The following is a 64,538-nucleotide window of genomic DNA, read 5'->3' on the forward strand; positions in this document are numbered from 1 at the left end:
CGTGCAAGGCCCGCGACCGCCTCACCGCGTGACATTACGGCGCTTCTGAGTGACGTATGCGAGCCTTTGCCCAGGCGCGGGAGAACGTGAGAAGGCGGTTCCTGACTTTTACCGGTTGTGCGCGAAAGTGCCAGTTGAGCGGCCCAATGAGAAGCCCAGCTGTTGCTCCGCCCCTTAAGCCCTGGGTAGCGGAACAGCCTATGAGAGCGCGTCCTTAGCCTTACCTGCACGTGCTATGATTGCCATCGCTGTTCCTCTCCTCACCGCCCCCAAGTCCGGACTGACGCTCGCGGCCCGCCTCCACCACAGGCTTGGACGGGCCGCCGCGAGGGACAAGCCTTTGACTCGCGCGCCCAGCGCTGCAACGATCCACTGGGCAGCGGCACGCGGGGGAGAGATCCCGTGACTCACCCCCACGCCTGCCCTGCGGGGAGGCCTCCATCCCTGGCTACAGCTCTGCGCCCCTCCCCCAGGCGTGACCCCCGCTGACACCCTCTCCCTGCTGGAGCGACCCCCTAGTAATGGTGAAACAGCGGCTGGTCTCTTCTCAGCGGGGACACGTCACCAGTTACCTGTAGACTATAAAGCCCCTGGTCTGGGACCTGCTCATCCCCCTCTCCCCTGGAAGCTTCAGGTGGTAGCTGAGTTAGTCTGTACAGGAGAAACAAAAACTGGTCTGGTAGCACTTTATAGACTAAGGAGACATGTAGATGGTATCATGAGCTTTCACTGCCCAGGAAAGCTCATAATACCATCTCCCCTGGAAAACAGATCGTTACCCTCTCCCTATGCAAAAGAGAAAGTGAATGCACACTGCCAACACAAGAGGGAGATAGGGATCCACCTTGACCCTCTTCCCATAGGTGTAAGGGAAAACAGGCTCCTACTGTGCCAAACATTGCACCTTCATATTATGCATTTTTATATATAATGCATATTGGGAAAAGTATAGCAGATAAAATGTGATAGTTAAGGATCAAAATACAGGACTATGTAGCACTTTAAAGACTAACAAGATGGTTTATTAGATGATGAGCTTTCGTGGGCCAGACCCACTTCCTCAGATCAAATAGTGGAAGAAAATAGTCACAACCATATATACCAAAGGATACAATTAAAAAAAATGAACACATATGAAAAGGACAAATCACATTTCAGAACAGAAGGAGGATGGGGGGGGGGGAAGAGAAGGAAGGTAAATGTCTGTGAGTTAATGATATTAGAGGTGGGGAAAGGTAGATGTCTATGAGCTAATGGTATTAGAGGTGATAATTGGGGAAGCTATCTTTGTAATGGGTAAGGTAGTTGGTGTCTTTGTTCAACCCCCCACGGAGAGTGTCGAATTTTAGCATGAATGACAGTTCAGAGGATTCCCTTTCAAGTGCAGATTTGAAAGTCTTCTGGAGTAGGATGCATGTAATTAGGTCCTTTGGTATATATGGTTGTGACTATTTTCTTCCACTATTTGATCTGAGGAAGTGGGTCTGGCCCACGAAAGCTCATCATCTAATAAACCATCTTGTTAGTCTTTAAAGTGCTACATAGTCCTGTATTTTGTTTCAGCTACAGCAGACTAACACAGCTACATTTCTATCACTATAGTTAAGGATAGCATTCACATAGGGAACACTATCTAGCTGATAGGCCAGCTCTATTTTAAACATTTTAAAAATCCTACAAATTACATAAAATACCAGAATTATTTCAATTGCCAGATAAACTATCAAATTGTCTTGATTTTAGGATGATGCCAGCTTCACAGCTGTATCATGAAGTAGGGCATAGGGATTTGTCACTAAACTGTTTGTCACAAACAGTTGTGTTTTTTAAAGTTTGTGTGGTGAGATAAGACTGAAGAAAACATATTTACTGAACATCATTTACTGACCCACAAGCTTCACTGAGGTATTTGTTTCATTTCCATCAGAAAGTTCCAAAGGATGCTTCTGATACCAAACACAGAAGCCTTTTAAGTTTTATCAATACACATGCTTGATACACAGAATTATCTAAGAAAAGTTTTGTTGCACTCTTCATAATCTAATACTTGCTACCACTAATTCAATGAACCAAGTTCAGCATGCTCTAGCCTGCAAGCTAGAATATATAGCATGAGAAATCCCAAATAATCATAAGCTTGAACAGATGTACATAAGCAAGATCTTCTTTACTTACAGCAGTTTCAACAAAATGTTCCACTGAAGTTGCTTTTTAACTGTGCTATGACAATTTTTTTTCAAATCCCTTCTTTGTATTTATAAATTTATCTGTAGTTTAAGAAAATTATTAACTCAATGGAAAATAAATGTGCTTCAGAATCTTAAAAACATGCTAGCAGCTATAATAATCAGCCTGTTCAACCCAGAAAGTAGAATTTAATCCAGTCCATGAGATCTGAGAAAGATAGTGAGATCTGGAAGCTGGAAATTTACCAAATTTACCAAGAACTTGGAGCAGAGCATCTTAAACATCCATTCTCCTTTTGGAAGGGTATCCGTTAAAAAATATGTACCAATGTAATTATTTTTTTAAGATGTCAATGCTGTCTTGGTAGTCTAGAAGGGAATGGTCTGAAAAAGGATAGCAGGTTATTGGACAGATAGAATTACAGGAAACCCCCAACATGAGACCACCCGAGTTCTGACCCCCTGCACTTACAGCCATTTTTGTAAGTGCGGAAGGGGCCGAAACCCCCCCAACTTAAGTCTTCGGCCCACATTTACGACGACGCACATGGTAAATGAGGGGTCGAGTTACAACACCCGCAACTTGCGACGCTTCCCCAGGAACCAATCACATCACAAGTCGGGGGCCGCCTGTAGAGTGAAAATTTTCATGAACTAACTGGTAAGTGTACAAGAGGTTAGTTGACAAGCCTGGTTTATCTATACTGTGAACTGGAGCACCATGGAACTTGGAAGATTATATTGTATCCATGTCTACAGTGAAGTTTTTGATGATTCAGGTACATTTTTAGCACTGCACACTTAATTGCCCACAGATTTTTCAAATTATTTTCCAAATGTATAAGTCTCTTTAAAATTGAAAGGAATTTATGTTTGCATGGTTATAACTAACTTATTACTTCTCCCCACCCTCCACATCTTCACAAATGGATTGGCTTCCATATTTTTAGCACATTGGTCTAGGAAAACAAATTGTGACTTGATCCCAAGTGCCCAACCTGATAGTACAGAGCACTTTTGTGTTGAATAAAATATGCAATCAAACCTCAAGATTCTGAGTTTTGTGATAATTTAGAGGTCTTTTTGTGTAAGTTCCTCAAAGTGCCAAATCAAATAAGGAACAAAGTTTCTGTAATATACATGTGGCCTGTTTAATTTTTAAAATGAGTATGCACTGAAATAGTTATCAAAATGATGTATGAACAACAGTGGTATAAAACTGCCATACTACAGGCAGGAGCTGTGCAAGTTATGAGTTCACATATCATTCCTAATCCAGTATACCCCTTGTGTTGCAAGGTTGGTACTAAATGGCTATATAAACAAGAATGGTGGTTGTGCAATGTGCATAAAAGAGAAAGAACAGTATGAGGAAATTCATTTTCGCCTATGACAACTTGTATTAATTCACCGTGGGTATCTAGAGAATTTCTACGTCTGAGCTGTAGAATGTATATTAAGAACAGCCACACTAGGTCAGACCGAAGGTCTGTCTAGCTCAGTATACTGTCTTCTGACAGTGGCCAACATCAGGTGCTGTTCATTCCCTCTGAAGAACAGATAATCAGAGTGATACATCCCCTACTGCCCATTCACAGCTTGTGGGACACCATTCCTGCCCGTCTCAGCTAATAGCCATTGATGGACCTCTCCTCCATGAATTTTTCTAGTTCTTTTTTTAACCCTGTTATAGTCTTGGCCTTCACAACAATCTCTGACAAACAGTTCCACAAGTTGACTGCAGTGTATGAAGAAATTGGGGATGTAAGCAACTAGTAGACTACCCAATAAACATATGCTTATCAGGTAGTCAAGTAGTGACTTAACTAGTCGCGTTTCCCCTCCCCGTGCCTCTATAAGAGAGAGGCAGTAAAGGAGTTAGGGGGGAGCGGGAGCCAGTGCTGTGAAGAGTGGGCTTAAAAGCCAGTTCTCCTGCCCCGCCCCCGGTCTTGGGGGGGGGGGGGAGGGGGCAAGAGAGGAAAAGGCATGGGGCCGGGGGGATGGACGACCAGGCATTAACTGGGAATCAGCTGTCCCAACTCACGCTCAACCCCAGATGCTGTGGCTCTGCCTTTTAAATGTATTAAGACCTGGCAGCTCTTAATACATTTAAAAGGCAGAGCCACAGCAGGGTTAGCTCCTGGGGCCCAGAGTTATCCCTGCTGAGACTCCGCAGTTTCCCCTCTTATAAACTAATCAGGTAGTAAATGCAATTTAACATCCCTAGAAGAAATACTTCATTTTGTTTGTTTTAAACCCCTGCCCCTAAATTTCATTTGATGATCCCTAGTTCTTGTGTAATGACAAACAGTAAATGACACTTCTATGTTTTCTTCACACCAGACATGATTTTACAACTCTCTATTATAATCCCCTTAAGTCATCTCTTTTCCAAGATGAAAAGTCCCAGCCTTATTAACTTTTCTCCTACAGCAACTGTTTTATACTTCTAATCATTTTTGTTGCCCTTTTCTGAAACTTTTCCAATGCCAACATATCTTTTTGAGATGGGGCAACTTCATGCCAAGATACGGGCATGCCATGGATTGATATAGAGACAATGTGATATTTTCTGTTTTATTATCTATTCCTTTCTTAGCGATTCCTGCACATTAAGCAAATGTTTTCAGGGACTTAACCATAATGATTTCAAACTGTCTCACTTGAGTGGTTAACAGCAAATTTAGACCCCATCATTTGTATGTATGTATAATTAGGATATTTTTCTAATATGCCTTACTTAGCATTTATCAATATTGAATGTTATCTGCCATGATGTTATCCAGTTACCCTGTTTTATAAGATCCCTTTGTAATTCTTTGTAGTCTGGTTTGCACTTCAGTATCTTGAATAAAGTAATGGCTTGCACGGTACCTTCCACAGCCTAATGACTTAACCAATCAACCAATGGAGGTGCTAATTGTTCTTATCAGCCTCTTGTAACTATTTGAACTATCTACTCACTGTCTTTTTTTCCCTCCCCCTTTGTGCTATTTTTTTCCTCCTCGCTCCTCCCCTTATTTATTCTTGGATCTGGACTTCTAATACTCCTGTCATCTAAGACATGGGTTGTGCCCATGAAAGCTCATGATATCATCTACTTGTTTTGTTAGTCTTTAAGGTGCTTACTAGACTATTTGTTGTTTTTAAGTTTTTTCTGAGATTTAGGCTAAACTATATCAAATGCACTAACATTTTCCAGATAACTAAGCTGAAGGGTGAGGAGAGAGGCTGGTTAGTTTTTGGCAAAGCCACACAAAAAATTTGTTCAAGAAAACATGTCGTGTTCTGAGCTAGGATACTGGAATCTTGAAATACATCCCATCTTTTAGAACAAAGGGTAAAAATTAAATGGGCACATACTGTATATACAAATGTGAGGGCTACATCTCAGTTTTTCAAGATTATTCAGTTTAACAAGAATCAATAAAATCCAAAAGCAAAGCACCGATGGCCATCTTTTCCAAGTCTCTGAAGAATGTCCTGACTTCTCCTTGAGGCCTTCATGTCTCTAGCGTTTCTTCATTTGCTCCACAAGTATCAACAACACAGATTAAACAACTCGTCACTGGGAAAGCACGGACTTTGGAGTTTGCTATCCACTTGTCTGTTTCAGTATTATACTCAAGGATGTGCCCTAATCGGCCCACACCCTGAAAGCCAGCCAGGACATAGACTATAGAGCCCACAGCAGCACACTTCACTGTCACACCCTTCCATGGCATTGGTGATACCATCTTCCATTCATTCATCTTAATATCATAATATTCCACGTTGTCTAGGCCACCTTGAAATAAATCAAACAATTATTAGCAATATGAACACTGCTACTGCTTACCAAAAAAATCTCACCGAAAAGGCCTTTGACTCACAGTAGTAGAGGATATTTTAATCCATCATATATCTTTTCACAATGTGAATATTTATAGAACATGTATTTGTGTAGAGAATGCATAACCATACAGGCGGTAATATTTGTATTGCTGGAGTTCCAGCTGTGTGTTATTTCCAATTACAAGTTCCTGTTTAATAATTCTTCATTAAGCTTTCACTCCGGGCTGAAACTGGACATCCCAACTGTGTTTTTTTATTAAAAATCAATCCCTCCTCCCTTCTTAAGAAGGCAACATGGTCTGTAATTGGGATTAGCTGCTTTTTCCCCCCTCAAAAGAGAGGCGGCAGCAAGGAAAGTGCTGAAAAACAATTACAAGACCACAAACAATTTTAATGTACCATCCAATCCAAAAGCACTTTTATAATCAGTGCCTCACAACACTATCACACCTAGGGCAGAGAGGAGTAGTAATTCCCAGTCTTAAATTCTGACTGCTCAGACACACGCGATTTTGAGAACTGTTACCCTGAAAAGATGCGTAATCTATGATGATGGCTGTTATTTATAAATTTATTTCAGTGCCGTCACTGTGGTGAAAGTATTTAGTTAATCACGCCAATTTTCACTAACAAAAAGTTAATTTCAAAATACTATTTTGCCCCACTTGGAAGTCATAGATATTTTCCAATTCAGTGTTCAACTAGCAGGCTCAAAGGGTGGAGTTTCTGAGTGTCTCATTACGTGCATGTGAGATGCATCTACATATCATTCTTTGCACTGAAAACTACCATTATGTTAGAATACCGTTAGTTTATAATTTGCCATTTAATTAGCATTAATGTGAAACAAAATATTCCCATTGTTAGCATGAATAAGTAATACAGTTAGCATCTCAGTAATTCTCATCTTCAAAGCACTTTAGAAACATTACCTAATTAACTTTCAACACTTCTGTGAGGAAGGTATTATTATTTCTGGTTTACAGGAAGGGAGAGAGAGGATAAGACTTGCACGAGAGGATAAGACTTGCACAAGACTACCCAACAAATCCTATGTTAAGTATCTAGGGCAGTCAAAACAGGTAGTTTCACCCTTTTTAATTGTAGATTTGTGATAATTCTTTAAATTGTAAATTCCTCAGGGCAGCAACTGTACCATGTTACCCTCTTGTCAGATGACAAGTTAATCAAGTTAACCCTGTTTTACAAGAAGTTTCATTTAATAGTGGGAACAAGTTCCCCCAGCTTCCTACTGGCAGTTCCACCAAATCCAATTTCAAGTAGGATAGACTGGGAAGTATCTAGGATACAGAGAGGTAGGAAGAAAGGAGGCAACTGTGGAGGGCATGTGTTTTCTGTCACCCCAAAAATCAAAGAAATGGAGATAAAGATCATAAAATGAAGTTTTTGAGAGTGGCAATGTTCAAGAAGTTAAGCTTAGTAATTCTCCCAACCAAGCTGAAAGAGAAACCTCTCTCACCTGTGATCCTGTCTCAGATTGTGTGTCAAAACTTTTTTGCAGGCCATCAACCTAAGTTACATAACTTCATTTATGCAAATAACGTAGATGAAATAGATGTACTTAGGTCTGCTTACTGCAATGTCTTCAGTGCAGTAAATCAAAAGCTGAAGCCCTCCCATCAACTCTAGTTACTTTTCTCCTTTGGGTGGAGTTGATGGGAGAGCGCTCAGCAGTTGATTTATTGCATCTCTGCTAGACATGATAAATCAACTCCTGCTGGATCGATTGCTGCCTGTAGATCCAGGCTGTAGTGATGGCATGTCCTTAAACTGAGCAAGATTATGTATTTTAAATCCAGAGATACTGTATTTAGAGCAATTCCAAAGGACAGTAAGGGATGAAAAATGAATGCTGCAAAAAACCAAATAGGTAGGTTAATTATTTTTAATGATCAGTAATTACAAGAGGGCTGTGCCCAGTGCTCGCTACACTCGCCAAACCCCTCTGTCCACTGTGGCTGGATTGTGGCCTCTCCTCCTACCCATGGAGCAGCAGGAGGGGGAGCCGCCACCAGCCTTTTCTGTAGCCAGATGGGGGCTGGACCACGGGACCTGGACCCCAGGATTGGGGCCAGAGATAGGATGCTGAGGCCAGATGAGGGCTGGGCCCCAAATGGGGCCTTGTTGGCCAGGCTTCATTTTAATAAAGTAAAATATTATGTCCAACACAAAAAGGTTTCAACATTTTATTTATTTATGGCAGGAGTGGGGGACCTTTTTTGGGTCGGGGCCACTGACCAACAGAAAAATCAGTTGGGGACCATACATGTGAGAAGGAAAAAAAGCCTCCCCCCTCAAAATCCCCAACCATCAGTGATGTGGCCCTCCACTGAAACACCTCACTCCGTGGTGCCCCAACCTCATGGGAGTGAGCAGGACTGAGGCTCAAGGCCTCAGGACAGATTAACTCTTCTGGGATTCCAGGGTAGTGGATTTTGTGGAAACCCCGCCCCCTCCCCCAGACTCTGGGGTGGGGCCAAATATGAGTGGCTCAGTGTGTGGGACAGAGCTGCCATCAAGTGGGATAGGGATGCAGGAAGGGCAGAGGGTGTGAGGTCTGGCCAGGAGGGAGGGTGCAGGAACAAGCTGGGAGTAGGATGTCTGGCCGGGACAGGAGGGGGGGACTGGAGCAGGCTTGGGGACAGGAGGCAGGAGTGGGCTTGGGGGAAGGATGTCTGGGCAGGAGAGGTAGTAATGGGGGAGGGAACAGAAGCAGGCTGGGGTGCAGGGTCTCAGCACAGGGGTAAGTGATGGTGAGAGGGTAAGGGTCTGGGCATGAAAGGATGGGGGACACTTACTGGTCTTTGAGCCCTGCATCAGTCCGAGGGTTGGACTCCAGCTGCTCCCATTAGCTGGATTCTGACCAACAGGAGCGCAACAAAAGCCTCCAGACAGCACACTCAAGCACTGCTGTTTCCCCAGCCCAGGAGGGGGAGTGCTGCTTCTCCGTGCAGTGAGGCTTGAGGATTTCTCTCCTTCCCCTCTCCCCTACTGCAGCAGGAAGCCAGTGCTGGTGCTCCAACTGCGCAGGGGAGGAGGGAGGGTGAGGCTGCATGGCCAAACAAAGGGGGCCTGGGCTGGTCAGGTCAGTGCTGCCGGTTGCCTCCTTGCCCACGTTGCAGAAGTGCCACTCACTGCTGCAGCCCCACGCGTGGCTGGGGAGACAGTCTGTGCTTGGGTCTCACTGTGGTGGCTTGGAGCTGGGCTCAGAACATAGCCACTCAGCATGCGGCAGAGGATGGGGTGGCAGGCAGCCAAGGATGTGGAGCGCCTCGCCCTGCACCTGGTGCTTCTCCTGAGCCTGCTGGTTCAGCAGCCCGTGAGCACCAAGAACGACAGCAGCATTGCCCTGGAGTAAGTCATGGTGCCCGGAGGGCATGGGAGCCTGCCTCCATTCCCAGCACGAGTGGGCCTTGCACCAGCCGAAGCAGCCCCTGGGCCGGGGAACAGGCTGTCCAAAAGGCCATGGCCAGAGCTGAGTGGGCAGGACCATTGGGAGGCAGAATCTGCTCAGGTTGGGCTGTTAGTGTTTGGTGATGGCAAATCTGCCTGTCTGGGCAGGGAGCCCATGCGAGGGCAGAGCCTGTGGACACAGAGTGACAAGATGATGTCAATGTGCCATCTCACAGGAAATTTTTATATATGATATGATACGATCAGATATTATATGATATGACATATATGATGAAGAAAATACTGCTAGGAAGGGAGTTGAAAACAAGGGAAAAGCGTTTGTTGAAGAAGCTGCCATCTTCTGCATACGAGGGATGTAACAGTGTAGTGGATTAACTGATAAGCAAAAGCTACACGCATTTCCCCCCTGCCCGGACAGTAAATTTTTTTACCAGGCTAGCCTGTAGCCCAGCTCAGTCCTGGCTTGTGCAGGGTCTGGTACCTGCCCCCGTTGCAGCTCTGCATTTAAAGTGTATTAGGAGTCAGGCGGGTAGGCAGCCTGGCTCAGTTCCGGCTTGCGCCAGGTCTGGGAGCTGAGCCCCCACTCCCGGACAGGGACTGCTGTCACCCTATGCTGCTGCCTCTGTATCTGGTTTTTAAACTGGCTCCCCTCTCTGGACCAGCTCCCTCCTGGTACCCTGCGCTGCTGCCTCTGATACCAAGGCAGCAGCATGGAGTGGCAGGGGGCTCCTCAGGAGTGGGGTTGGAGCGCACTGGCTGCTGACTCCACCCCTAAGGACTATGAAATAGTCAAGTAACCAATAAGAATTCATGAGGTTAATTGACTATTCAATTAACTGATATTTAACATCACTACTGCAGATGATGCAATATTGAGGGCCTTTAATAAACTGAGACTTGCAGATCCTAGAGCTCTTTTCTTATAAAGGAATGCTTATCTTTGTTTACTGAGTAAATTTCAATTTTAGCCTTTGATTAATACCTTTATGTGACTGTGGTACCAGATTTTTACCAAGCATAAGGCAAAGCACTAAACAATAGGTTGACTGTATCATAATTTCTGACCTAAACCATAGTTTACAGTGCAAGTATACAAAATCATGAGTATGATATAGCTTCTATTTTTATTTTGCATGATTGCAGTTGCTGCCAAGCAATACATTCAAAAAATAATATAAGTAGATTTGTTGTTAATTGTAGTATTTAATGTATTTAAAAAACCCAAACCAACAAGTGGTCATACAAGTTACAAAGCTGCATAATTCAATTTTTTTTAAATGTTCATGTGATCCTAATAACTGATCAATTGGAAGACTGTAAGTCAGTCTTTTACTCATTTGCTCATAAAAATCTGTCACTTGTGTGAACTAGGGATGTTAAATATCGGTTAATTGAATAGCCAATTAACCTCATGAATTCTTATTGGTTACTTGATTATTCTATGATCCGCGAGGGTGAGGCCGGCAGCCAGTGCTCTCCAGCCCCACTCCTGAGGAGCCCCTTGCCACTCTGCACTGTTGCCTCTGTATCGGAGGCAGCTGCATGGAGTGCCAGGCAGGTGTTTATAAACTAGCTCCCCTCACGGACTGGCTGCCTGTCACCCCATGCTGCTGCCTTTGATAAAGAGGCAGCAGCGCAGGGGGGAAGCAGCCCGTCGGGGGAGGTGTTGAGTTCTCAGACCCAGTGCGAGCCGGAACTGAGTCGGGCTGCCTGCCCACCTGGCTCCTAATACACTTTAAATGCAGAGTTGCAGTGGGGGTAGGCCCCGGTCCTGGCATGAGCCAGGACAGAGCTTGGCTGCTGGCCAGCCTGCTAAAAAGTTTACTGGAAGAGGAGGGGGAGAAATGTTCATAGTCTATAGCATTAACCTATACGCTTTTGCTTATCGGTTCACTGGTTAATCAACTTCACTATTACATCCCTAGTGTGAACATGACTGCAATGGACTTTCTCTGTTCTGATTAGCGGCTTGCTTCAATCCTCCTTCTTTTCATTCCATATCTGATCCGGTTATCCTCTTCTCCCTCACCCAGATCCCTCCGTTGAGCCACTCTTAAGCAAATCTACTCTGCCCCCTTCAAACAAGTGTGGAACTAATATGCTGTTTGCCACTATGTTATTCGCTCTATTGTATATTTTCTCCCATCCCTGTGTCTATCTTATTTATGTAGTTTTAACAATCTTCAGGACAAGGAGTCTCTGTCATTCTGTTTGCTCGCTCAGTGTCAAGCACATTGGGGCCCTATTCCTGGTTGGTCATTAGGTACTACTGTAATAAAACATGATTATTAATAATTTATAACTTGTACGTGTAAAAGCCTGGTCAGAAACAATATTTTGTGGATAAACTGAATATAGTTAAACACTGAATACCTAAGCCATTTTGTCCACCCACAGCAAATATTTTGTCGTTTACGAACACCAGCCCATGATTCTTCCTGGCTTCTATCATTGGACACAGCTCAGTCCACCTGAAAAAAAAATGAAGAGTTACTCACCCAGTTCTTGATAATGTATTTATATTATTTCTCAACTTCTGACATTGGGAAAGGCAAGATATAGAAGAGGAAAGGTTCCTAAAGCACAGGCCTGCACTTTGCATCCAGCCAGCCAAATATCCTGCGTTCCTATTCACTATTCCTCTTTCCTTCTTCAGTAACTGCACAGTTCTTCTCAGTTGTCTCTCTGCTGGCTATCTGAAATGCAAGCAAATCCACAATAGCTACTAATGACAAAGGTAGTTAGAATCAGTACATACGTTTCTGTTGCCGGATCATAAACTTCACAGGAATTCAGGACTCTTCCAGAAACATTGTTTCCCAAGCTTCCTCCACATACATAAATCAGGCCATTTGCCTCCACCATCCCATGACTGCACCGCTGAGTCAGCATGCTAGGCTTGGTGTGCCAGCTTTCTGTTCGTGTATCATAGCATTCAAACAAATACAGAGCAGAGTTTCCTTCAAGAAAGCAAAGTAATGTTTACTTTAAAGGTTGCATTTGAAAAGAAAAACCTAACAATACTGTGTCAATACTTTAATCATTAGTTACAGGGGAAAGCTGCTTTCTATCCCACTCCTCTCTACCCCATCCCAGACTAGTTGGCCTAAACCTAGGATAAGTGTTGACATATGTACTTTAATGAAACTCATTTGGATGCCCGAGGGAGGTCGATTAAAAGAAGAAATGAACAGGGACATGAGAGAATGTATTTACAATTAGTTAACAGGATAGTTTATCTGATGTCAGCTTCCTTATTGGAAATGTGCTGAACTCTTAGATGGTGTCGTTAAAACAGATGAAGACTTGTAAATTGCACAGATTCATACAAATCAACAGGATTCAAATTGCAATACACAATATGATTAATTCACTTTGTAATGTTTCTTGCAATGTATTCTTTTTGGAATATAGTGGCAATATTAAGTTATACTGTAGTTTACTTCCATGGGATTAGTGATCACTTCACTACAAAACTGCCATTTGAAGTTGTACTTCTTTCCAGGGGATGGCAAGATGGCGTGCCTTCTCACTTTCTAAAGGTCCCGTATCAGTGCTCTTCCCTTGAAAACCCCAATCCAGGTCCTGCTGATGTCAACTGAAAAAGTCCTATTGATTGCAGTGGGAATTCAATGATACTTTAGCATTTAAGCTGGTGCTGGTCTGAATCATGGCACAAGTGAAAAATGTTGGGAGATAGATTCCACTAGCTAATCTGTGATTTTAACTCTTTATTCCATCTGATACCACCTGAATAAGGGCAAGATATTTCCCACTTTTCTCCACCTCTAGAAGTGAACAAACTCCCAACCCTTGCCTGTCTTGGGAGGTAGGGATTCAGACTCTTGGAACCCATGTGGCAGGGCATCAGGCCTGCAGAAACTTCTATGAAATGTACATATTTTTGTTGGACTAACCAAGATGCACATTTACTAATTATGAAACAGGCTGTGTCGCACCTTACTTCTGCTTAGCAGGGGCAACACAAAATTATAAAGCCAAGCTACACACAGAATGGAGCATATTTTTCCTTTATACAAAAACACACACTCATTAACACTAATGGAAGCATTAACAGGAATGGCCATCAAACTATATTTTTTAAAAAATCTGAAATTAAAATCAGTTCTGAATACATCATCACTGTAAATTAATCTTTACCTTATTTAAACAATGAGAGAGAGAGTTCCATCACTTGTACCAGCTAACAAAAATTTTCAAGATAAAACTAAGCAGCACACGCATAAAGGTCATAAGGGATTCAGAGGGTATATTAATCATGCTGATTAAGTGGAAAACAATCAGTGAAATCCTGACATGTTTTTCAGACTTTTATAGCCAATCCAACACCAAACAATAAGTTACTGACTTGTCAAGGAGTTTAATTGAAGAAGGGAAAAAAAAAAAAAAAAAAAGCAGCCCTGTAATTTACTATCAACTGTTACAGAAAGATTAGTGGGGAGGGAGGTTGGGGAAGAATAAAAAAATAAAAACACTTTAGACATACGTCAGGTGAAAATGTTACTTATTCTCTCTGATCTTAATCAGGAAGGTAAAAGTTTGACACAGTGTAAATGAAAATTTTTGGACAATTGGTCATTATTTGTCAAAGATTCCAAAATCTGTACATTATCAAAATTAATTTTAATAAAATAGTAACAGGAGAACTAAATTATCTTAAACACTGATAGCAAGAAAAGAAGAACTATATATTTTACTGAAAACACAAATCCTATAACAGTTTCCTATTACAAGTGTATTAACTTCTTGTGATATGCTGGGGAAGAGAGCCTGTGCAGTCCAAGTTTAGTCACACTGCCTTAACGGACTGTCATTTTGGACAGAGAAGAATAGGCCTTACCTCAGGTCTGAATTTCACAGCATGAGAGGAGTAAATGATTTGCAAGAGGGAAAACAGTTATTTCATATGTACAACACTAGATGGCAGATATGAACTGCTGCCTTACCAATTGCAAAGTCAAATCTGATGAAGTATTTTAAAATCAAATACTATCTAAAAATCACAACTTATCAAGGGAATAATACTTCATGTTAGCTACTGACAATGATTGGTTGTTTATTTTCTGCTTGCTTTACTCTGTAGGAAGGCAGAACTCAAAATGACTAACTATGGATTATACTGTCACGGTATTTATTTTTGTGAATCTCCATGCATTATACCGCAGAAGTTGGTTTGATGCAGACTTTCCTTACATCAGTATAAATGAGGCATAAGCCAAATGAAATAAATCGAGTTAATACAGAAGTAGGAAATTGGAACTAGGGCACTTGTTTTGCAATAGATTTATCTTCCTCTGTGGCATACAGGATCTTTTTCACTCTAGTCAAAAATCTGTTTCTGAAGGAGAAAGTTCACTTCAGTTAAGGAGGCAGATGCTAATTGAGGAAAAAAAAAAAAGGTCACACCAGCAAGAAGCAACTTTTTTCAACAAACCATCACCTAAAATTGGGGGTAGGAAATCCTTCTGTACATGACCAGTTAAGTAGGGGTTTCCCTTCAATTAAAATGGATAGCTTTTGGAAATATTATATTGTTACATTAAAATCTCGGGTTACATTCTGTTGTTACTGAATACAAAAAAAAGTGAAATTCTCTGCAAGTTACACCAGTAAGCAAAGACCCTCCCCCCGAAATGTATTTACTTGCAGCTAATTTACTTCAGACAGCTGCAGCTATTTCTTTATGATACAAACAAAAGACAGACTGTTCATTTTTACTTAGTAAAATGGAGTCTTAATATGCACTACAAATTGATAAAACCTCTTAGCATTTAGATAGAAACCTATTGTTAGACAGGAGAACTTTATAGTCTAGTATTACAGCAACATGCACAGATTCTATTCAAACAAGGAAGTAATGCAACTAAAAAGTATTTTATATATATAATTTTTTAAAGATTGTGTCTTACCCACTTCTGAACCACCAGATGTATAAATTTTGCCCTCCGCAGCACAAGCTGCAAGGCTATCTCGAGGCGTTGGAGGTCCCAGTTTGGAATACCAGCTATCCTTCACCACATTGTAGCAGTCCATTCGCTTTATGGGGAAAAGTTGGGAGCCTCCCAAAATATAAACTACATTGTCCCAGAAGACACAAGCTGCATCTCTGCGCTTTTCAAAGGGACAGCGGATGTCTGTCCAGCTGTAATCCTGCAATATAAAGAATAGGTAATGTCTATCTGCAGGGAGAGTTTTTGAAGAAATATTTTCACAGAGATTTAAGGCAGCCAGTTTTAACTTTCCTTTTCAAAACAGTACTGCAAATTGAAGAGCACTCCTAGGGCACATATATTTTGAAAAAGTCTCTTAGACTTCCATAAAATGATTAAAGCTTTTTGTTTACAGGAGTGGAAGAACAGACGTCTGATACAGAGAAAGAACACATTGCTACAGAATAAAAATACACCAAATTTTACAAAAGAGGGAGTTTCTCTCTCACATAGAGCTAATTACTATGACAGATATGAACTTGTTTACAGTATTTACCAACACGTTATACATAGTGCTACCCACAGTGGATAGCACCAACAACAACGAATAATACTGCTGGCAGAAATGTTAGCGGTCACATTGTCAGGGATCTGGTCTCTAATGGACTGCAAGAAGATATAGACTCTAAACATAGATGGTAAAGAGCGGGGGACTTCTGCTGGGAAAGTCCTAGAAACATCCAACCAAAGAGCTGACTGCACACTGTGATGGCAAATAGCAGAAGAGGCAGCTTTTGAACAGCTACATCTCAGATCATTCATTGTTTTAAAAGATTTTCACTAACAGCTTCGAAAGGAGCCAATGGAGATTAAATGTGCACCACACTACTTCTTTCAGGTGATGGGTGGCAATGTTCTATTCTAGTTAAAGTTGCTGAATGGTCTTCCACATACCCATAAGTATCTATTACAAGAAGCTAGCAAGAATAAGCTTGATCAGACACAGTGAACGGTTACCGATACCTGGATTCAATGGAAAGACAACAGGGCTAAGCATTCAATATACTGAAGACATTGCAGCCCAAAACATCTTGCAGTCTGCCTTAGAAGCTTCACATGTATCAAGAAGGGCTGACAAGATGCATGCAGATCTTGGTGATCATGACCAATGGCTTAGCACTATTCTCTTGGACCTGTCTGACCAGCTGGCTAGCTTCTTATGCTGAGTCAGGCCCAGCGTTGCCTTATCAACTCTCCCCCAAGTGGATTAGGTGTCTGACTTCAGTTTCAGATCCACTGGGAAGGCATCAGATGAATTCCAGAAGCGCTGGGTGCTCTCTGTGATGGTCACAGAAGACCCCTTGGGGGTGCTTCCTACAGTCACAAAGCCACCGACACTCGCCTTCTTGCACTCTGGGGCTTCTCACTACCCTCTCCTGCTGTGCCAGCTCTGCTCGTTTCCCCCAGCCAAGGCACAGATTTGAGATCACTGCCCTTCCCTGAGGAACAATACAGACATTGAAACACTTGAGGTACATGGTAAATGCAGTTTTGGGCCCAGCATCCTGGAATACCATTCCCCAGAGGGGATCAGAACCCCAAATGAATTATTTAGGTAAGCCCCCTTTAACAATAAAAGGAGGATGTACACACTGATTGCTCCCTATGTAACAATTATTTACACTGGGCTTGATAGTAAATAAAAGTGATTTTATTAAGTATAAACAATAGGATTTAGGAGGTGGTAAATGAAAAAAGGCAGAGCAAAGTAGATTACAAATCTAAAACAACAGAAAATGCTTAGGTAATTCTAACACCTCAGTACAAACTTATAATAAACTCACCCTAAAATTGTTCTTATTCCAGCTAAGCCTCCAAACCAGGGAAGTTCCTCTCCCAGGGGTCTCTGGTTCACTTTCTTGGGAGTGTAATGCCAACCAAAGACAAAGAAATTGCTAGCTTCCCATTGTTTTATAGATTCCACCTTTAGGCAGGAATTCTACATTCCACCCTTACCTGGAAAAGTCTTAACTGGTCAGACCCTACCAGTTGGGGTGTGTATGTCACATGACTTTTTAATACTAACCACTGCTAAGACTTAAAGGACAAAAGGGTTTGTTTACATATGACCAGACATTGAGGGAAACACCCTTGATGGCTTTCCTTTGCACTTTTAAAACCATCACAAACCATTCCATATGCCATATCTCTGACTCAACACACAAGAATGATACATACACCAAAATAAAAGATACAAATCCAGCATATCATGACATTAAGACTGACAGATTACATGATGTAATTTGTCCCAAACATCTTCAAATTATGCATATCTATGTCCATAAGTCTATTTCATAAAGCATGGAGGGAAGGAGGGTTCCGTCACACTCAAAGAGAAGAACTGCAAGAGGAAAGTTCTTTCCTGTGAGTGACCCTGACGGGAGGTGGCGGCAGAAAAGAAGGCTCCGCTGGAAGGCCCTCAAAAGGGCCAAAACCCAGGCAGATGGCTAGGAGGGAGATTAGGAATCAGAATCCAGCCTATTAGGAAAAGCTCCAGGGAAAAGCACTGATGTCAGAAGCTTGGATCAATGCAAGGCCTCTGGGGAGAAAATCTGTCAGTGCTATACAAGAAAGTGAAAGGCCCTTCTGTTTTATGTCACCTTTGGGACTACTATTGATGTTATCAGTATTGTCACACAAGGATGCTGTTTAGGCTGACCCTCCCAACATCCTCCCAGAAAAGATATGCTATGGCACTGGAAGAAAACTAGTCTTATCAAGGAATAAACTTCAAGTTCTCTTGCTGCTTTGTGTAAGACCATCCTGTTTTCTACCTGATTTCATTGCTAAAGCTTCTCCCTTGCAACAGTGGAGGGATTACTAATGGGTCTGACTCCTAGAGCAGCCTCAATCCACAGCTTCTATTTCCTCCATAATCACACTTCATGTCTTGTAGGGTGGTCTATGGTTTTTCCTCGCACTCCTCTGACCTATTCAACAGATTCATCACCCTCTAATGAGACATTCTAGTGATGCTGCTCCCCATTATTAGTCTACATCATTCTAGCCTGGTTGGTTTTGGGGTAAAAGAAAGTAAAAAAGGGAAGCCAGAAACTTTGAACTCAATTGTTCAGGTTGTCAGAGGGAAAAAAAAGCTGACTCAGGGTAATACATACAAGATTTGCAATGACAACTTACCAAGAAGCCAAGCTTGTTACCCACGTCTTACTAATCAGAGCAGATTGGGAAATGGTGCTTTTTTCACCCTCCTGCATGTGTTTCAACAAAACATTGAAAACTGAAATATTTAATTAAAATGGTGCCATAGTGCCTCGTGGAAGCTGTAGTTCAGACACCTTATGCACTCATTCTCTATGAGCTGAATTACAACTTCCATGATGCATCACTCTCCTCTCCCCCTTTTAGTGATAGAAATGTAGTCGTGTTAGTCTGGGGTAGTTGAAGCAAAATGCAGGACAATGTAGCACTTTAAAGACTAACAAGATGGTTTATTAGATGATGAGCTTTCGTGGGCCAGACCCACTTCCTCAGATCAAATAGTGGAAGAAAGTAGTCACAACCATATATACCAAAGGATACAATTTAAAAAAATGAACAAATATGAAAAGGACAAATCACATGGCAGAACAGAAGGGGGATGCGGGGGGGTGGGAAGGGGGAGGAAGGAAGGTAAGTGTCTGTGAATTGCGGATATTAAAGGTAGGGAGAGTGGGATGTTTGTGAGTTAATGGTATTACAGGTGATAATTGGGGAGACTGTCTTGGTAATGGGTGAGAAAGTTCAAAGACTTGTTAAGTCCTTGTTGGTAAGTGTCGAATTTTAACATGAATGACAGTTCAGAGGATTCCCTTTCAAGTGCAGATGTAAAAGGTCTTTGTAGCAGAATGCAGGTGGCTAAGTCATTTAGAGAGTGTCCTTTCTGGTTAAAGTGGCAAGAAACTGTTTTCTCTTTGTGATCTTGTCTGATATCTGTTTTGTGGGCATTAATCCTTTGGCGAAGTGTCTGAGATGTTTGTCCAATGTACATAGCAGACGGACACTTTCGGCACATGATAGCGTAGATTATATTTCTGGATGCGCAGGAATATGTGTTCTTGATCTTATAACTCACTTGGTTAGGTCCAATAATGGTATCAGCAGAATGAATATGTGGACAAAGCTGGCAACGGGGTTTGTTGCAAGGGAAGGTACCAGGGTTGGTATTAGTGTGGTATGTCCTGTGGTGGTTGGTAAGAATCATCTTGAGGTTAGGTGGTTGTCTATAGGAGACTATGGGTCTGTCTCCCAGAGCCTCTTTGAGTATGGTATCCTGTTCCAATATAGGCTGTAGTTTATTGATAATGTGTTGGACAGGTTTAAGTTGGGGGTTGTAGGTGATGACAAGTGGTGTTCTATTGTTGGTTTTCTTGGGTCTGTCTTGAAGTAGATGGTTTCTAGGTATTCGTCTGGCTCTTTCAATTTGCTTTTTTGTTTCTCTGGGTGGGTAGTTGAGATTTATAAATGCTTGGTAGAGATCCTGAAGCTTCTGGTCTCTGTCAGTGGGGTTAGAGCAGATGCGGTTGTATCGAAGGGCTTGGCTATAGACGATGGATCGTGTGGTGTGTTCTGGATGGGAGCTGGATGCATGTAGGTAACTGTATGAGTCGGTGGGTTTTCTGTAGAGAGTGGTGTCTAATTTTCCATTGTTATTTGTACGGTGGTGTCCAGGAAGTGGATCTCTCGTGTAGAATGGTCCAGGCTGAGGTTGATGGTGGGGTGTAGGTTGTTGAAATCTCTGTGGAATATCTCCAGTGTTTCTTGGCCATGTGTCCAGATCATAAAGATGTCATCGATGTACCGTAGGTAGAGGAGGGGTGAAAGGGGACGGGAGTTGAGGAAACGTTGTTCTAGGTCAGCCATAAAGATGTTAGCATACTGTGGGGCCATGCGTGTACCCATGGCTGTGCCGCTGATCTGGAGGTATAAGTTGTTCTCAAACCGGAAATAATTGTGGGTGAGAACAAAGTTACATAGGTCTGCTATCAGGTTGGCAGTAGTGTCCTCTGGGATAGTGTTTCTAATTGCTTGTAATCCGTCTTCATGTGGGATGTTGGTATATAGAGCTTCTACATCCATGGTGGCAAGGATGGTATTATTGGGGAGGTTATCGATGTTTTGTAGTTTCCTTAGGAAGTCAGTAGTGTCTCGGAGATAGCTGGGGGTATTGGTTACGAAGGGTTTGAGAAGAGTGTCTACATAGCTGGATTCCCCCTTTTAGTGAGGAAACAACAAGCATCATAGGAGCCCTTAGCCAGGGTGAATCTAGAAAAGCTGAACTTAACTTTAAAAAGGACATTTTTAGTTGACTAGATAGCAATATGACAAAAAGCCAGCTAATTTCTCTGCCCCTGTTGTGCAATCACATTTTTCTGTTTTTAAATAATTTTCCTCTTCTCCGTTTTATGACAAAGGAAATAAGAAACAGGAAAACTGACCAGCAGTCTGTACAGGAGAAACTCTGCATTTGGCAGCACTTGGTGTACAAAATAAACAAGCTGAAAGAAATGCTTTGCATCCTGTTACTTAAAATTGTTAATGTTAACACCGTTAGAGAAAACATTTTAGGGAGATGTGTCATATTTTGAAATTGCTTGTGTCCCTTTAGCCCTAACTTTCTTCACTTTTGTGAGATTTAAATTCTATTTTATCTCCTAGAATAGCAGTTGTCACGCAACTACCATGCTGTTACTCTATTACATTGTTTAGTATTATTCCAAGGAGACTACTCAACAATCTAGTTTGGAGAAGGGATGAATCAGAAACACAAGATTTCCAGGGTTAAACAGCAGCTAAATCCCAAAATAAGAAAATAGCAATATGGGACTCAATGATCCAGTTATTACCTGTAGAAGACACTAATTGGGATTTTTATGGGTTTATTTAATGGTAATGCTTTAAGAGCTCAATGCAGGAAAGTACTTAAGCACCTACTTTGCTGAATGAGGGCATTCCCAATAGTGCTGGTAACACAGAACTTAATTCTTTTGTAATTTGCCCTCTGAAATTCCTTCCTTAGGGATGGTGGATTTTAATATTGAAAAACAAAGAATTACAGGTTGAGAAAGATACTCACTCACTCTCTTTGAAGGCAATGCTACTTCTCACCAAATAGCCTCCCCTTCCAAATTACTGGATCGGAAATAATGTAGGAGTCAAGATATGTCTCTGCAGTAAAGTTAAATATGAAGGACTACTCTCTATCAAGCCTGAGTACATCAAGCATCATATCATTGTTTTCTTTACTAAGATCCTGTACAGATTTACATACATGCCTAACCATTTCACCATGAGCAGTCCTACTGATTTCAGTGAGATTACTGGCAAAGTATAAAGCACATGTGCCAATCTTTGCAGGATCAGAGCCTTAGATTGAAAACACTGTGTCCGTGTGCATGTCCCACACCAAGCACACTGGTGTCTTCATCTTTGCTTGGTGATGTCTAGGTGATACCACAATGCTAACGTAATGAACGAGAAATTACGTGTGGTTTGGCTTTATCAGTAACTGACATAAAAATGTCATTATACCAATATATATATATATATATATATATGAAAATAAAAAGCACATATTAAACAGATTAAGAACTGGCTAACTGGTTGTTCTAAAAAAGCAATCAAGGGAGAATCATCCCTGAATAGGGATGTTTCTATGGGATTCCATAAAGGAATTGGGTATTAGGCAAATATTAAATCACTGCTGATAACATTTTCTAATGATTCTCAGATTGGTGGAATGGTAAATTACGAGCACCAGGCAGTCATACAGGGCAACCTGGATTACTTGGGTGGCTGGGCCCAGTCAAACAAAATACATTTTAATGCAGCCAAATGCAAAGTGATCAATGTAGAAACAAGGAAAGCAGGCCATATTTAGAGTATTGGGGACTACATCCTGAAAGTCAGAAACTCTTAAGTGGACAACTTAAAAGGAGCTGCCAGAGTGCTGCTGTTGCAAACATGGCTAATGTCATCCTCGGAGATGCATGCTAGGGAGTAGAAAGGCAATTTTGATTTTGTACACCGCATCGATGAGACCAATACTTTGTACTGGTCTGATGTCCACATTTTAAAAAGGACGCTGAAAGACTGGAGAAGGCGCAGAAGAGGGCCACAATAATTATTTAAGGAGAAAATGTATTACAGTGACAGACCTGAAGAGCTCAGTCTATCTAGCTTATCACAAAGACAGAGGCATCTTGATTAAAGTGTATTTATCCTTGACAGGGAGAAAATACTGGGTATTAAAATGTTCTTTAATTAGGAAGAAAGGCATAACAAGAACCAGAACCTAGGCAAGTTCAGGTCCGAAATAAGACACACATTTTAACAGTGAGGGTGATGAATCCTGGCATCAAGTACATCATCAGTGCTCAGTTAATGACTCTACCACCACTACAACAAATGCAAATTACAACAAAGATGTTGAATGTTTTCTGACATAATGATTTACCTTTGGATTAAAGTATCTGCAAGACTGTGGCTGTGATCCCCCAAACAAGGCAATGCGGTAATCATGTTTTTTCCTTCTCGGCCGCGTGCCCTCTACTAGCTCTTCTCTGTCCTCTGGAGACAGCAAATGATACCGCATTCCACCTACAAGGAAATCCATGCAATTTGTATAGCGACAGATAGGTATGCATATGGTAGTTACAGAGCAACAAATTTCAAGCTATGTTTTCCAAATATCCAGCTTTTTTCTTGAATATTTTTCTGAGTCAAAAGTAGATTTATCATTTTTTCCATTTAGGAGAGAATATATAGAACACAGGGATAGGAAAAATACCCTGTTTAGGGATCCATGCCAGACAAGTCCTGCAATGTCAAAATAGAACAAAGATAAAAAAGTACCTGCATGCTCCAATCCAGTCAAAAAAAATCTATCCATTTAAAGGCATAACCAAAATCTGACTCATGGAAACTGGCAGAAAGGAACATGCACAGAAAGGCAGAACTGGGAATAGAAATGTAAGAAAAGAGACACCCAACAAGCAACATCGTAGGGGGATACAAATATACTGGGAGGAATTGACTTATTTTTAGTTTCCAGCTAATAACACTAAGGAGAGGCAGCGGTCTGTGTTCCCCTCCTCTTTAACAACCTAAAACCTCAGTTTACTTGTAACAACACTGTAAGACCTTTCAAAGATAATTCAACCACTTACTTTACTATCTGTTTAGGAAATATTCTGGTATAACCTGTCTTCTCAACTCTACCCCTGCTTTATACTAAGAGCTCTAATCTCCATTTGGCTTCACTGAGAGTAAAGGTCATTCAGCACTCTGCAAGATTCAGTTTGTGAAAGTTTTGTTAGCAGGAAAAGAATGGCTGTATGTGGTTATAAAGCAATGCCATGTAATCTATTCCAGCAGTAATTGAAGGCTAATAGTTAAACTTGGATTTTCTTTCCAAAAACCTGGATGTTTATGAATGTCTGCATTCATCACTGGCATTTGATGAAGTTTTAGGGACCGCATTAGAAATCCAGGTCAGGAAGGAGGGGTAGATGGATTTGTCCCCTTCCCATTTTCTCTTTTTAATGTATTCATTTAAATAAACTCAAACCACTCAAGCTTATCTGAAGTAGTGGGTTTTGACCATTAAATCTCATACCAACAAAAATATACACAGTCTCTAAGGTGCCACAGAACTACTCGTTACTTTTAAAGTTACAGACTAACATGGCTACCCCTCTGAGATTGTCAGAGATATTGCATTTAGCACTTTAGAATAGGGATGTGATAGTTTAAATCAGTTTTTCCTCCATGGAACCCGGGGGTTCCTAAGTGAAGTAAGGGTTCTGGGAGAACTCGATCACTCCCCCAGCCCCCTGTCTTAGGGGCAGGCAAGCTGGATGGTTGCCTAGAGCTGCCATTTCAAGGAGTCTTAGGGCTGGCTTTTTTTTTTTTTTGCTTGACAGTTTTTCTACTTTTTTTTCCCCATTGTCGATCAATTTCCCCTGGCATTTATTTTTTTTAAGGGGTTCCATGGCCAAATAAAATTGGGAAACCCTGGTTTAAATACTCAGTTAACATTCATGGTTACGCACAACCCCCACACCCCACCACTGCTGCCTCTGTATGAGAGGCAGCAGAGTGAGGGGGGCAGGTTGGAGGAGACGGTGCTTGCAGGAAGCTATCAAATGCCTTACTATAGTCTAGGCATACTACGTCCACCGCTTCTCCCTTTTATCCACAAGGTTTGATATCCTATCAAAGAAAGCTATCAAACTGGTTTGATGCCCCACTCCCACCCTCCCCACGCTGCTGCCACTGGTATCAGAGGCAGTAGCACAGGAAGGGAGAGGGGGTCCATTAGCTCCTGCCCAGCTGCCTCCCCCATGCATAACCACTGACAATTTCAGCAGTTATACATTTACAAATAAAACTGCTTTTTAACACCCCTACTTTAGAGTGCTGTATCTTTAGTTCCAATTGTCAGTCTGCATTACTGCCAGAGATGGTGGAGCATAGGTCTAATTTTTTTAAGTTACCTAGGGAAGGATCATAGAGTCAGTTATTTTGACAAACATTTCTTATTAATTCCAATGTAAACTTGAGAAAAATTAAAGCTATTAGCTAGTCTCAAAGGTGCACTAACCCTCCCAATTATCTTTAATAATCTTGAAAAGAAGCCACATTTCATTACTTATTACATTGAGATCATTTACCAACAACTTTCATTTCTTTTCTCGTTATATCTGTTGCACACTAATTGGTGCTACTGATATTTGACAAGCAGCTAATCAACTTCAGCTAAACGAGACAGCCTAGAAGGAATACAGTTATTGTTATAGTTAAACTAAACTAAAATACAGTGGAAAACAATTCCATATTAAAGTAAGCAATTGTCAAAGCAAAAAAATTACATCTCTAAACTTATTATACAAAATATTAAAATGTACAATTGGGAGGCAACTTACTGATCACCATTTTAAGGCATTCAGGGTTATCCTGAATAAGTGGCTCAGCTTGTACTGTTTTACTTAAGAAGTTCTTCGATATAAGAGGAAACCTGACTTTAGCAAGGATATCAACCATGTACGGCTGGCGGTTAGGCTCATCATACTTCAGCCACCTGACTGCTGCATCATAAACCTAAAGAACAAACACAAGTAATTAAAGCTGCAAACCAGTTTTTCTTGTGTAGCTGAATTAGGAGTTGACAACTTGGTAATATATAAAGACCAGATACTCCAGAAGAAGTACTGGAACTTCCTCTGTACCACCTCTCCCTCCAAGACCTCACCTTTGTCTGCTGACTGCTTTTCCACTCCCAGGTCAGGAGGGACTAGCCTGCGGAGCTGATGTTGGGAGCTGCAGCAGCCTGATGCAGGGAGGAAGGGGCATTGGCTGAGCAGGGGCTGGCATGGATGATGACAATGCCTCCCCACCTCCTCCTCTAGACAGTTTGGTAGTAAGTTTCCTTTGATAACACAGATCAATTTATGCAACTTAAATCTTCATATACCCATTTTCTTAGAGGTTTTTTGTCCATCCTACACAACATTTTTTACAGCCTGAGCTGAACTGTAGCTCACCCTTCAGCTCAGGACATAAGAATGGCCATATTGGGTCAGAGCAAAGGTCCATCTAGCCTAGTATCCAGTCTTCCAACAGTGGCCAATACCGGATGTTCCAGAAGGAGTGAACAGAACAGGGAATTGTCAAGTGATCCCTCTCCTATCACCATTCCCAGCCTCTGACACACAGAACCTAGGGACATCATACTTATCCTGGCTAATAGCCATTGATGGACCTATTCTCCATGAATTTATCTAGCTCTTTTTTGAGCTCTGTTAAAGTCCTGGTCTTCACAACATCCGCTGGGAAGGCGTTCCATAGGTGGACTGTGTGCTGCATGAAGAAAAACTTCCTTTTGATTGTTTAAACCTGCTACCTATTAATTCATCTGGTGACCCCTAGTTCTTATGTGAACAAGTAAATAACTTTTCCTTATTCACTTTCTCCATACCAGTCATGATTTTATAGACTTTTATCATATCACCCTCTAATCTCCTCTTCTCTAAGCTGAGAAGTCCCAGTCTTTTTAATCTCTTGTCAGATGGGAACCATTCCAAACCCCCTAATTTTTGTGGCCCTTTTCTGATTCTTTTCCAATGCCAATATATCTTTTTTGAGATGAGGCAACCACATTTGTACCCAGTATTCAAGATGTGGGTGTACCAGGGATTTATACAGAAGCAATAAGATATTCTTCTTATTCTCTATCCCTTTTTAAATGATTCTTAGCATTGTTTGCTTTTTTGACTGCTGCTGCACATTAAGACTATGTCTACACTACAGGGTTTTTCCGGGATACCTCTAAACTTAGCCGCATCCAAAGAACGCATCTGCTCTTCTACTTTTTTTTTTTTTGAGGAAGAGCAGACTCACTCTTTCGGAAGTCCTGTCTTCCTCCTTCCACGTGGAAGAAAGGCTCTTCCGAAAGAGGAGGCTTTTCTGAAATTTGGCCCAGTGTAGACGGAATGCAGTTTGCCTTTTTCTGATAGATCAGTGTAGTCTAGACATAGCCTCTGTGGATGTTTTCAGATATCTTGGAGTCACTGTGGATAGTTCTCTCTTGAGTGGTTATAGCTAAACTAGTCCCCATCATATTGTATGCATAGTTGAGATTATTATTTCCAATGTGCATTAGTCTGCATTTATCAACATTAAAATTCATTTGACATTTTGTTGCCCAATCACTTAGTTTTGTGAGATCTTTTGGAAGCTCTTCACAGTCTGCTTTGTTCTTAACTATACTGAGTTGAGTATTATCTGCAAATTTTTCTACCCTCATTGATTCTCCAGATCATTTATAAATATGTTGAACGGGGATCCCAGTAAGGATCCTTGGGGGACACCACCAGTCACCTGTCTCTATTCCTGAAAATTGACTATTTCTTCCATTTTAGCTAGACCGACTCCTCTTCAAATTCAGCTCACATACTATGACTAAGGATAGAATTCTGCAATGGAGGTCACAGATTCCGTGATTTCAGTGGATCTCCATGATTTTTTCAGCTTCAGCCTACTGTAGCTGCCAGTGGTCAGACCCCAGTGGAGCTCCCAGTGTTAATCTTCCCCATCCACCTGGTATTTTTAATAGAAATCACAGACAGGTTATAGGCTTCTGTGAATTTTTGTTATTGCCTGTGATCTGTCTGTAACTTTTATTAAAAATACCTGGGACTTAACTTTAACTATGGCAATGGAGATCACATACGGAGCTAGACAGACAGAACGCTTTCCATAATCCCCCTCTTATTTCCTTAAAGCGATCCTCACAACTACGCAGCTTCCAACAACTGAAATGCTGCCTTGGGTCTTCTGAATTAGACAGATTTCTGGACCAAGGCTCATAAATTATTTGATGATATTATTAATACTATGGAAATATTCAATGTAATACATTTTAAGTCAGCATTTAAACCTTTTAATTGATGTATTTAGCTGGTAGAAGGCACACTGTACTAAGAAAACTGGAGTCTTACCTGATCTTCTGCCCTTACAGTCAGTGTGTCCTGGTTCAGGAGATGTGTCACACGTTTAACATCAAGCTGTAGAAACTCATCTGTCTTGTAAACTTCAGTGAAGTGCTGATGGATAAAGTCATCTGCAGTGGCCTTCAGTTCTGGACAGTCTAGGCATTCTGCTAATACACTTATACCTATACGGGGGGGAATAAAAAAAGGGGTTAAACTTTTCCCAAAGTTTGTACTGCAAGAAGTTTTCATATATGCCATTGGAGTAAGTATCTCTAGAATTATGGTATTTTTATTACTTACATAGCACACAGTTTTACACATAATTCATCTATAACTCAAGAGCTGAATGCTTCTCTTCTTCTGAAGTAAACACTAACTTATGGATCTACCTCAGTGGAAAGAAAGGAGAGAACCACTGCTACCACCAATGGTATTCCGTTCTTAGTTTCAAATCATGCAGAAGCCCGTAATTGGACCACTCTAATAGGTATTTGCACAGGCAGAGCTAGTTATAAAATAGGAACCTCAATTTATAATGGAAACAAAATAAGTTCCTCAAAAAGTGCCAAGAACTTGAGACTATAAACTTCATTCTGTTAAACAGGATCCTGTACTTAAATCTATTGAACTTTATAAGCAATACTGTTTGTAGATGCGACACTGAAATTTGAACAAGTTGATCTGGGTGGGTAAGTTTTTAGTAATATAACCAGTTCACAAGCTTCCAAGTGAAGTCTCAAAAGTTTATGGCATATTGATCTGTGCAAAGTCTGTCACCTTTTAAAAAGAAATACCCAGCTTCAAATATTCAATGGCATTTTTCAAAGAATACCTTTAAAATGATGCACTCCTGTTAAAGAAATCTCTTACCAAGACAGTTTGAAGCATCCACCTGCTCTTTCAAAAAATCCACACACATTTTTTTCACAGGTTCTATTTGGTATTGGTTTGCTGCATCTAGTAAAGACTGGACGTTATTGCTATTAACGGAAATTCTGCAAAACACATTTAGTACAAAATGAGCACTACAAATTATAAAGCTACTGTTGTTTGAAACATTTAAACAAAGTTAAGCAAAAAGATCTGCAAATTTATTTCCCCATGCTTTCCCTAGCCAGTTTTACCTTCCATTTAAGTATGAGATGTATTCTTCCTTTGGCCCTTTCCTGCCCCTCCCAAATACCAATACTTGTATAGCAATTAGCAAATAAGGCAAGTCGGAACCACTGATTCTTAATTCTAACAGATGATGTTTAACATTCGGAGATTTGTATTGGCCTGATCTTGCACCCCTCTTCTGTACAATCCCTTATACAAGTGGAGGCAGATTGAAGGAACAGGCCATCTCTTCAGAAAGTGTCACCCCAAGCACCATATAAACAATCCAGATGACTGAAGTACTATGTAAAAGCAGAAGAGGAAAGAAATACTGATAGGTAGTTCTGTAAACTTCATATATAAGTGGTGGGCAACCTGCACCAGCATGCGGCCTATTGGGGTTCCACCTACGGCTCATGCACTCCCTCTCTACAAAGGGTGCCATTTTGGGAGCGTAGGGGGAGCAGGAGCCGTGTGCTCTGGGATGTGGCTTGCTTTTCATCCCATTCCCCGGACTATCAGGGAGTGAGGGGAAAATCCTTGCATTCCATGAAGACCTCTCAAGTACTTCCCCCTCACTCCCTGGTAATCCGGGGAACAGAATGAAAAGCAAGCCCTGACCCCTCTTGCGCACTGGGGCACTTGAGCCGTGCACTTACCTACTCCTCCTCCCTCCCAGCACTTTTGGAGCGCTGTGAATCAGATGATTTGCAGTGTTCAAGCAGGGGGAGAAGCAGGGATGGGACATGAATTAGCCAATTCATGGCACTCCAAAAAAGCTGGGAGGGAGAGAGAGAAGTAGGTATGTGCAGGGCTCCAGTGCGCGAGAAGCAGGGGGGGAAAAGGGGCAGAGACAGGGTGCACAGGCTGTAGGTGGAACCCCAATGGGCCACAGATTTCCTCTGGATTTCCATCTTGTGGTCCACTAAGTCATATTTAGTCAGCCTAGAACCATTTCCCCTTGTCCTGCAAGTTAATTTGCATAGGCAGACTCCAGTGACCAGCGCCCATGTAGAGCTCCATTGTTGTTAACAGTGCATGCGAGGGTCCCTGTCTACAGAGAACAGACTGCAGGATCAGAGCCTTTGGTGTCTCTTTCATAGATGCAAATATAAAGCAGCTTTAGGTGCTTTCAGACTGATGTTTTGCGACTCCGTTTAGTAATAGCACATCTAAGCATTTGGGAATGTATATTTAGAAACAAAAGCCAAAAACTTGCCAATTATAAATTTTTATTTTTTTTTAAAGTTCCTAAACTGGAACAATGGAAAAACGATTTGAGAAATTTACATCACTATGGTACTGATCTCATATACATATTAGAGTTTAACTATACATTTTTAAGCCATGTCTGCACCTAGAATTATGGGTGTGATTCCTTGCTCATGTACATGTACTTGTCTAACTTGACTCAGCTTGTATTCAGCACAGCTCAGATGAGAGTTAGCATGAGTATGTTCACACGAAGAGGGGAAATCATACCCCAACTCCTAGCGTAGATGTACACACACAAAGCCCTATTTAAGATATACATGTATAAGTGTTTTCAGAATCAGGCATACATGAACATTTTAGTTGAAGTAGTTATTTGAATGACAATGGTACAGAGATGTTAACAGATTTTAAGGAAGACTGAAATAAGGAGCTATTAAAAACAAGTCACTGAACTACACAAGCATTTTTTTCTTTGAGATTTTATCATAAACAAGTTGTCAACCTCCTGGCAAAAATGACATTTTTAAAAATCACACATTACCTTGCCGTATAAGCAAACTCCACAAGCTGTTCAATAATGTCAGGCTCTGCATCTTTTAGCTCCACTTCAAAGGACTTTGATTCAAGCATATTTGCTGCAATAAAAGTAAAATAGAACTACATGAGTGTATCACTGAGTATTATTTATCCATTAGTGAAAAAAATCCACAGTAAAGCAACTATGCCAAGGGGAAAACCCAAACACCACCAAGAGGAGTATTTACAGAATCTAAATATTCAAACATAGGAACTTTTAAAATAAAAACAAAACTAATTTATACTCTATCATGAAAGCTTGCTAATAGTCCAATAATAACTTTCCTTTTGTATATTACAGTCACATTTTGACATAAATACTATACAACTAAACTTTGAAAAGATACTGCTCATCCAAAGAAACTCACATTTCTGTAAACAAGTGCCTAATGGTAGAAGGTGCTGAGAGAGTGGTGAAAGCAGAAAGGAGGGAACAATAAAAAAAACCTCTTGCATTATGAAAAGACTCACAAGAAAAAAAAAAAATCAAGAACAGACAAAATGTCTGTTATTAGCCATACATATTCGCAGACCTGAGATGAGCTCTGTGTAGCTCGAAAACTTGTCTCCGTCTCTTCCACCAAGAAAAGTTGGTCCAATAAAATATTTTCTCTCACATGCCTTCTCTCTGATGAAGGAAGATACTTAGGCCATGTCTTCACTACCAGGAAGATAGACGTTGCAGCGGTCAGTCTTTCGGAGTTCGACTTAGTGGGTCTAGTAAAGACCCATTAAATTGAATGCCAAGAGTGCCCTGTTGATGCTGTTATGGAGAATGTGAAGGACGAATGAAGGTACGTTGACTCCAGCCATGCAATTAATGTAGCTAGAGTTGTGTATATTAATTCAACCTTTCAAGTAACTATAGACAAGGCCTTAATCACATGAGTAGCCCCAAGAGAGGATAAAAGGGGTAAAAAGCAGTGACTCATGGGGGAAGAACAGAAATTAAGGAGAGAGGAAAGTACAAGAGCATTCTCTCTGATTGAACAAAGTAATAGAGACTGGCTCTTAAACAGAGACCCACGGCAAAAAGCTTTTAAAATAAAAAGGTTAACAACAAGGCAATTTTGAAAAGACTTACTAGTAAACATCAAGTTAAAAAAGTGACTGGCTGAAGCAAGCACAACACGATGAGCTGGGATCTTCCTTTCCTGGACCATGAGAATGACATCACAGAGAGTTTTCTGATAATAACAACAAAATAAAAAATAAAGATCAACTTCATGAGAAACACACACAATATTATCTTAGAAGAAGTTTTTAGAAATCAATTGCTTTCTGTGCTCTTCAGCAGGCTCATCACATAAAGGTGAAGTAAAAACCATCGTACTACGAAACTTAAGAAGAATTAGTAGTTTAAATATGTCAAACAAAGGTGGGACAATCCAAGTTAAGGCTTAAGTATCAATCTTGGTTTACTCTGTTTAGCAAGACAATAATACACCTTTATACTGGAGACAAATGGAACCTCGAAGCATTAACTCAAAAACAAACCAGTTGATGTTTTTAAAAGAGTTGTCAGTTTAAGAGTTTTCACAAATAAATGATATTTATCTACCATTGTCTAAGTAACATGTAATCTCACAGTTCTGAAAAAGTTTTCTTTTTACACAGTTGGGTTTCCTGGTATGTTTTGACAGTACTGCCTAGGTCTAGTCAGTTTCTCCCAGTTGTGTGATCTTTCACACAGTGATGAGGAGAGAAAGCAACTGTGAAACTTGAAAAGTTGCTGGGGCAAGACTAGTGAGTGGGGGTGGAATATATACAAGTGAATAGATTTAAAGTTGGCATTCATTTAAGATGGACATTAAGAACATTAAAACTGACTTATGTAAGACTTCAATGGAACATAAGGATATACAGCATGTAGCATTAGAATTTCAGTAGCATTAAGTTCCCTTATTACAAGAAAGTTAAACCCATCAATATGGAGAAGGAAGAGTGCATAGTCAAAAATGACATAGGGAAAACACAATGATAGTTTAAAATCTAAACAGTTATTAATTACTATGGGTCCAATGGGATACAATTTCTTCTAAGATGTTATGGTATAGGGAAGATTCAGACTTCAAATTACATGTGGAGACCAGCAAAACCACTGTGTCTAAAAATACAGGGATTAATCCACATTAAAGGCTAACATCTTGGAATTTGAAAAAAATAAAATGTTTTTTAAAATTACAGAACTAAAGTAAAGGATGTTAAAGTATCAAGATGAAGTTCATTTTTGTTCTCCTCTCTAATACCTAGATGGAAATCTTTTTTTCCCGAAATCTGTTATGTAATTTGTCGTTTCCCAAATTCCAGCTAGAGGCATTGTTGTAATTCAGCTCTACATTCTAGAATGCCTCCCTTTCCTCCCTTCAAATCATTTTTTTTAAAAGGACATTTTGTATATTTCCTCTGTTTCAGCTTTGCTGATATATTACAAAGCTATTTTATTCTTTATTGATTATTGAAAGCAATTTTGTTCTTGGTAAGCAATTAGATGGTTTCTCTGCACAAGGACACTCTACAGAGGAGAGGTTGACACCTCAATTCCAGGGCAGAAATTCTGCTGTCTGAGGCCCTGCATTAATGTCTGGGTAAACTTGGTATTAATTAATAGGGCCAGATTCTTTCTTACAAATTGCCATCCCTGTGCAAAGTGGGGCCCAGAAAGCAGCTGGTTCTGGCTAGCTGAGAATTCCACTTCTATGTGGTTACTTTCAGCTGATGCAACTGTCTGGTATTGTCACAATTTTACATGGCGTTGGTATAGGAGCAGTATTCGAGGGGTGAGAAAGAGTAGAGAAAGTAAAGAAGAGGAGTGGCTTGCACATGGGTTTGCAGTTTTCACTGATAATCTTCTGGTGCTAGCTGTTCTAATCTGTGCTGCCAAAATAAAGTTCAACCCAGATGATGAGAAAAACATAACTGGCTCCCTAATACTTTTGCCAGGCAGAACTTGGTATAGGAAAGAGCCTTTTGGTGCCTTTTCTTATTCTTCATATGATAATCATGTGGTCATTATTATCTTAAAATTAAGTGTGCTAAAGAAGGAATAAAAATGTTGTAGTTTACAATTTGAGCCAGGAAAATTAATGTTAATGGCATTAGAAACCCCCCGGCTGGCAGTGGCAGCTGTCCGCCTGTGGCCCCAACCCCCGGTGGCCTCGGCATCCAGCAGCAGCTGCCTGCCAAGTCTGTCACGTGGCTGTGACTTCGGCCTCCGGCAGCAGCATCAGCCGCTGCCTGCTGAGCTTGCCACACAGCCTTGCCCCCCGGCAGCAGCAGAAACAGCTGCTCCCCAATGTGGCTCCAGCCACTGGAGCAGCTGCCCAAGCAGCCACCTCCCAATGCAGCCCTGTCCCTGCCTCCATTTACTCCCCAGCCCTGGGAGCAGCCACGCCGCTCGTCTTCCAGTAGGAAGGTGAGTGCTGCTGCGTGGCTCTGGGAAGGAGGTGGGTGGGCTTAGAATTTTTTACATGTGGCCGCGCACCTTTGAAGGAACATGTTTTTAGAGACATTATTAAAAGCAACAAGCCAACTATCCTACTGCACAGGAAAGACAGGAAGTATGGTAAGATACTATGTTGGCTTACACAGGAAATCTTCAATGACCTGTTATTCAAAGGAGAATCAAACAAGTAGAAACTCAATCAAATTACAAAGGAGGAATAGAAACCATCACAGGCATGTAGGGAAAAAATCAGAAAGGCCATAGCACAAAACAAGGTTAAACTAGTTACTGATCTAAAGTATAACAGTAGAAGATTCACCCAGCATTGCTTGGGTCCTTAATTTTTTTTTATTTTTCATGTAAATCATTGCTCTGGGGTGGGATTGGTAATGAAGGATTCAATATGCAGGCTTCCTCCGGGAAAGAGGACTCTCAGCCCTCTCTCAGCACAGCAGCTTGGAAACAGGAGAGAGGCATCTCTCCACAGCTGCTGCTGCTCCAGTGGGCACAGCTGGGGTGGGAATGCATGTCCCAGGGCTGGGGTAGGCCCAAATTCATCTTTTCTGTTCACTCCCCAACCAGATTGAGGAATGAAATTAACTGTTTACTTTCCCCTCACTCCCTGACCAAGTGAAACAGCCAGCATGTTCCCAACGTTCCCATATGAGCTGCAGCCCTCCCATCTTCCCGAAAGGCACCGAGGGGTGGAAGGCTCAGGGTTGGGGCAGTCCCAGACGGGGATGGGGGGAGTGGCACTCCCAACCAGACCCTTTCACCTGGCTGGTTATTCTGTCTTTTTTCAGTGTGGTTTTATGAATACCCCTATGTGGGGGTGAGGGGAAGGAGCGCTTTGGCCTCCCCTCCCTTCTCTCCCCCCCCACAACCAAACCTTTACCTTACTTTAATGGGGAGGCAGGGCATCTGGTGGCTTAGGTGGGGGAAGGCTTTGCCTTCCCAAACCGCCAGGCACGGCCACCCCCAGAATAACTGCTGTAGACATCAGAGTTGTTGACTCGAGTCCCACGACTTGAACTCGAGTCCGACTTAAGTCGCCTAGGTGACTTGACTTGAGATTCGACTCGGGTTCATTGTTTGTGACTTGAGACTTGCTAATTTTGTTAAATCGCCTTGGTGAAAAAATTGTCTGAAAATGCCGATATTGATGGCTTGTACAAAAGTGACTTGACATTTTTTAAATTAAGACTTGAGACTCAACTTGGGACTTGACTCAAAAGTGACATTAGAGACTCGACTTGAGACTTGAACTGTAGTTACTTGGGTACTGCTGGGGCATGTGATGTGAACACTGATATATGTTCTTCCAGAAAACATAGTGATGGCCTAAGTCTTAAATGCCTGTTTTGTTTTGGATTTTACCAAAGATATTTAGCAATGACTGGATGACTAAAATAGTGAACAACAACATAAAAGGGGTAGAATCTGGGGATAAAATAGGAAGAGAACAAGTTAGATGTCTTCAAGATAACAGGATCTAATAAAATATACCCTAGAATACTTAAGGATCTGGCTGATGAGATTTCTAAGCCACTAGTGATTATTTTTGAGATACCAAAGGACCAGAAAGGGTAAATACAGTACGTAACTATAAAAAGGGGAGTAAGGTGAACCCAAGGAATTATAGCCCAGCCATCTGAATTTCAGTACCCAGAAAAATAACGGAGTAAACAAACAATCAACTTATACTTACTCAGAAGAAAATAAGTAACAGCTAAAAATTGATTTGTCAAAAAACAAAACAAAAAACCAATAACTTTATTTGGCAGGATAACAAGCCTTGTGAATAGGGGTAGAGGGAGCAGTAGATGTCAGATATCTCACTTTTAGTAAGGCTGTCTCACAAGACCTTCTCCATAAGCAGACTACAGAAATATAGCCTAGACAAACCTACTATAAGGTGGGTGCACTATTGACTGGAAAGCTAATCTCAGAATAGTTATCAATGGTTCATAATCAAGCTGGCAGAGCATATTGACTAAGGTCTCAGAAGGATCTTTCCTGAGTTCAGTTTTATTCAACATCTTCATAGATAATTTTGTTAATGGCATAGAGAGTACATCTGTAAAGTTCGTAGATGGTATCATTCTGGAAGGGATTAAAATTCAAAATGATCTTGACAAACTAGAGAAATGGTCTGAATTAAACAGGCTGAAATTTAAAAAGGACAAATGCAAAGTACTATACATAGGAAGGAAAATTCAAATGCACATAATACAAAACTGGAAGTTATTGCCTGAGACAAAATACGGTAGAAACAAAATCTGGGGTTATAATAGATACCAAATTAAATAAGAGTCAACAATATAACACTGTCACCAAAACAAAACAAAACAAAACAACAAAACAGCCAAACCCAAAGAGCATTCCAGGATGTATTAGCAGAAGCAAGACACAAGAGGCCTCATCTACAGTAATGTCACCAGTTCTGGGCACCACACTAGAGGAAAGTTGTGAACAAACTGGAGAAAGTCCAGAAGAGAGCAATACAAATGGTTAAAGGTCTAGAAAACATGACCCATGAGGGAAGATTGAAAAAAAAAGTGGGGTTGTTTAATCTGGAGAAGAGAAGAATAAAAGGGAGACACAGTAACTGTATTCAAATACATAAAAGGATGTTACAAGGAGGAGGGTGATCAATTGTTCTCTTTCATTTGTGAGCACAGCACAAATAGTAATGGGTTTAAATTGCAGTAAGGAAGATTTAGGTTAGATGTTAATTGCCCTTACAGTTGGGAAGTTTTTCTTAAGCATTGGAACATATTACCTAGGGAGACTGTGGAATCTCTTGTCACAGGAAGTTTTTCAGTATAGGTTAGACCCGTGGTCACCAACCCGTCGATCGTGATCGACTGGTCAATCGGGGGGCACGACCAGTTGATTATGAAAGGTTCAGGCCCTCCCCCATTTTCTCCCACCCCGAAGCAGCAGCCCCCACTGACGTTACCTCCAGCGACAATGGAGGTAGCACCGGCTTCCTGCAGCATGGGGGGGAAGAGGGAGTAGAAGTTCTGGGACCATGCCAGCTCCAACTGCTCAGGAAGCGCATGGCTGTTGTGGGGAGTGGAGGAACAGGGCACGTACTTCCTGAGCAGTTGGAGCTGGCGCAGTCCTGGGACTCCTACTCCCCTGACCCCAGGAAGGCAGCAAGGGGAAGGAAGTTGACGGCACATGACAGACCCGGCTTTTCAGGAAGTGCATCGGCTGTTTGGGGGAGTGGAAGAGCAGCCCGCATGCTTCCTGAGACCTGGAGTGCAGCTGAAGGATCCCCAGGTACCAGCTCAAGCTGTCCCTGTCCCCTCCCCCTGGCCAGACCCCACCCCATGAGTACCCTGTCCCCACCCTCACCCTGCCCCGTGCTCTAGCACCATACCCCAGCACCTTGCCTCCTGCCCCAGCACCTTGCCTCCTGCCCAGACTCCCAGAAGCACCTGACCCCTGGCCAGAACCCCCGCACCCCCCCCCCCCCATCAGCAGCCTCCACCTGCCCCCTGCCCAAACCCCCACCAGCACCCTGCCCCCTAACCAGACTCCCCTGTACCCTGCCCAAACCCCCACCAGCACCTTGCCCCTGCCCCCTGACCAGACCCCCACCAGCACCCTGCTCCTGACCCCTCCCTCCTGGCCAGACACCTACCCCCAGCTTGCTCCTGTAACCTATTTCCCACCCAAATTCTGCACCCCCATCCCTATCCCACACACTGGCAGCCCTGTCCCGCACACTGGATCCCTCATTTTTGGCCCCACCTCAGATTATAGAGGGGCCCACAAATTCCACTAACCATGTTTCTGGTGGCTCAAGAGTTCCTCCACAGGCCATTAACAGTCAGGGCCTAGAGATGCCGAGACACTCAGTCCATGCACGTCTCGGGCTCACAGCATCCATCTAATAGCTGGGTGGTACTAGTGGTACTAGCCCCGCTGACATCAGCTGGTTTGAGTCAAGGAGCCAGGCTTCCCCCGCACAACTCTGACCGGTGCTGCCAAACATGGGAAGCGGCCAAACATGTGGTGTAGGCCAGAGCCAGCAGGGGAGACCCCGTGGGGGAAGCCAGACCCTGCCGGAGGAGGGGCAGAAATTGCAGACAGCCAGCCCGGATCTCTGGGGCCTCTAACCTGATCCTCCTTGGTATCAATAAAGGCCGCTCATGGCCATGAAAACTCTGCTCCCTGGTCCCAAACATGCTGTTTGCAACAGAAAGGACATGGGGCAGCTACTCAGCACACTGGGCCACTGGATGGGCCACATGGCTGTTGCTGGAGCTGGAACTGGAACTAGGGCCATGATGAGACTGCCACAGTAGGAACAGCTTCACGGCGGGCAGGCTCCAGCCACGGCACACAGCCTGCAATGCCACTCACTGTGGGAGGGTGGGAGAAGAATGTTTAGTACATGTGCAAGCGTGCAACTTATAGGGAATGGAGTTCCCCAGCAGGAAGGGCTCATTAGCAGCTGGAGGCGTGGCCTGGCAGAGTGTGTTGCTCAGCAAGTTGGTGGCCCACCACCAGTACCCGGACCGGTGGTTGGGAACTGCTGATATAGCTAATACTTAGTCCTGAAGCAGTACAGGGAACTGGACTAGGTGACCTATCAAGGTCTCTTCCTGTCCTACATTTTATATAGATTCTGATTAACTTCCTCACAGAAAAAAGAAATAGGTCTTCCTTTGCATCAGGGAATCAATCGTTTTAGTTATCTGGATGCTCTTGCACCAAACTTGCAAAGGTTAATTTTTTCCCCAGTAGTGGCACTTCATGAACTCTGACAGTTTATCAGAAAGCCAGTTCTAGAGTCAAGATATTGGACAATGAAACTGTGTTCACCAAGTGACAGGCAACCTGGCTGCCCATCAGGTTATTGGCCTGGGAGGCTGATCAACCTGAAGACAAGGCTCGAGCCAGCATACAACAATTCAGAAGAACAGAGACAGACTCAGTAGTATCGATCAGGCTACAAACATGAGCATGGGCTTCTGAAGTAAGCAGCCATGTTGCACACGAAACACAACATTTTGGTGAATTTATTTGTAAAGTTGCTACCTGAGTTCTAGCAGAATCATCTCAACTGATTTAATGGGCAAGAGTTGTATTTCCTCTCCACAGTGGATGAATACATGTTAAAAATACCCATCACCTGTTCCGTCTACACCAGGCATAAAGACTTTGACTGTGCATATCCACTTCAATTTCAACAGTCTCTGAAAGAAGTTTGTGTTAGTACAGTTTCAACCAAAATAACTCAGCCCTCTATCCATATTTGACTTTTTGGCTTACTGCAAAGAAAACCTCAAATAAGAAAGTGGACCCACTACAGTAACTCTTCCTGTTTTAGTATCAGCAACACCGCATAACAATAACAGAACTTTCAATACATGAGGATGCTTACTATGTCACACCACATACGTATGTTAGCAATTATTTATTATTTTTTATAATGCTCAAAGCATGCTGGGTGTTAAGACTATTTGTGTATCTTTTGTGACATCTTCCTATCAAAAACCAGTATGTACATGGATTAAATAGGGATGGACAAAATCCCTTCCTAAAAAAGTGCCACAAGATCTCTAGATTATTCTATATGAACATACTCATTTAATAAAAGGATACTACAAAAGCCTAGTTGAGAAATTAACTTTGGCTGGACTCAAACTCTGAATTGGTGAATGTCCTACTAAACTAATTAAGAGGAGATAGTGGTTTAACAAAGTACCACTGAAAGATGTATTGGCAATCAACATATAGGCAGGAAGATACCTCGTGTATTAAAGATAAAAGTCTAGGAAATACAAGTGGGTTTGCAGGATTTCTCGGTTCAACATCTGATAGGATATGCACCCTCGGGAAAGTTAAAGTCTTGGTGCTTGTAAAACAGAAACAAGAATTCAGACCTTGGATAGCTTACTTAAGTACAGCTTAATGTGTTATATTCAAAGCTAGCAGTGAAGCCACTGAAAGACCACACGTGTATCAAAAAACAGAGGACTAACGATGACATGTTCTACCTACAATTACTAGGAAACCTAAGGTTAGATCAGTTTACTGAGACTGAGGGGTGGTGAAGTTTCCTACTAGACATTGGACATTGGTTCTTTTAGGGCAGACTTCATCACAAACAGCGAAAGAACAAAGAACGTTCTGCTCTTTCAAGCTGTATCTCTTGCCCTACCTGTTTTCGCATGGTATTCATGACTCCCATAAAGCTCGCCAGCAGCTTAGCTTCTTCTCGGGCGGCAAGTTTCTTCTCTGTTTTCTTCTTGTTGCTTTTTTCTGATGCAGAGGCTGCCATGCTCCCCTCCTCTCACCACTAAGAAAACAAGGGCTTGCAGGACCCAGACAGGCCCATGCACAGCAGCCAATGGAAGCAAATTATAAGACAGCCCAACGGCCCCAGCCAAGATCCCAGACTGACGAGGAGGTTGCACCGTCGCAGAATTTCCTGCTGCTTCTGCAACCAGGCAGCCCACAGGGCGAGCCGCTTGGGTAACCACCTGCCGCGGCAGCCGGAGCAGCAGGGCTGATCGAACCCCAGAAGCAGCCGCGGGGACAAGCAGCCCGTAGCGCAGACTCCTGGGAATGCAGCCTAGGGCCCGCCGCGTCTGCAGCGCTCCGGGGCTGGGGGCGCGCGATACATCTATTGCCAGCGTTCCATAGGTAGAACGCGAGCTCCTGAGGAGTATCCTACATAATTCTCAAAGGCGAGCGGACCGGCGCACAATGACGTCATAGAACAGCGCGGTGTCTCGTTCTAGTCTTCTTCGCCCCGCCCCTCCTTTGTTTGTTTTTCTCCGGAACGCCCGTCGCCTTCAGGCGTTCCGGAGAAAAACAAACAAAGGAGCAGGAGGCGGAACGGGTCATGTGATTGGTTTATGAACAGGGGCGAGCGAAAGGAGGGCGCACGCGCACGGCCGGCGGGACTGTTGCTGTCTTGAGGTCCCTTATAGGCAGGGTCGGTCGTAATGTAGCTGGTGTGTGCTCGCCTATGAGGCTGCGGGCTGGGAAAGTCGCTCTGCAAAGCCCGCGCTATCTGAGCTACTGCCAGCTGCAGAGCTTCGGAGGCAGTGCAGTGTTACGGGGAGAGGTAAAAACTAGTTTTTGATAACGGTTTTTGTTCCCAGCTCCCACAATCCACATCCTATTGCCTTTTATGGAAGAAGAAGAAAAAGTCACTACTTGGGCACTCACCAGTCCAGCCCAGAGCATCTTGGCACCGCACCCCTGCAGATAGGGAAATAGCCACATGGTAGTCTCAATCATGTTTGTCCTGCAAAGGTTAAGAACTAGGGTAGCTCCTTCTTAGCTCTCCTCCCTTTTTTTTAATCTAGCCTCAAAAAACACTAATCAGGGTATGCAAATACCTGTTTGTAAAGTTTTAGTTTCAGAGCAAAATCAAACCCAGAAAAGAACATGAGCTCTATTCTTCTGATATTTTGGTCCTAAGTGGTGAAAATCTCATAATAGCAGCTGACTTGGGTGATAGTGACCATAGTGGAGGACAAATCGAGATAAGAATATAAGAACGGCCCGACTGTGTTAGACCAAAGGTCTGTCTAGCTCAGTATTCTGTCTTCTGACAGTGGCCAATGCCAGGTGCCCCACAGGGAATGAACAGACTAAACAATCATCAAGTGATCTACCCATATCGCTGTTTCCCAGCTTCTGAAAAGGCTAAGGATAACAGTCCTGCCCATCCTAGCTAATAGCCATTGATGGCCTTATCCTCCATGAATCTATCTAGCTCTTTTTTGAATCCTGTTGTAGTTTTGGACTTAACAACATCCTCTGGCATGGAGTTCCACACGTTGACAGCGTGTTGTGTGGAGTACTTCCTTCTGTTTGTTTTAAATTTGCAACCTATTAATTTCATTTGGTGACCCCTAGTTCTTGTATTATGGGAAGGAATAAATAACTTCATTCAATTTTTTTCATACCAGTTGTGATTTTATAGACCTATATCATATGCCCCCTTGGTTGTCTCTTTTCCAAGTTGAAAAGTTCCAGTATTATTAATCTGTCCACATATGGCAGCCTTTCCATATCCCTAATCATTTTTGCCCATTTCTGAACTTTTTTCGATTTCAAGACATCTTTTTGAGGTGAGGTGACTACATCTGCACTCAGTATTCAAGATGTAAGTGTACCATGGATTTATATAACAAAGGCAATAAAATATGCTCTTTTTCTCTATCCCTTTCTGAATGATTCTTAACATTGCTTTTTTGGCTGCTGCAGCACATTGAGTGGATGTTTTCAGAGAACTATCCACAATCACTCTGAGATCACTCTCTTGAGTGGTAACAACTAATTTAGTCCCTGTCATGTTATATGTTATAATTGGGATTGTGTTTTCCAATATGCATTCCTTTGCATTTGTCAATGTTAAAATTCATCTGCCATTTTGTTGCCCAGTCACCTAGTTTTGTTATACCCTTTTAAAGTTCTTCACAGCCTTCTTTGGACTTAACCATCTTGAGCACTTTTGTATCATCTGCACATTTTGTCACCTCCCTGTTTACTCCTTTTTCCAAATCATTTATGAATATCCTGAATAGGATTGATCCCAGTACAGACCTTGTGGGGACACCATTAGTCACCTCTTTCCATTCTGAAAACTGACAATTTATTCCTACCCTTTGTTTCCTGTCTTTTAACCAGTTATCAACCCATGATAGGACCTTCTCTCTTATCCCATGATCATAGAATCATAGAATACTAGGACTGGAAGGGACCTCAAGAGGTCATTGAGTCCAGTCCCCCACCCTCATGGCAGGACCAAATACCATCTAGACCATCCCTGACAGACACCTATCCAACCTACTCTTAAATATCTCCAGAGATGGAGATTCCACAACCTCCCTGGGCAATTTATTCCAGTGTCTGACTACCTTTACAGTTAGGAACTTTTTCCTAATGTCCAACCTTAACCTCCCTTGCTGATAGTTTATTTTGCTTAAGAACCTCTTCAAAAGCTTTCTGGAAATCTAAGTACACTATATCCACTGAACATCCCTTGTCCACATGCTTATTTATCTTTCCCCTCCTTCCCCAACTCTGGTAGATTGGTGAGGCAGGCCCATGGATGTTGCTGGACCAATGAGCCCGGGATGCCAGGAGTGGGAGCACGCAGGGCTGAGGAGCCCTAGCTGGGCCAGCAGTGGCTGGGGCAGGTGGCAGCTGCGGAGCTCTGGCCAGGCTAGGGAATCCCCAGCATCAGCAGGGCTTACAGGGGTGGGAAGTCCCACCCTGGCCAGGAAATACCCTGGCATCAGAAGGGCCAGGTGACAAATGGGGAGCCCTTGCTCTGGCCAGGGAATCCTCGGTGGCAGCAGGGCCAAGTGGAGTCCAGGCAGCCCCAGGCTGGTGGAGTCCAGGAAACCCCTGGCGAGATCAGGATTGTCCCTGTTAGGGGGGGGGGGGGGCAGCAGTGGACAGGCAGCCCCAGCCAGGGAATCCCATGAACATCTGGTGGAGTGCGGCCAGGCGGCAGCAGAGGAGCTTTGGCCAAGGATCCCCGGGGAACTTCCAGCGGCAGTTATTCTGTGAGCAGCCAGGCGGTCCCAGCTGGAATCCTGGGGAACTCTGGTGGCAGTGAGTGGGCAACAACTCCAGCTTTAGGAGCTCCAAGGAGAGGAGCCCAGGAGTGGGGCAGCCAGCAGGGGAGCATTGTCCTCCCCTGGTCTGGCAAACTTCCTGATTTGGGACCCCCTCAGGTCCTGACTGTGCCAGACCCAGGGAGGTCCAACCTGTACAGTTAGTAGTTCTGCAATTTCACATTTGAGTTCTTTGAGAACTCTTGGGTGAATACCATCTGCTCTTGGTGACTTGTTGCTGTTTATCAATTTATTCCAAACCCTCCTCTAATGACACCTCAATCTGAGACAGTTCCTCAGATTTGTCACCCAAGAAGAATGGCTCAGGTTTGGGAATCTCCCTCATGTCCTCAGTTGTGAAGATCAATGCAAAGAATTCGTTTAGTTTCTGTGCAATGACCTCTTTATTGTCTTTGAATTCTCCTGTACCATCTCAAACATCCAGTGGTCCCATTGGTTGTTCAGCTGGCTTCCTGCTTGTAATGTACTTTAAAAAATTTGCTATTACTTTTTGAGTTTTTGACTAGCTGTGCTTCAAATTTCTCCAGGCTCTTACTAGGGCAGCAAGGGTAGCTTCTGGGGCCGGCGTGAGCCAGGACTGAGCAGTCCCGGATTGTGCCGGCTCCAGGACTAATGTGGCTCTGCCTCCCCAGCTTATCCCCATGCACCGTGGGGGGGGGGGAGGGGAGAAGCCGGCTCCGCACAGCACCAGCTCCTGCTTCCCCCACACTTGCTGCTTCTGATACAGAGGCAGTGGGGAGGGTGAGCTTAGGCTTATCAGGTAGTCGACTACTCGACAAGTCGCTTATATCCCTACAGGTGGTCAGTAATATATCCCTACTGCTATATTCGTATTATTAGAGCATGGATTTACTATCCATACACAGTCTGTGGAAGTTTGGCTCATTTAAGATTTTTACTCCATTTGATTTTATGTTTGTGCCACTCCCCCACCAGCATGGCCTGTTCTTTCCTTTGGATATATTTTGTACCTGGTATTGCAGTGTCCTATTGATTGTCCGCATTTCACCAAGATTCTGTGTTGCCTATTAATATCCTCATTCAATATGAGGCACTCTAGATCACCCATCTTATTATTTAGACTTCTAGTGTTTATATATAAGCAGTTTAAAAACTTGTTATTATTTAGCTTTTTGCCATTACATTAGGGCTGTTCTTAGGTATATACAACAGTGTAGAGCAGCAGTTCTCAAACTTTTGGAGCTCCAGAGCCCTTTACATGCGTAAACATTTATGCGGAGCCCCAGCGGTCCACTGATTGTATGCATTGTACCTATTGATGTTTCCTGTTTGTCAACCTCGCGGAGCTCCTGGAGGTGTCTTGCGGAGCCCTGGGGCTCCGCGGAGCACAGTTTGAGAAACACTGGTGTAGAGCACCACTAAATTTGGAGAACCAGTGGTGCTCTAAATTCGGTTGTGCCCTATGCTGCATATGCCTGGGGCCACCACTGGCTGTGGGCACCACTGGCTCTGGCAAACCCCAGTCTTCCAGCCCCTCATCCCCTGCTCCACCTCCCAGCTCTGTTGGCCCCTGTCTCCCGTAGGGTTGCCAGGTGTCTGGTATTCTACCAGACAGTCCAATTTTGCACCCTCTGTTTGGTAAAAAAATTCAGAAAATACTGGACATGTGCTGGGCACCGGACGGAAGCCTGGCAGGGTCAGGAGGAGTGGCTGGGATTCCTAGCCACTCCCCCCGCCTGCCTTCTGCATGCAACCACAGGCTCCCAGCGCCGATCGTGGCCCTGCCTCCCAGCTGGGAGCTTGTGGTTGCGCCCCCCCTTCCAGCCACTCCAGACATGTTCTAGGTAACTGGTAGGGGCTGAAACAACTCCCCGCCCACTGTGGGTAGGGTACTGCTGCAACCCTGCAGGGTCCACTGCAGGCAGGGGCTGTTCCGGCTGGCTGGAGCAGCCGCTGTCCATGGTGGGCCTGGCCCAGGCAGCACACCACAGACAGACTGCTCTGCCCCTCTTTTAGCAGTTAACCAGTTCAACATAATGTTTAATGGGTTAACCAATTAAACAGAATTTTACATCCTTATTGTCAGCTTTCCCCCAGTCCTTAGTTTAAAAACTTCTCTTCAATCTTTTTAAATTTTAAATGTCAGCAATCTGGTTCCATTTTGCTTTAAGTGGAGTTCATCCTTCCTGTATAGGTCCCCCCTTTTCCAAAAGTTTCCCCATTTCCTAATAAATCAAAATCCTTTCTCCCTACATCATGCCATAGTTAAACTCTCAATATCTCCACATTGTGAGGTGCTAGATTATCTCATAAATAAAGGTGAATAAGGTATTATCTTTCATTAGACCAACTTCTGTTGGTGAGAGAGAGAATGATTTTCTGGGACTGACACAACTACCCTTACACTACATACAGTTGTGGAAGACAGTCTCCGGAACTGTAAGTATCAAAGAAGACAGAGTGGTGTGAATGTTTTCTAAATACTTATCTGGCCTGTGTCACCATACACTCTGAGTGTCTCATGAGTATTTAAAAATGAAAACAACAATCTGTCTCATATTTCCTTTCCAGACAACAAGAGAAATAGCTTTATTAGTTCATGGTTGGCTTCATGTGCCTAAATAATCTATTCAAGGGAACTTACAGTGTCTCGAAGAGATGAGTTCTCTATTTAGATCTGAACACAAAGTAATATCTAGAATGCATTAGAAATAGATGAATCTTCATGAATTCCATCTTTCTCTTGTGATGGAACCACAAGTAATCTAAAAGAGGAGGAAAAAATTATGAAGAAAAAAATGTGTGCTAAGATGCTAAATCACAAGATGTGAGTTTTCAGCCTTAAGAGGAATGTGAGAAAGAGTACAACACAAGACACATATGGAAAGTCTTTTCTTTAGAATTTTGGGGTGGGGATTGGAACAGTATTTGTGTATTTCCAATCCTCTTATATGGTTCTGAAACATGGGCAGGATAAGTTATCAAGAGACTAGAGGCACTTTATATGCAGGGCATAAGATGGTTTGATTTTTATCACAAATATAGGTATATTATTGATAACTATCTTTGACAGGCTTAAAATCATTGGTTGTTGCTGGCTGGCACTTTTTGGTCATGTAGCCTTCATTTGAGATAAAGTGACAAATCGAGGCTTGGAGGGTCAGGAGGGAACATTGGCCATGGACTGGCAACAGTCATGCTGTCTACTGCCATTATCCTGACTGCAGTAGATTGCTGATAACCCTATGGAACTTCTAGGGGCCTGGAGTAAAGAATGTAAAGAATGCACAATGTAGCCATAAGCATTCAGCATTGCAGACCCTTAATGTACAAGTCTGGTGGTGATGTTGATTGAAAATAGTGCTACCCATGTAAAAATAAGAAATAAGCACCAGATAATTTAATTGAAAGAGAAATATGCCAATTTACACTGAAAGTTGCCTATTATTGAAATTAAGTTAATTTTATTATAATATTTAGACCTGGTATGGTACATTATATTTGCAAAATACGGTAAAAAATTAGTTGTACCTTACACTGTTTATAAACTGTGTATAAGAGAAATTTAGAAAGGTCTCTCATCCTCCCCCAAAAGCATTTTATTCACAGGCTTGGGTAGAAAAGTAGTTGGACTGGTACAAATACCTTTTTCAGAGCAATGAAAGAAATACATAGTTTTACATTTTGAGCTTTCAGCTAGCACTGCTGACTAGGTTTGTACAAGAGTGCCTGGGTATCCTGAAATGTTTAAATGCACATGGTTGGGTCACTCCAGTAATCTCTAGTCTGTAGCATTGTAGAAACAACTAAACCAGCTTTCTGTTGGCGCAGCAGTAGTGTTGTGCTCTGGCATGCAGATGACTAGGGATACTTCCCTGCATTTGTGGCAGCTCCTTATGCAAGATCAATCCTTCATTTTTATAAGGGGAGGGTAAAAAGGGTGGAGGTCATCCAATGGAATCTCAAAAATTATTCCAGTATGTCTAAAGATTAAGATGTTTATAAATATGTAAAATTTGAGCAAAATTCTGTGACAACTATACTTGCATGAATAGGCATGAACATTAAATATTAATAATACCCCCATTTACCCTGATTTTAGAGTCTCTGGCCTTTTCATGGGGTTACAGGATATAAGATAGGAAAGGAACACCACCAGGGACAAGTCTAGCCTCAGCACTCAGGGAAGCGCAAGGAGTGCTATGTATCCTGAAGTATAAATTTTCCTATAGAGGTCAGGAAGATTGTGGGGCTATAGCATCACTACAACAGCCTGTGGAGCTGGTTCCGTATAGCAAGGATAGCAGTTTTCATATTTTCTGTGCAAGATGTCACAGGAACAGGAGACACCACAAAAAAGGGAACTTGGGACAACGGATCACTATTGCAGGCAGCCGGGAGGCCTTCTCTCTTCTTTTCTTCAGTTCTTCTCTTCTTGACCAGTTGTCTGTGTAATGTGCGAATGAGGAGGCAAGTAACAGGTGTGCGTGTGTGAGTATGCTTGAGGAATCTGACTGCCTTAATCCTAGTACTGTTACCCTGGCCTAAATCAAATATATTCTATGCCAGCAACTGCCACTGGTGAGGGGAAACAGAGTTGTTCCACTCCTGAGGACTGTACCAGACTCTATGGCTGGAGATCCCTAGGCTCTCAATGGTAGGCAAGCAACCAGGCTCTTGCCTCTGGTGGCCTATTAAGCTGACAGCCTGCCCTAGCTACCTGGTTACAGTCCAGCTGCCGCTCCAGCATCGCAGAGCCGCATCAAGCATGCAGAGAGCAGGTGAATGCCCCGCATATGCCCTCCTGTTGCTGGACAGATTAGGGTCAGTTGACTCAACTTTTCCCACATTTCCTTTTCCTGCCTTTTTTGGGCATAGGATGGTGACAGGGAGGCTGACAGCATCCTCAAGGGAAAAATCAAAATGGTGGACACAAAAACACAGGCTGCCTTCCTCAACAGGGGATGTGTCTCATCTGTCATCATTCTGTGTTCTCCCCATGATCTTGCTCTGGACCTGAATTTCTCCTAGACAATGGCATCTTCTTAGGGGCAGTGCCCTCCATAGTGGTCTCTTGCCCCTTTTCTAGGGGGATCAGCTGTCCTCAGTCTCACCTGCCACTGTGACCCCAAAGCCTTAGGGGCAAGCCACAGTCTGTATTGGCCACTATTCTTATGTAAAGTGTGGGGGGGAGGACCCAGGCCTACCCACGAATATGGTTCCCAGCCCAGACACACTCTGGCAGCAGACTTATCCTGCCCTCCTTCTTTCCCTTCTACTGCCTCCTGTTCCCTGGGCCACTTCTTCTATGATCTTTGCACCTCCTTGACCCTTGTGTCAAGGTCTGCAGCCTGGCAAGTACCAAGCTGGAGCCCGAGTCTATTTTGCTCCAGGAACCAGTCCTGTACCCTACCTGGTCAACAGCCAACTGCTCACTCGCTAATGAGCAGCTCCTTATATATAGGGCTGTCCCAGCAAGCAGCCCTCTGACTGGCTACTTAAAAGTCTCTCCCTGATTGGCTAGGGTTCTGTGCAGGGTCCCTCCAGCCTGCTTTAACCCTTCTTGGCCAGTGGTGCATTAGGGAGCTCTAACAGGAATTGCCGTAATCAAAACTCCACCTCAGTTTGGTATTGTCATGGGGTGACTGGCTTCTTTAAGGGAAAATGGGGCCAGCTCTGCCTGTTCCATAATTAGTGGCTTCCCAGTCTAAGGGAATAGAACTAATTGGGATAAGGTGAAAGACTGATGAACACCTGGGCCTCTTCAGAGGCAGAATGAGGGTCCGTCTAGACTACCGCGTTTTGTCGACGGAAGTTTTGTCGACAGATACTGTCGACAAAACTTCCGTCGACAAAGAGCGTCCAGACACATTGAGTTCTGTCGACAAAGCAAGCTGCTTTGTCGACAGAACCCCGTAGTCTGGATGCAACCCTACAGGCAATAACACCTTCTGTTGACAGAACTCTGTCGACAGAAGGTGTTTTGCCTCGTAAAATGAGGTATACCAGCGTCGACAAAACTGCTGAGTTCTGTCGACATTATGTCGACAGAACTCAGCGGTAGTGTAGACGCTGGTATAGTTTTGTCGACAAAAGTCCACTTTTGTCGACAAAACTCGGTAATCTAGACACACCTTGAGAAGGAACTACTTGGGGTTTTATGGTAGGCCCTGGGAAAAAACCTGGATAATCAAGGGAAGTAACCTGGAAGTCAGGACCCTATCCTAGAGCAAGGATGACTATAAAGTAGCCTAGAAAGGCTGGGATTTAAGAGAGATTCAGGGAAGCAGCCTAAGAGTTAGTGCTCTGTCACCACAGGAGGGAGGCCAGAAGACAAGCTGATGAGCCCAAGTGGGGCAAGAGAATTTTTTTGTCGGGACTGCTGTTACCCTGAAAGGGAATTGAACTCTCATGTCCTAGCTGGAGGTGGGGCTAAGCCCTGTGAATTCCTAGGAGAGAAAAAAACACCCTGGGGAGGGAAAATTAATGCAGATTGCTGAAAAGCCACCTGAGGCCATGAGGAGGTACTCAAGAGGTGGCTGGGTGAGCACAGTGACATTTAAAAATGTCAGTTGCGCAGCAGTCTTTGTGGGTGCAGGTTATGATGTGCCAACTTATTTTCCCCTTGAAAAAACATTGCCTCATCTCTCTTGATCCTTTCTAAGTTGTGTTCATATCTAAGGGGATTTGTATTTAATAATGGGCGTTGGTTGGATTGGCATACTCCTTGCACAATTTATTAAAAGTTTTTCTTATTGCTTGGCTTGAATGGGTGTTTCATTGAATAAGAGGCTTATTGTCTGTTTCTAGTGCTGTAGAGCTCTTTGTTCTACTCTTCTGTTTTCTTTTTCTTGAACAAGTAGTTCTTTCGTTTTCTTCCTACGCAATTATGGCTTATGAGTCTATGACCAAAGAAAAAGGGGAACTGGCTGTTCTCTTACAGCTCTGCTTCAGTTTGCAACTGAAGTTGGTGCTAGCTGTTTAAAAGCACTGTAGTTTTAGAAATGACCTCATTGGAGGGGGCGGGTAATAGATTTGTGTCCTCTTTTGCTTCTTCATGATGTGGGATGAAGACCTCAATTTAAAGTTTTTTCCCTTTTCTTTTTCTTTCATACTTGGTGTTCAGGTTGTGTTTACTTTGTTTTTCCTAGAAGAGTCCATGGATAATTTGGAGAAATAGTGAGTTTGTGATGAGATACCAAGCAACACCAGCCTGATTATTTGAGAGATTTTTTTTGTGTTCAGACTATGTGATCCACTTCGCTTTTTAGCCCCAATTTAAATCAAGAGCCTGGTGAATCAGAGGAAACACTCTTGTTAAAGTTGCAGTGACTGATAGCTTAATGTTTGATACCTGCTTCTCTCTGACAGTTTATTATGTACATTCAGTCAAGCCGTGCTTTTCTAATAGCTGACTACATTCCTATTCTAGCTTGTTGTGGAACAACCTCTTCTTAGGGCCACCCTAAGGAGTCACCTATGAGAAATCCATGTAAATATTCTGAAAATAATCTCATTGTGGGAACAGATTAAATTATATAAAAGGAGGAAAATATCTGAATCTTGCTTGGCTAACCTTTAGGTCAATCAGCTTATGGGTGAGGTGAAGTTATTGCTCTAATAGTATTTATTACACAACATTATCCTCTTTGATTATGGGTGTTTGACTTAGATTAAATGATTTTATTTGGTTTTGTTAGTGTATTAGCTACTTCAAGACCATTTCTTAAAGTTAACTCTCTGAGGAAGGCTAAATATCGGTGTCATTTACCCTCTATACTGCTAACCCAATTAACTTTCCTTTTCTCGTCCCTATAAAAACAACATTGTAACTTGTAATGATATCAAACACTACAGAATTTATTACTAGTTATACATTCTTGAATGATCTAAAAATAAAAAGGAGCCCTATTAAAAAGTGGAAACTTGGTCAAAGTACAAAGGATGAATATAAACAAATATATTGGGGCAAAATTAGAAAGGCAAAGGCACAAAATGAGCTCAGTCTAGCAAGTGGCTTAAAGGGTAACAAGAAAACATTCTACAAATATATTAGAAGCATAAGGAAGACCAAGGACAGGATAAACCCATTGCTCAATGAAGAGGGAATAACAGTAACAATAACAGAAAAATATCAGAAGTGCTTAACAGCTTCTTTGTGTCAGTTTTCATCAAGAAAGTTGGTGGTGATTGGTCACCTGACACTGAATGCCAGTGAAAAAAGGGCAGGTTCAGAAGTTAAAATAGGAAAACAAAAAGTTAAATATTACTTAGAACAGTTAGGTGTTTTCAAGTCACTAGGGCCTGATGAAATGCATCTTAAAATACTTAAGAAACAGATTGAGGAAGTATCCGAGCCATTAGCCATGATCTTTGAAAAGTCATGGAAGACAGGAGAGATTCCAGAAGACTGGAAAAGGGTACATCTATGAAAAGGGAAATAAGGACAACCCATGAAACTACAGACAAGTCAGCTTAACTTCTGTGGCAGGGAAGATAATGGAGCAAATAATTAAGGAATATATCTGCAAACATCTGGAAGATAATAAGGTCATAAGTAACAATTAGCATGGATTTGTAAAGAACAAATCATATCAAATCAACCTGATAGTTTTCTTTGATAGGATTCAAGTCTTATGGATAAGGAGGAAGTGATAGATGTGGTACATCTAGACTGTAGTAAAGCATTTGATACAGTCTCACATGACGATCTTATCAATAAACTGGGCAAATACATTGTAGATGGGGCTACTAAAAAGTGGATGCATAACTGGTTGGATAACCATTCTCAGAGAGTAGTTATCAAGGGTTCACAGTCATGCTGGATAGCCTTTCTCAGAGAGTATTTATTAATGGTTCAAAATCTTGCTGGAAGGGCATATCAAGTGAGGTTCTGCAGGGATTCGTTTTGGGACTTGTTTGTTCAATATCTTCATCAATGATTTAGATATTGGCAGAGAGTGTACGCTTATAAAATTTGGGAATGATACCAAGATGGAAGGGGTTCCAAGTGCTTTGGAGGATAGGGTCATAATTCAAAATGATCTAGACCAGCGTTTTCCAAAGTGTGGTCCGAGGCCCAGTATCGGTCCTTAGAAAAATTATCGCGCACAGTCCTATTATTTTGTGTGATGGGATAGCAGCACCCCGCACTGCTGAGTGCGGTGGCACGGCCCTCTTGAGAGAGTGTCCGCCACTGCAGTATCTCTGCCAGGCATGCTCCCAGGTGGCGGGGCTAGATCCGGTGGGCGCTAAAACCCAGGGAGTAGGCTGGGTGCCATGTGCACCAATTCAGAGTGCCTGGCACCAGAGGAGCCAGCGCCGGCCGATAAAACGGCCGGGATTGGGGCCGCGGGGGGGCGGAACAACCTGCTCAGTGCTGTGTGCGCCGACGCAGAATGCCCAGTGCTGGATGCAGCCAGGGAAGCCGATGCCGGCCAATAAAGCAGCCAGGATTGGGGCCGGGGTCTCTAGACAAACTAGAGAAATGGTCTGAAATAAATAAGTTGAAGGTCAATAAGGCTAAAAGCAAAGTATTCCACTTGGGTAGAAACAGTCAGTTTCACACATACAGAATAGGAAATGACTAGGGTTGCCAGGTGTCCAGTTTTGAACCAGACAGTCCAGTATTTGAGCTTTCTGTCCGGGAAACAAATTGAGAAGATACCAGACATATAAATGTCTGGTATTTTCTAATTAAGTAAGTTTTATTATTACCATGAGTATCAGTATGTAGTTGCGTACTGCCTGGCTGGTAGACATGCTCACACTGCATGAGCATGTCTACCAGCCAGGCAGTACACAACTGTGCAGTGGAGGGGGGCGGTGCCAGGGTAGGATGGAATCCCGGGGCCGGACTCACCAATGCGCTCCACCGGGACTGTGCGCAGGACTGCCAGTACCCCAGGATCTGCGTGTGCCTGGGCCAGCCCTGCTTCCTGCTTGACGGTTCTCCCCCGCTCTTCACCCCGGGCCAGCACCACTCCCCCCGACACCTTCCCGGCCAGCCCTGCTCCCCACCAGTCAGTCCCCCCACCCTGATCTCCCTCGGCTGGCCCCGCTCCCCCCGACTCCCTCCCGACCAGCCCCGCTCTCCCTGTGGCCAGTTCCCCCCTCCATCTGAGATCAAGTGTGTCCGGTATTTTTGTCGATACCATCTGGTAACCCTAGTAATGACTGTCTAGGAAGGAGTGCTACATAGTGGACCAGAAGCTAAATATGAGTCAATAGTGTGACACTGTTGCCAAAAAAGCAAACATGATTCTGGGGTGCGTTAACAGGAGTGTTGTGATAAAGACACAAGAAGTCATTCTTCTGCTCTGCCCTGCCCTGAATAGGCCTCAACTGGAGTACTGTGTCCAGTTCTTGGCACCACATTTCAGGAAAGATGTGGAGAAATTGGAGAAGGTGCAGAAAAGAGCAACAAAAAGTATTAAAGGTCTAGAGAACATGACCTATGCGGGAAGATTGAGAGAATTGGGTTTATTTAGTTTGGAAAAGAGAAGACTGAGAGGGAACATGATAGCAACTTTCAAGTACCTAAAAGGGTGTTACAAGCAGGAGAGGGAAAAATTATTCTCCTTAATCTCTGATAATAGGACAAGAAGCAATGTGCCTAAAATGCAGCAAGGGAATTTTAGGTTGGACATTAGGAAAAACTTCCTAGCTGTCAGGGAGGTATTTAAGAGCAGAAGCGGCGAGGAGTCCTGTGGCACCTTATAGACTAACTGAAGTGTAGGAGCATAAGCTTTCGTGGGCAAAGACCCACTTCGTCAGATGCATCTGACGAAGTGGGTCTTTGCCCACGAAAGCTTATGCTCCTACACTTCAGTTAGTCTATAAGGTGCCACAGGACTCCTCGCCGCTTTTGCAGATTCAGACTAACACGGCTACTCTCTGATATTTAAGAGCAGGTTAGACAGACAACTATCAGGGATGATCTAGATGGTGCTTGGTCCTGCCATAAGGACAGGGGACTAGACTTGAGGCCTTCTCAAGGTCCCTCCCAGTTCTATGACTTTATGATTCTAATAGCATAATTATATGCGGCAAGAGAAAGTGAGCATCTCTGAAATATATGGCATTCTACTGGTAAAACTACATGATTTCATATGGAAGAGTAATATGGGGATACACGGTCAGATTCTCACTTCCTGAGCCAGCAGGATATAATGATACTGCAGAGGTTTCAGACAGAACAAGGTCTAGTCCTTCCTTGGTTTGAGGAAATATGGGTAAGTGATTGTGGTAATGTAGTGTTTGTAGCAAGGCATGTCAGTGAATTGTCAAGAAAAATGCACTGGAGACTGAGGTGTGTATGGCAATTACCTTTTCTGGGTTGGGTTTTGTTGTAGGGGTTGTGTATGATGCCTAACTTGGCTAAAGCTTCTACCTGAATTCTTCTACACAGTTTAAAAAGTAGTAAACTCAAAACTACAAAAAACAAACCAAACTGGGTCACTCAGCATGCCCTGACTTCTAGAACCCTGACTGCCCATGCTTCTGTCTTCTGCCTTGAACTAATCCACTTTTCTTTTAAGAGACTTAGCTACGTCTTATCACATGTTATTTCAGGATATCTCCCTGTGCTGTCTCTGAACTCTAGGTGGAGATGAGCATTTACATAATCTCACAGTGATTTGGTTTCCCCTATTTATATGTTGGGTAAGTGGCTTGTCTTACCTTTTACAGTGGGTCACTGTCAGAGTTGGGAACAGAAGCAAAAAAGATAGACAGACATTCTCACTCTCTCTTTCTGGCTCTGAGAGTTTTCAGGTATTTTCTACATGGTAGAACAACTTCAACAGGAAGGACTTAGAAAGACCCACTATAGAACACCCCCCAGCCCAGAGGTTGGAGATTCACCCATGTACAAGTCCCTGTTCTAATGAATATTTAAGTATTTTATACAAAGTGGAACAGTTTCAACATGACAGATTAAGAGGCACCCACCAAAGAATAGCCTGTAACTTGGTAATTAGGACATTCCCCTGGAATGCTTGGGAGGGAAAGGGAGACCTAGATTCTAATTTCTATTCCAGACCAGAGCAGGATTTGAAGCTGAGTTTTCACTCTTCCAGTTGGGTACCTAGCCACTAGGTTAAAGGCTATCCAAGGGGATTCAGTGTTTTGTGAATGGCACCAAATGCCTTCTGTGAATTTAGTTTTTTTTTTTAAATGGCCAAAATTATTGACCAAATTCATGTAAAATTGATTAATAGTTTTAGGCTGACTGAAACGGCATTATTCAAGGAATAAACTATTTGCAACATTTTGCTGAGCCCCACGTGGGATTCTTCAAAAAAATAAAAAATCTCGTGAAGACTGAACTCTGGCCTATATTTCAGCGGATTTATACTGAGGTGCAGGATAGGGGAGTGGGAAAGTAGTAGTTGTAGCCCAATTTAGCCCAGCCCATTCTACAAATTGGTTCCTGTAAATGTTGGATTTCAACATAGACAAATATTTGTACAAACAGTTTCATCTCTGCCCTCACAATTTAATACTCCTCTCCCCCAGATAAAACCATTATATCAATGATCTCTTTTCAATCCCATCTGATCTTATGTATGAGATGCATCTCCTTTCAAAACAAAAAAGAGAAAGAAAGGAAATTCCCAGATGAAAAACCCATCTCTATTAACTTTTCAAAGAATAATGATCAATTAAAGTAAGGTGAATAGAGATGTCAATATCTTACAGTTCATACAGATTGTTATGAATTCTCATATGTGCTGCAGCCTCAGATTGTACAGGTTGAACCTCTGCTCTATGGTCTGGCAACATCCGTAGTCTGCAGGACCACTGATGTTGCTGGATCAGAGAGTCCTGGTGCCTGGGAGTGCAAAACAGCTGGGAGCCTCGTACCTGGGGAGCCCTGACAAGCAGGACTGGTGAGCCCCATCCCAGGGGAGTCTCAGCCAGGTGGGGCAGCAGGAGGACTGGCAAGCCTCATCCCCGGGGAGTCCTGGCCGGGCAGGGCTTCAGTGGGGCAGCTAGCGGCAAAAGCAAAGCAGCCAGCAAACACGGTCCCTGGGGATCCTCAGTGGAGCGCGGCAGAAGCGGAGTAAGCCCCATCCCCAGGAATCCCCGGCGGAGCACAGCAAAGGCAGGGCATCTGGCAAGCCCCATCCCCAAGGATACCCAGAGGAGTACAGCAAAAGCGGGACAGCTTTCAAGCTCCAGTAAGTCCCAGTGGGCCGGAGCCCAGGTCCAAGCCCTGCAGGCTGGAGCCCAGTGGCAATAGGGCAGGAGTGGAGCCAGCTGCAGGGAGGGGAAGCATCCTGGGATGCCCGTGTCAGGGGATCCACAAATTCCTTCATTTGGGATGGGTCAGGTCCCAAGGGTGCTGGACAAGGGAAGTCCAACCTGTTTTAACTTTTCTGAAGATTGTTCATGGGGTTCATTGAGGGACAGTGTACATCTTACATTTCCTCTCTGCCTTCTGAACATTGTAGAGAACTTCCTTGGACCAGAGATATCCCATGTATCCCATAGGGCAGGGCTGACCCCAGCGTTCCCTGTCAGCTGTGTGCTTGTGTGGCTGCTCAGGAGAAATTCAAATGCTGTCAAATTGATTAGCAGAGCACCCACAGCTAGGTTTTTATTTCTGTGAGTGGTGCACATTTGCACATGCTTTGGTGCCCATAACATTTTATTCCTCACATGGATGAAAAAAATCTGCCTATGGATAGAAAATATTAGAGCAAACATTGCCTGATCCCACCCTCTTTTGCATAGGAACAAAGAGATCTGCACAGAAAAGACCTTCCATATGGCAATCTGTGGAGGATGGAGAGGAATAACAACATTCTGGCGCTAGAATTTTAAGACAAAGCTGTTCTTAATTATTATTGTAACCATTATGATTTATCTGCATTTGCAAGACATCACACATCATGAAAGGATCTGGGCACTTTTTTTTGGAACAGTAGCACGCGCTGTCTGAAAATGGCAGAAAAAGGACACTCTTCATATATCCTGGATCCCCATCATAATTTTACGAAACTCTGAAGCACTATTTCCCTATGGATATATCATTGATCCTAATGATATTTCTGTAAATGTTTTAAGTAAAACAATGTTTTCCATTTCAAATGTGTTCTGTAATTGGATGCTTTCAGGGAAAGGATGCATGAGTCATCTTCGTGAAACATGCAACTGAGGCGCTCCCTGTATAGCCAATTAAAATAACTAAGTACTATTAACAGTGTCATGCTACTTATGTACTTGCCCAATGTTTTAAGAAGCAAATCTGTTCTTTATATTACAGTAAGAATTACTGTTATGTTTTTATGTGAAAGTCATACTAACATCACAACTACAGAATTAAGATAAAAATTTAGTTTGAAAGACCAAGTTACTGCAGAAGTACTCTTATTAGAAAACCAGTGAGGCGTTAGGCATTGACCTGTGACCCACCATATGCAAAATTATTTTTGTTTCTTGTTCAGTACTTGATGCTTTAATATCTGTTTTTTGACTTAATTCTAGCTTGGGACATCAGATTGGATGAAGAATTCAATGTGGTTTTGGGTGGTTATGATTTGTAAAATTTCAGATTTTGTCTGGAATGCTCCATTATTTCTATTTCCCTGTTTTTGTTATGAGAGTGAAATATACTTCTTCCTGTACTAGATACAATAAATGGGCTGACATGCTGAAGTTTGGAGATGATGGAATTCACACCTTGAAACCAATGGGCAGGCAGCCATCTGTATCTGTTTTCAGCATAAGGTCTGGAATAGAAGCCACTGCCTGCTGCATCACCAGTGTAGGGCTTGAGTTACTAGACCTATGTAAGTATAGAGCTAGTAGAGAAAGTGCATTACATGGGTTAGCTAAACACCTCCCCACCCCCGCAGTGAATTCAGAGGGCTTAATGGTACACAGAATCTTATATGGGTCCTCTGCACTTGACTGAATTTCATCCTTGATGTACAAACACAACAGAGCAGTAGAATTAGAGATCAGCTCTGAGCAGTGCGGAGTGGATTGTGGTTAAATCAAAATTGATGTGTGACGGATGCTGTCTCAAAAGATCACCCATTTTTTCCACTTCTTTCCTAAGATCAACTTTGGCCTAATGTTTGTAGCCGGGGGAAAAATATCTGTCTTTGAGAACAAGTTTTGCATCATTTCACCTGACAAGATGGCACTTTTAGCATTTGCACAGATGAAATGTTGTATCTTTGCATTTCATTCCTGGTAATTTAATTGGAAAACCTTGTTAGCTTCCCTTTCCGAAGCCATTCCGTAAGAGACATGGATGTGTTCTGTGCTGTCCTAACAGCTCTAGCACTAAGTGAAAGGCTCCAGCAGTCACAACAAAACTATAACATTCAACACAGCAGAATCTTCTTGGACTGAATTAATTCATTCACAGAAAGCTGTATTATAAATGAAGATTTGCTGTGACTAGAGTTGCAGTTAGCTCTTGTGTAGCATATTGAAACAATAATGGAGTTAAATAGAGCAATTTTCATTGTGCTATTTTTATTCTTTGGATAGCTTGTAAGTAGCTATATTATTATTTTATTAATTAGGTTTAGTATCATAAATCCTAGGAGCCTTAGTCATAGAGCAAGATCCCATTATGCTGGGCACTGTACAAATACAGAATGAGAGGATGGTCACTGCTTCAAAGAGTTTAGAATCAAAATATGTAATACTGTCAACATTTAAGACATGTGATTTCCAGATATATGTTGCCAGCATCTATATTAAAGGAGGGACATTCTGCTTTCTCTTAGGTATTCTTAACTGCTATTGACTACAGTGAGAACAGTGTATCTGTCTACAAACAGCTCTATTTGACACTATGTTAGTAAATGCTGTAGAAGATTTCATGACAGCGTGCCTGTATGCTAGATAAGAAAGAGGGCTGTATATTGCAGCTGAGTCATTTTGACTTCCATATGATGACAGTGACAAAAACATAGTCCTTTCATCTGTTGCTCATTAGTTTCTCAGCAGCTGTTCAGAACTGAGGGTTCTTCCAAAGGCTTGATTTGTTTAGTATGTTGTCTTATTTAGCTCTCTTTTCTGTTCTTATCACAGAGCTCTGTGGAGCTCAAAAGGTTGTTTCTCTTACCAGCAGAAGTTGATTTAATAATTCACCTTGCTTCTCTCATATCCTGGCTCCACATTGCTATGATAACACTGCAAACAACAATGAATATTAGCAGCAAGCGGGAAAGAACAGGTTAAAGAATATTTAAATAATTTAGATTTATTCAAGTTGGCAGGATCAGTGAAATTCATGCTAGGCTACTTAAGACACTACCTGAAACAATTTCAGAACCTAGCGATTATTTTTGAGGACTCATGGACAAAAGATGTGGTCCTAGATGACTGGAAGAGGGCAAACACAATACTAATCTTTAGGGGGAAAAGGAAGATGAGAGAATTGTAGTCCTAGCAGCCCCACTTAGGGTACATCTACACAGCAGGGCTAAAGTCAAATTAAGCTATGCAACTTGAGCTACATCAATTGCGTAGCTTAAGTCGAAATAGCTTAAATCTACACAGCAGGAAGCCAAAGAAAGAACACTCTTCCTTTGACTTCCCTTATTCCTCATAAAATGAGAGTTATGGGAGTTGCAGTAAGAAGTCCTCAAGCTTGAAATTATTTCGAAATAATGGCTTGCAGTGTAGATATGCTCTGTGTTATTTTGGAATAACATACCTGGAAAGATATAAAAGAAAGGACTATGCAGCACTTTAAAGACTAACAAGATGGTTTATTAGGTGATGAGCTTATAGGAACAAATGATTTGCAAGCAGTTTGAGAGTAATTTGTAATACTAATAGGATAGTAAATTGCCAACATAGATAAGTATAGAACAAATAATGCCAAACCAAACTCCTTCTTTGGCAGGGTTACTGGTCTAGAGGGTAGGGGAAAGCTGAAGGTTTGCTGTGTCTTGATTTTAGTAAGGCTTTTGACACAATCCCATATGACATTTTCACAAGCAATTTAGTTAAATGTGAACTAGATTGAACTATTATAAGTGGGTGCATGAATGTTTGAAAGACTGTACTCAGGCTAGTTATCAATGGTTCACTGTCCAGTTATGAGGACATATCTAGTAGGGTACTGCAGAGGTCTGTACGGGTCCAGTACTATTAATTTTTGTAATTAAAATTTGGATAATAGGTTGGAGTGTATGTCTAGAAGCAGGGCCCAACAGCAGAGTCAGTCTGGAAGCAACATAATGAGTGTAGCAATTGTAGGCTGCCTGATAGGCTACTTTTCCTGATTGGCTTTTAAGCCCAGGAGCAGTCGCAGTTCAGTGGCTAGTTAAAAGCTTCACATGTTTCAATGCGATATTTGATCACTAGCTCATTTGGAAGGATCATATTGAAAATATTAGAGATAAGTGTAAAGGCAGACTCAGCTATTATTTAAAAGTATTTTTGGAATTTCCTAGGGTGTGGGAACACTAACAGGAAGCTAAAAAGATGAATTATTGCATATGGGTGCCAGACTTTCAATTTCGATAGCAAATGAATTTAAGAAAGCTTGGATCAATAGAGGTTAAAATCTATAGCTTTGGGAAAATGTATTATGACTGGAAAATTATACCTCCTAACACAGATACAGAATTGTATAATGAAATTGAAAGAGGAAAAGGAGTGTTAAATGTGCAAGATATAGCAAATCAATACATCAATGGGGATGTTACTGCTTAATGCATACTGACAGCTCCAAAGATGTAAGAACAGGAAGAGTGGGAACCACACTGCATTCCTCCCCTCAGAATCCAGGAAGCTATAAGACTGTCACATTTTTGAGCCATTTTGAGGGCTAAACTGGCAGTGATAATGCTGGCAAGTTGGATAGACATCTATCAGGAATGATCCAGATGGTGCATGGTCCTGCCGTGGGGGCAAAGGACTGGACTTGATGATCTCTCAAGTTCCCTTCCAGTTCTAGATTTCTATGATTCTAAATCATAGGCCTGCACCCTGTGACCAAAGTCACCCTGTCTGACTCCTTATCAGGATTACTAGTGATAAGAATGGCACTTCAGATAGCAGAAATTATATACTTAATGAAATATTACTTTTAACCACTGACTTGATGCAACTGGATACAATCATATTAATAGCATAGATCACAGCGCATTTAGAGGAAGTAGGCAATGGGCTGGCAAAGTGACAAAAATGCTGTCAAACACGAACAAGCTGATTTAGAAATTTCATTAAGTGAACCAGAGTTTAAAAATCTAATTACAAATGAGTTGAGAGAGAGATGGAAGGAAACAGGAGCAAAAGAAATGAAGGGAAAAAGATTCTGTGAAACATGCCCAAGATTAGACAATGCTGATATACTCCAAGGCCCTGAGAGAAAGAGGGATGTGGCTTTATTTAGAATTTTAGCCGGTCATTGTAGTTTAAAGAGTAATTTGTTTCTGTTAGTTAGCAGAGTTTTGTTCATATCTGGTGAAGAGCTATGCCTTGTTCATCAGACTTCAGGCCATGTGCATCATGTAATAAGGCTATACCCCTGAGAGATCCACACTCTGGGTGTGTCTAGACTACAGCCCTCTTTTGACAGAAGGATGTAAATTAGACACTTCAAAATTGCAACTAAAGATGGGATTTGAATTTCCCGTGCTTCATTTGCATAATCGCGTCATGGCGCTCTTTTGAAAAAGCTCTATTTCGAAAGTGAAACCGTAGTCTAGATTCTGAGGTTTACAGGATCTTTTTAAAAAGGCTTCTATTTTCAAAAGAACCGCATCTAGACTGTGGTTTCACTTTCAAAACAGCGCTTTTTCGAAAGAGCACCATGACACAATTATGCAAATGAAGTGTGGGAAATTCAAATTCTGGCTTCATTTGCAATTTCGAAGTGTCTAATTTACATCCTTCTGTTGAAAGAGGGATGTAGTCGAGATGTACCCTTTTGCTGCCTGAAGTGCATGTATGATTTGTGTCAGGAACCATAGCCAGATTTGTAGGGACTTTAAGATACATACAGAGAAAGACGCGGAGACCAGGTTATGTTCCAGCTTATGTTGGAGGCACGGAGTCCTTCCTCCAAGATGAGCTGGTCAGACTCTGCATGAGTACCTTGGCATTAGTGAAAATTATGCTTCCTGTTGTGTGGGAGTCCAGGAACCATTTACTATACTTGGTGCCAAGGAAGAGACACAAGAGGCAGCCAGCCGAGAGGGGACATTCTCTGACAGGCAAGAAGGCCAGGCATGTGGAGTAGAATTCCTAAGCAGGCTGCTCCTCTGTCTCAGCCAATGGGCTGGCACTGGAGACAGTCCAGTGCTGAGGTTGGTCAGTGACCTGGCACTGAAGGTAGACCAGCGCTGGGGCTTGAGATGGCCCCGTGGCACCCCCAACGCTGCCCTTGGCAGTCACCTTAGTGCCATCCCCCCCCAGTGTTGGGTAGGGGATGGCCCACCAGTGGGGGCGCTGAGGCCAACTGGAGGCCGATGCTGGCAGCCACTGGGGACTGGTGCTGGGGCAGGCTGTTAGCCCAGTGCAGGTACCAGCTGGGGGCTTGGGGTGGTTTGGATGGGGCTTCCCTGACTAGTGGCGGTGGCAGGCACTCAGAGCTCCAGTGGATAGGGAGGGGATAGGGATGCAACTTTGTGGCTAGCCTCCCTGAAGGGGGGCTCATGTATTGCCCATGAGTCAGTGGTGGTAGTGCCAATGGACTAGAGAGAGTATGTGGCCACTAATTACCATTTGGTACTGTATAAGGGGAAAGCAACCATGGTAACCTGGACCCAGGCTTTCTTGCCTCAGTACTGATCTCCAGCACCTGTGTGAACTACTGCTCCACAGCCAGCGGATAGAGACTTCTCATCTTCGGAGTCAGAGGTTGGATCAGTGGCAGTTTAGCCACTGGGCCAATAGGGTCCATACTCAGGGGCCCTTGCCAATTGGGGGGCCCTAGAAAAATGGACAGCCCCATTCACCCTGACCTCATTTCTCAGCGGTGGGCTAGGTGGAGCAGGGCAGGCCCATGTGCCCTGACCCTATTTCGCTGGTGGAAGCACGGTGGGTGGGGCTGCCAGCAGAATGGGTAGGGAGCTGCCCCACTTGTTCAGGGCCCCCCAAAACTATAATCCACATCTGGGTTGTCTCATAGTCCTCTTGTTCAAGTTGTTAACCCCACCACTTCTCCAGTCATCTCTACCCTCCTGTGGGTCTGGGCACAGGAGTGCCCTCAAGTGCTTAGCCTTGTGGTCACTGGTGGCGCATGCTGATGCAATAGCTCTTTTGGAACCCATGGGACTTCACTCAGTCCCAGGGCTCATTTGAGGTGCTCCTATGTGGTGGCTTCCAAGAGAAGGACCCTGCCTCTCCCTCAGGCTGCATCTGCTCTGAACTTCTATACCAAACCTGGTGCCAAATTCCAGGAACCAGTTCTTCAAGATCCAGTTGGTACAGAAGGGGAAGAGGAGTGCCCTCATGGGGAGTGGGTGAATCCCTAGCTTCAGCAGGCAGACTATATTGAGGCCCCCAGGCCTGTCCTATCTGCCCAATGTCCCACCCCCTCTGTGCCCACTGGCCTCAGCTCCCTCCACCATTATGGCCACTGGGCCCTGCTTCCCAATCCCAGAGAGCTGTGCGGGCTGTGCAGCCCCAGCTGCCCCGACCCTGGAACGCCTGAGAGTTGGAGGGTGGGGGGGGGA

General features: G+C 42.9%; 2 protein-coding genes across 3 annotated transcripts in view; both read right to left on the reverse strand.

Annotated features, from left to right (window-relative positions):
• Positions 1 to 261, reverse strand: part of NUP42 (nucleoporin 42) — a 17,211-nt gene extending 16,950 nt beyond the window's left edge. The window contains exon 1 of one of the 2 annotated variants that reach the window (XM_006138354.4): positions 225 to 261. In XM_006138354.4, coding sequence (XP_006138416.1) covers positions 225 to 246 — 22 coding nt within the window. In that variant the 5' untranslated portion in view covers positions 247 to 261. Of the gene's footprint in view, positions 1 to 25; positions 152 to 224 lie in introns of those variants that run through there. The other variant, XM_014581229.3, reaches the window with a different exon arrangement.
• Positions 262 to 4,269: 4,008 nt separating this feature from the next.
• Positions 4,270 to 41,011, reverse strand: KLHL7 (kelch like family member 7). Its single transcript, XM_006138353.4, has 11 exons — positions 40,473 to 41,011; positions 31,931 to 32,033; positions 30,812 to 30,905; positions 28,828 to 28,952; positions 27,964 to 28,139; positions 25,390 to 25,564; positions 22,920 to 23,062; positions 15,386 to 15,626; positions 12,214 to 12,415; positions 11,829 to 11,926; positions 4,270 to 5,973 (listed from the first exon to the last, which is right to left on the reverse strand). The coding sequence occupies exons 1-11, from the start codon at positions 40,590 to 40,592 to the stop codon at positions 5,690 to 5,692; spliced, it is 1,761 nt and encodes a 586-aa protein (XP_006138415.1). The 5' UTR covers positions 40,593 to 41,011; the 3' UTR covers positions 4,270 to 5,689.
• Between the last annotated feature and the right edge of the window lie 23,527 nt (positions 41,012 to 64,538).

The sequence above is a fragment of the Pelodiscus sinensis genome, chromosome 2, assembly GCF_049634645.1.
Source record: "Pelodiscus sinensis isolate JC-2024 chromosome 2, ASM4963464v1, whole genome shotgun sequence".
In the NCBI taxonomy this organism is placed as follows: Eukaryota; Metazoa; Chordata; order Testudines; family Trionychidae; genus Pelodiscus; species Pelodiscus sinensis.

Bases quoted from the DNA above. Each gene is read 5' to 3' on its own strand.
- KLHL7 (XM_006138353.4), bottom strand. From the start codon at position 40,592: ATGGCAGCCTCTGCATCAGAAAAAAGCAACAAGAAGAAAACAGAGAAG. The intron at 30,906-31,930 runs GTAAGTCTTTTC...CTTTTATTGCAG, and splicing joins TTTTAACTTGATGTTTACTA to CAAATATGCTTGAATCAAAG. The intron at 23,063-25,389 runs GTAAGTTGCCTC...ATTTCCTTGTAG, and splicing joins ATGCCTTAAAATGGTGATCA to GTGGAATGCGGTATCATTTG.